Raw genomic sequence first — 72089 nt, forward strand, 5'->3', positions numbered from 1 at the left:
ATATTCTACCATCTACATTTACAGAAATTCCTAGGAATCTAAAACAGCTTCATCAAGATGCAATGGCAGTTTTCTGTGACAATGTAATCCAAAACTTCCTGAAATATTAAACAACTTGGGTCATCAGAACTTTCACAAAATCGATGTCAACAATGTCACAGTTTTTTAAAATTAACAGTCTGACTCCCGAGAACCTGCTGACTGACCACTATTCTCATCCTAAGCAGCTGATCGATGTACCTGTCACTGCCGCAATCATCACCAGCACTTCCTGACAATAAAATAAAAGTTAACACTAAAGTTATTTGTTCTTCTTGCTTGCATACATTCATTTTTGTAATATAACAATAAGGAATTTCTTACTGATGTGTTTTAAAAGATTTTAACTACCGTGGAATTTCCACGGGTCCTACTAATATTCATTAAAAAAGCAAACAGGCCAATATATAATACACTTTGAAAGAATCACACGCCACAATTTGTCTGCAGTCCAGGTTTAATGAGCAGTTGCTTTTCAGATGACTCTTGATTTCGTATCTGGTTCGGCGACCAAGGGCCACGTGTTTGGTTGTTTAGCCAGGAGGACGAGATATTCACGTGTAAACTGAGTCATGTTGTATTAGACTTATCACACGGGAAATTTTACAGTTCATATGTAAGAAGAATAATATATGCTTTATACATTTTTTCTTGAAGAGTTCTTCGGTATCGTCCCGCGGCATGGTGACGAACCATGAAGCGATCAGCACCATCCAATTGAGACATCTGTTCTTATTTGTGCAACCATAAAATAACTCTTTATATTTTTATAATATAAATTTATTACAGTTGTCTCAAATGGTGTTCATAGGATCTGCAGTTCGTTTACATTTTCTATACTTACAGCCCGCTCTTAGCTGTCTCTCCACCCCTGTCTAGACGTCTGTCCGTTTTGGTGGTCAATTCTCAACTCTCTTAATCTCTCAAAAACTAACTACATCACGTGTTCTCTTATGTCACCTAATCACGTGTCTCAGACCAACCTAATGTCCCAAACTAGTTATTTGTTTATTCAAAATCCCAAAACATTGTTTCACATTCCTTTTGGGATTCACACGTAAATCATTTCTTCCCCAATTTTAGTGTTTATTCTTCGAATAATAATAACTGGTCCAGCGACCATCCGTCGCTCAAATCAATTAATAGTGATACAATAACAATAATAATAATAATAATAATGTGTTAAACCTTGCCCCAGCTTGCCACAGTTAAAAGATACTAAGCTATGATCACAACCTAAACGGTAATAACATTACATGAATATATGCGTATATATGTATGTATTTATATGCGTGTTTATAAATGAGTGTATATAAGTGTGTATATATGTGCATATATATGTGTACATAATATTTATGTATATACATATATTTATACGTCTGTCTGTATACGTTCATATATATATATATATATGTATATATATATATATATATATATATATATATATATATATATATATATATATATATATATATATATATATATATATACCAGGCAGTTTCAATTAAAATTCCTAGTTTAAAATATGTATATATACATGCGGATATATACGTGGTACCTTCAATAAAAATCGGAATTTTTAAAAGATGTTTAGCTTTGTAAGAAATTTTCGAAATACCATGAGTCATTGCTATATATCTTAGTAGGTGTATTACCCACTTTATTTTACTTGGAGCTTCATCATATCATATCAACAGCTACCACAGAAATTGTGATACACCATACTAAAACGTTTTGTAACAGCTGGTCAATTTTTAAAATGAAATATGTATGAGTTATTTCATTTGAAGACCGATATTCAATAACATTTGTTTTAAATCTGGAAAAAAAACACAGAAATAACGTTGTCTTTAGGGGTGCTCAGTCTACAACACCGACATTGTCATAGACTATTTAAGTCAGATAAGTAATTAAGACAGTTCCATTTCCGCTTTATTGTGTAGACCTTGTTCATCTCACTTTTACATATTTCCTGATCTCAGGGACACTTTGGCTGCTATAGTTATTACAAGTAATGCTTACTATTCTTGTTGCAAACTCTGCTTTCGTTTAAGCTTCATCGCCGGGATAGATCTCGTGTTGCTTGTAACTCTCTGAGAGGAACATGCTCAGCAGTCTGTAGCAACGCATTACCGCTAATGTAAAAACATTAATCACATTTGGCTAGTTGTGGCGACTATAATCCCCGCGCGTCTGTCACTCACTGACTTAGTAAACCGGTCCTTGTTACCTGGAAGTGGTGTCAGGGGCAAAAGTGACGTCATGGAATAATTTATTATTCTATTCAGTATGTGTTTGTATTAAACACACATTCGTTCAAGCTCTTTGTTCGTAAAAGCTTTCAGTATTTTAGGATCGATCATTAGGAGATCGGTGATCTTTCCTTTCATAACCGATTGTCGTTGTTAAGGTGTTGTTTGGGGAGGTACGAGATCAAATGTCTCGAAATTTATGTTGATCGTTTCTTTCTCAAACGTTAATGTATCTCTAGTTCTATTTGTCCGATATTCTCTTAATTGGTTTTAGTGACTTTTATGGGTAGGTTTCGGTCCTTACAATTTATCTATATATATCATGTCACCAGCTCTCCTACCGATCGCACCCACATACCAGAATGAGGTGCTATTTTTATAACTTGGAAGTATACTTTCTCTTTCCAGCCATGTAACATTTACTAATTAATCCTATTCGCATGTATGAATTTCCGGAAGTCTTCATCTGTTGAGTTACGTTCAGACTTCTTCAGTGCTATTTTGAGATTGTCCACATTCCCTTTGTGGAGTCGTATTGGAGAGATTGATATGTCACGTGTCGCAAAAATTTTTGAACTCTGCAGACATAAACTGAGTTCCATTGTCGCTTAGGGTGCATCCGGAGGCTAGCAAGCAGTACATGTAGAAAATCTATTGTTGGCTCAGTTGTCAGATCTATATATCAAACCACTTGCTGTAACTATTGACTGCGTTTAATTGATAGTGGTCTGCGAGCAGACTTGCATTGTCGATATTATTTTAGATCACGTGTTCGTACAGGATTTGAATGTAATGGCTGAAGCGTTTGCAGCAGGAGCGCAAGCAGTGCAAGAGTTTACTATCTCGATGATGTGTTGCCCATGTTAAACCAATAGGCGTAGCTTCCTATTTAGGAGTTCATTCGATTTTCCATGATGCCGTGTGGAGAAATCCCGGACAATTCGTTTTTGGAGACTTTTGGAACCACTCTCTCCCGCCACATAATAAGATCTTATCGCAAAGAATGAATACTTCCGGGTAGACATCGTCTTTTATAGCAACCTTATTTCTGCTATCGCAGGTAAATTCATCCTTATCTGTTTCTGTTTAAATTCATGGTAAAGATACCAGATGAGGTTTAATTGTGTTGCCTATCATTGTTTTATTTCGCAGTCAGTACGAAGAACAGCGATGATGGAACCCTCAAAAGGTTTCCTTCTCATAGGTACCGGTTTAGATAGGCTATCAACATCGCTAGTCTATTTTGATGACAATTACGCTAGTGTAAAATTAAAATTTGCAGTATATGTCGGTAAGTAATTTTTTTTTATTATTTTAAGATTCTAAGCAAGGGCTTATGGTCAGTTTGCAACATCAATTTTCTGCCATTCAAGTGTCTTTGAAATTGTCTCACGGGAAACATGACACCAAATGATTCCTTTTGATCTGTGAGCAGTGGTTCTATTAATAGTAGCGATCTGGATGTATGGGCGATCGGTTTTTTGGTAGGACCGGTCATAATATAAAGTATAAGATCTCGAACACTTTACGAGCTTGCATCGCTCGGGACTCTTATTTGCAGCTGTGGATCATAGTGTGTAAGAAACAGACCCGATGTAAATTATCCTTAATTTCTTCAAGCGCCACTTTACATTAAACCGTCCAATACTAGGTGTTTCTTTCTAAAGTTTGTTACATGTTCTTTATGCAGACTTCGTCGTACTTAGTGAGTCCCAGAAAACTTGGGAGTGCTTGCATACAATTAGGAGCAGCCATCTCTGCCTAGGATTTTAAAAATAATTTTGTGATTTTGTGCCCTAGGTATTCTTCACGAGGAAGTCGCAACTTGCTCCTCTCACTTTAAAACTGAAGCTTTGAATTCCTTTAGAAAACGTCAGGTATGTGTTTGCGATGCTCGCCTGTGGATTTACTGGTGATGACGATGGCGTCCAAGTAGGCGCAAGTAAAATCGAGGTCACTACGCATGGTGTCTATTACCGGTTGCCCAATCGCAGGTGCTAAATTGACTCGTCAGATTATTTCTCAAACTTGTCATATTGATGAGGAACCGTACAAAACATTCTTCATCCTTAAAAATATTATATCATTGTTTAGTTTATTGAATACTAGTGGCAATATGTTAAAGCTTAAGCCCGTGGAGACAACTGCATATATACGAATTTGAGGTGTATTTTTGGTTACATATACAGTAGTCGCTGCCCAATCATTTATGTGATCAAATTCGATAGTATTCCTGCCTTTTATATCCGATCCACTTCCTTATCGATTTTCTCAGTTGCCGCAAACAGGACCTGTCCTCTCCTCTTAAAAACGCGTAGAGCGTTTTTCTTCATTCGGAATCTGGCTAGAACCTTGGCACATCTTCAGATTCCCGCTGTGAAATCATTTTGAAATTTTGCTTTAACTTGTCTTTCAATCGCTGTGCCTCTGTAAACGGCACCTCCACCTTCTTAAAGAATGTGTTCATACGTCGATCCCACTATTAAAATATCTCCATCAAAAAGGTTGTCTTATGTATATATATATATTTCACTTTTTTGGTAGCGACATTTACCGTTACAGGGAGGGTCATCTTTCAACGAAATCTTTCTTTTATCGCCTGTAACTTTTCGAGCTAACGTATTCGTTTTACGCATGGTTGGTTTCTGTAAACTTTTCCATTTCTGTGGGTTGATGATAGACAGGCCTGCACCGGATTCGAATTGAAATTCTACTATCTATTTTGTGGATGTTGACGCTTCCCGGTCGGATCTTATTTGTCGGACCCTGTTGTGTTTGTTCATTTCACAATGCGTCGCTTTGTTGCATTTCGTTCCAAATCTATTGCATATTTTTTTCTAAAAAATCTAACCAACCAATATACTCCTCCACAACAGTCACACAGCTTTGTATGCGAATCTGGTTTGTAGAGTGTGTTGTTCAGCTTTGGGTGTGCTGGGCCTTTCTTTGCGTTTCTTTGTTTTTTTTCCCGAGGAGTGTCACAAACTAGTCCTTCGCACATATGACACTCCCGATTCCTCGATGTTTCTTGGGTCGTCCTTTACATTAACTACAGCCTGGCAATCCTCGGCCAACTCACGGAGAGGTTTCCCTTGTTCACTTTCGAGTCTAGATAGGACTCGTCATCTTATCTCTGCTTGGTTGCTGGAAAACCTCATCACTATGCGTGGTATTTAAGAATTCATGTGAGCGGTTGTTTTCTGTTTAATACGGACGAATTCGCCATGAGCAAGTTGCTGAAATCTGCGAAAAATAGACAACCACCTCAACACAAATAACCTACTAAGTGGCATGCAATATGGACTCCGTTCTGCTAGATCAACATCGGATGCGCTAATAGTTATATCTTATACGATTGGCGAATCTCCGGAAGGAGGCCTCATTTCCAGGGCAATTGCCCTTGACATATAAGAGGCCTTTATAGGGTATGGCATAAAGTTCTACTCTAAAGATCTTCAGCTATATTGTGTATTCTCAATTATTAAACATAAATCTCTCTGATAGGTACCAAGGGGTGATGGTTGATGGTCAGAATTCAGAAGCTCACAGTATAAATGATGGAGCCCTTCACAGCCTGTATCCTGGGCCTGCTTTTATTCCTGTTCTACAAAAATTATATCCCAAATAGAATTGTAAGATTATTTCACGGCATTTATTGTTGACGACACTATTGTATATGACAAAACCTCAAAGGCAGAGAACGACTAAGTTTTCTCTGATTTACCCTCCTCTGATCGAGATTACATGGTGCAATTGGGTAAGAAATGTCTGGTAAATTTATCTTCATCTAAGATCAAGTCAAGCTTAGATTATCATGAACAACTAGAAGCAGCTAATCATGCGTTGACAAAGTTTAAAATACACTACGTAGACTAGTGAGAGATGCCATTTTCTGTTCGCTGCAAACGCTTTCCCCACAGAAATGACGTTGCTAGCCTCTGTATGCTTTATATTCATTTTCAAGGAAGTTCTCGCCTGAGTTCTAGTCTAGTCCTCCTCCGTCCTGACTTTCATGAAAAACACTTGTCTAGCTGAAACCACAAGCAATAATTTAATTACTTTATCTGTGCCTATACCGTAACTTAAACTTCATGGAAAAGCTTCTTTCTAAAAACTGCAATTCTGTGGAATTCTGATCTGCTTTCTCGCTTTCCAACGTACTGTTGTATCGTTGTATTCAATTCTATCGTGAACACATTCTTGATGAGCTATCCCCTTAAGTAATCCAATTTACAAAATGCCCACCACTACCGGTGACTACGAGGTTTTCCTTTTCGCCACCGTACACTCATCACCCTTTCCGTATAGATACTAAGAGTTTTCCCCCATCATTTATCATGGCAACATTTTCAACATTGACGCTTTGGAAACGATTTCCTCTGATTGGCTCTTAGTTCATTTTTTTCTTTGTCGACACGTTCATAAATAATAGCGAGATTGTAGCTCGCATGCAACCCTTTTTTGGGGGGGGGGGGGCGGGGAAGAGTATATAGACAGAGATAACGGCTGATTATATTTCGCTTACGCCGTCGCCCATTTTATCTATTTCTCTTTTTTGTCTCTTGTTTCTGCTTATTTACTTAATTATGACATTCATTTGCTTTCTTTATTTAGTCGATTTAAGAAGTTGATAATTAGTATAGTTAATAATGCGTATACTTGTATAAAGAAGTAAAATATATTAAAGCTAAGCCTGGAAAATCATAGAGTACATAGAAAAATGTGAGTATTAAAAGTAAAATAGTCACGATTATGATTGAACATTAATAAGACTAGTTGTTAAAACAAGAAAAGAAAGAGAAAGATATTCTAGCAAAGAGATAATAAATAACTGAATATATTGCAACATTAAACATTTATATATGTATATATATATATATATATATATATATATATATATATATATATAATGCTACATTGAGTTTAAAATAGTTTTAATGCTGCAATATTTTAAGTAATACATGTATTATATTTTTACTAGAATAATTGTTCTTTATCTTTTCCAGTTTTATGGCATACAGGTATATTTCACAATATCTGCCGCTATGGTATAGCTTGAAATATATTTTAAATTATTAAGTCATTTCTCTCTGATAGGTGCATAAGAGCAGTGGTTGATGGGCAAAATTCAGAAGCTCCTGGTATTAATAATAGAGTCCCTCACGGGTCCATCCTTGTTCGAACTCTCTTCCTGATCTACATTGACGATCTTCGAAATCACATCCTTTGATTATTCGTAGACATTTTTGCTGATGACACTTCCATCTATGGCAGCGCATCAAAAGCCGTAAACGACCATGGTCTCTTTTATTCTATACACTCCGATCTTGAGCATGTGATACAATTGTGAAAAATGATTGGTTACTATTAATGTATCCAAAACCAAAAACTTGTATCTTTACGTTCTCATCTTAATCTGGTATCACTTGAAATGAATGGCCCTCGTCTTTGGGAGGATCCATATTTTGACAAGCTTTACTCCTGGTCTAAAGTAGAATACGTACATACATTGTGTTGCCAATGTTGCTGGAAATATTATGGAGTATTTCTATTAATCCAGTAGATATTTACTTACTGATGCAATACTCTACCTTTATAAAAGCCAGGCACGTCCAAGGATAGAGTATTTCTGTCACAAGTGGGCAGGAGCTGTAAGGAAGACTTTATATTGCCTTGACAGAGTTCAGAAGAGAATACGAAGGGGATGCCTTTTTCTCTTCCCTGAAACGTCTTTCTCACAGAAGAGACTTTACGAGTCTGTCCCTGTTTTATCGTTACTTTCATGGCAAATGCTCGCCTAAGCTCGAATCTATAGTCACCTCTCGCCAAACATTCACGAGAAACACTGGTTCGGCTGAAAACACTATCAATAATTTCCCCCCACTCTTTATCTCTGCCTAAACCTAAACGTAAATTCCATGAACAAAGCTGTTTCTTAGAACTGCACACGTGTGGAACGTTTTTCCGTTTACCTGATTTCCAGCTGACTACAATATGACCGTCTTCAATATCAATGTGGACAAGTTCTTGGTGAGTAGTTCCCTTACAAATCCAATTTACCAAATGGAAACTTTCAACGATTACTATGATATTGTTCTCTTGACCACTGTGCACTCTTAAACACTTATACTCTGGGCCTTTATAAGTGCTGATTCCCTTGTAAAAATAGTATTTTTACTTTCTTAGCTTGTTCTTAAACATATTACTTTTAATGCTCTCATGTTGCTATGTAGTATACACACAAACGCACGCACGCATACACACACGCATATATATATATATATATATATATATATATATATATATATATGTGTATATATACACGCATATATATCGGACATACTTATTAATACATAAATAAAATTGATGCATGTGTTGAAGTAAATATACTCGCTTATCTACTATTTAAAATACAAATATGAAGAAAATGAATTATATTTTCTTTAAGCGTCAAAGTGTATAAGGTGGAGATCCCTAACAATCACTTTATGATTTCTCATGATTTGTTCAGTCAATGATGCTGAATATATTCAACCTACGAAAACACACGCACACACACAAACACACACACATATATATATATATATATATATATATATATATATATATATATATTAAGTGCCCACCGTGTAAATATATATATATGTGTGTGTGTATATATATATTGTGTGTGTTTGTTTTAACAGTGTTTTCTACATAAGCATTAAATGATATTTCATTAAATAAATAGATTTTTTATCTAATACTTTTATTTTACATTTATACCTCTTTCGAATTATTTTCTGCGTATCAGAAGGACCTTGCCAATGCACTTGCTATATCATTTCTGCACGTGCGAATACGTTTCCATACTTCTGTATTCATCGTCAATGATTTTTTATCTTCCTGTTTGTTTTTCACCTATCTCTATCAATTTTCATTTACTTGATTATGTATTTTAATATCAAATAGGAACATAAACAAAAATAATAAAATACTACCATTTAATGATATTATTCGAAATAGTGTAGAATAAAAAATACACGTACTCCGTATATAACTGTATTTTACCTAAGCATGTGCATCATGAATGTATATGAGTTTATTAGCATAAAATTATTATTAATGAAAACGTTCACACCATAAAGTTTATAAGAGCATAAAAAGCAATACTTTACTAAAATATAATATACACTTATCACCTTATTCAAACTCTGAGCTCTTGACTTAGTTTTTATTGAACTGATTCGTACATAAATTAACATTGCTTCTGTAAAACTACGACACTAGAAAATGTAAGCCTTTTTGTAGGTTTTACTAACACAACATTGCCGATGAAATTAACTTGGTTCCGTTTCAAGATAAGTTTTATATTAAACCGTCTGATTAATTTACATTCTGGTCAATTACCTTAATCAAAATCCTTGCCGTTTACGCTAATTTCAGAAAATTTTAGTTATTTATACTAAAAACAGTATAATAGTAAACAAATACTTGTAATCCAAAAACATTAATGATAAATACTATAAAACTATATTACCCATAAAGTACAAATACTATAAAAATATATTACCCATAAAGTAAAGTGTACTTATAGTATAAAATATATTAAAATTGTTATCCAATGAAATAAAAGAACATTATGACAAAATGTAACTTATTTCTAATAGAACCACTAATGCACTTATTAATTTTCAGAAAATAAAAGAATATATATATATATATATATATATATATATATATATATATATATATATATATATATATATATGTTACCATTCCCTTCTAGTTTCCTTCTATCGATGGAATAAAACGTGTATACACGTTTCTGCTCTATTCGATGTTGGATTGCAACGGCCCCAAGATTTAAATTTAAATATAACTTACATGAATATCTTTATATAATCCCAAATAATTACACACTTTTACAATAATATTGCAATACAATAATAATTAAGTATATCAACGAAGTTAATTGCATAATTTCGACGTTGAAATAATTGCGAAATGATTTAACTACAAGCAAAACACGTTTTTTTTTAAATATTTCTTTTGCATCTTGTTTTTGTGTTTGTCACGTTATTATTTTATCGCACTGAAATCGTAAAATCAAATAAAACAAAACTTACTCGAAAAAGCATGAAATAAATAAAACAATGATAGGTTTGTCAAAGTGAAAAAAAGACAATTAAATATTACAGAACCGGTTTAGAGGAAAATAAAATGAAGCCTATTTTCGACAGAAATGAACGAATTTTAAACTATATGAACAGTGTCTTTTTTTATATTCTTGAAAATGTCCTTAAATTTTATTTTGCCTTGTATAAGGGATTGAACAAATATTAAATCTTTTCTCAATATTTAATAACGATGGAATGAGTCTAAAAATGATCATCAATCATATAAATTGTAAGTAAATACACTTCAATAGATGTACAGCATAATAACAAACATTGACACGTAAAATTAAGTCAACTAAAGAAAAACTTATAAAGAAAGAAATATTTTTTACAAATAAGAATAAAAGAAAACTTATGGATAAAAGAAGTGAATATTAATATGCCAGTAAAACTTGCATTACACGTGGGGGAAAAATAAAAATAAAAGCAGAAAAAAGTCGAAGATCTGGAAGAAAGAGAAACAGAAAAATTAGAAGAAACATTATGATAGGAAAAAGGGTGTATCTTTATGTTGCAGACATCTAAGCTATCAGTAAACATATCCTCTTAGAGATAGGAAACTGATCTAGCATTCAATATGTCCCTCAGTATAAACTAAAATTTTATTTCCGTCACATCGCCGGGATATTACTGTTCTATTTGTATGCTTAGTTTAATGGAATATTCTTTGCCACACCTGCAATAATGTGCCTCCGTTAATACCCGACTGACCTTTAAACCAATGATTTACTCTAGAAGACATCTGGTGCAGTAAAACCTTATATAGTGTTTTCTTTAGAAGTGCACGCTATTGGAAGTATTTATATCCTTCCTTTTTACTGTAGTGTAGGAGTGCAGCATACTAAATATAATGTGCAAATATATCTCGTTGCTTAAAATGTCTTTATAGTTCATTATATATGTATGGTTCAATATACCAACACCATTCGGTGCCAATGATAAAATACGTAATTTGAATTTTTTTGAAGTAAACTAAAAATAAACATAATGGTTGTGTAACGATAACTAAGTATGGAAAAATATACACTAGGTGTAATACAACAGAAAAAGTTTTTTTTTTGTTTTTTAAGATATTCGAGAATAAAATAATACATTCTTAACGGAGATGATGACAAAGTAAGAGCAGATTATAATAATTAATGAAAAGAGAAATGTATAGAATAAATGAAACATGAAAAAATCCTGAAAAATGTTGACGCCATACAGATCTGAAATAATACATGCAATAATAAAAAAGGCGAATTAGACAAACGAAGGAAACGAAAGCATTTCCTTTCGTCTTTCTTTTTTTATGGGAATAATACTCCTGTTGAACAGACCGGATCCATATCAGATACTTGATAATAATGACGGCACTGTTGCTGAGAATTCATTTTCTTTTCCCGATGACTATTATTATATTGTTAGATATGCGCACGGACGTGATTTCAATGTTTAACAGTATTTAACATGCAAGCATAATAGAGAGGATTGTTTTCACTTTCGAATCAAATTCCTGTCGAGTCTAAAGAGAGCAACCAGATTGCATTTCTGTTCAAAAGAATAGTGGTATTTTTTACTGCAACTCTGTGGCTTAATGTTTTCTTTCAATCTTTACTTGAGTATTATATTCATCTTTTGCTAATTTCCGGCAGTCTTCGCACCCGTTGTTTTTATAATCACATAACCCATATTTTTCACACAAAATAACAAGCAACTTCATTGATTATATCTGCGCAATGTAGTTGCCGTATGTATTATAATATTGTGTAAGTTTCAATAACGAGATATTTTCCCTCAGTTTACTTTACATGAAATAAAATTCATGATTCTGAAAAAATACATTATGAAGGAATTCCTGTATTAGTTGATTTTGTACCTCGACTATACAATCATGAAATGTTTCTGATATTTTTTGTCACTCTCCTTTAATGTCTAGTTACGTCTTTTATAGTCCCTATCATAGGTTGAGCATATTAGAGTAGTGATAAACAACTGCCTTTAGCAGATAAAACGATGTTCTTTGTGGAAATATATAGAGCTTAGACGTCTAGATTATGTTTGTACATTGTTATTTCACATAAGTACGTAAGCGTTGTGGCTAGAAGAGCCGACCGTCGCCTAGGTAGTCGAGTTTCAAACTTAGCTTGAGGTTGTTGCTAGTATAGTTGTACTGATTATCTGTGATATATATATATATATATATATATATACATAATTATTTTTTACTCTAATAATTATTAGATACCTACAGACACTAGTGTTTCATCCGTTCGGGAATCTTCAGTGCAGGGTGTCACGATTAATACCAGTCGAATCCCGCATCCCGAGACATCTCTGGCTCGATTAGCGAAGACCTAATCCATTCGGCTACCATTAACCGCGTGAAATAACGTCCAATTTTAAACATTTTAATTTTAAATGTTAATTTACGTCAGTCAGAGAGTTATCTAATCGATGATCTATGCATTAGAGCTAAATTGACCGACTTCAATTCAAATGAAAGTGCTGAACGATAAGAAACGAATTTCTTAAATGGGCTGTGATAATTATTTTTTACTATAATAATTAAATAACTACAGACTCTAGTGTTTAATCCTTTCGGAATTTTCAGTGAAGGGTGTCACGATTTATATATATATATATATATATATATATATATATATATATATATATATATATAAACTGCGTCTCCATATTATATGAAAATTGATTATCGTCATATACAATATTTTTAGTGCAGAAATACCCTTCTGGATATAAGTACACCGGATTTGCTTCAACAGATGCCGCATACCACGTTTATCATGTCTAGCTAATTGGCTACTATCTTATGTAAATTTTGAACGCTGTTTTCCACAAATTTATTTGTTATTGAAAAATCCTACATTACACCTTGTGAGAAACATCATATAAAACATTTATATTGGAAGTACTTGGAATTTTCCCTCTTAATATAAACTACTCTAACCACTTCAAATAAACATCGGGGCGTATTCTGTATTTTGGACATATATCTCGATGAACACTTGTTGTCTGGCTCATATACATAAAGCATAGCATACGCTTTCGATTTAACGGTTCTAAACATAAGGTTTCCCCCTTTCTTTCATTCAGCATTATCTAATTTGCAGAGTACTTGTTCATCCGGAAATAAACAAACGCTTAAGAGTTGAAAAAACTGGCTCCCTTCTATACAAGGTGCCCTCGTTTTAAATTAAATACACTATTTACAAGCATGTTACCACCTCCAAATATGTCAATAGAGCAAAATGATTTTATTTTTATATTAAATATACCTACATGTAAACTTTTTTTTTAATACCACTATGCAATCGTGCTATATATTTCGTGTATACATATACCTGGCATATGATTGGGCGTCGCATCGTTACATAATGTTAGCTATTGTTTCTGATTCCTTGTCTAAAAGCCAAAAAAAAAAAACATTTCTTTTTAAAAACGATCGACTAAAATTATTTTTACATGATAAATAAAAATGAAACAACCGAGTACCCAATTATTGCAGCGAAAACCCGGATATTATGTTATTTGGAAGTTTTTAAACTCTCAAAGCAGTTGATTTTTAAAGTGTTTTCCTTATATAGTTTAATCAGCTTTCGACACAAGCAACGTCCACTGAGGGAATCGAGGCGGACTTGTCGTTTAGTTGTCCTCGAAACATGTAATCAATGAAATAGAGTCGATCGTCGACAGCAGTATATCGCTTCATGTAAACAGATGCTTCTATATATTGACATGAGTATTGTTAATGTAATCCTGTGATAAACATAAAATTAAAATAACCCACGTTTTTTAACATATAAAAAAAAGAAGATGAAAGATGAATTTTAAATGTCTTTTTACAGAAGATATAGTTCTCAAAAGAACTTCCGTCTGCCTGCTTCCCATCGGACTACAACTTGGATGTCTTCAAGTCCAACGTTAACAAATTCCTAATGAACCGCCCCCTTAAGTAAACACTTCATCAAATCTCCACACTAACGTAATGTACTTGCAATAACCCTTATCCCTGAGTAGCTTCCGGGCCTTGATAAGTGGTGATCAATGTGTAAAAAAAAATAATGCGAGATAAAGTTTTACAATGGTTAAATCTTTCTTTTTTTCTTTTCATGACTTCATTAAAAAAATATTTACCAATAAAAAATGGTTTGATTTCTAAATAGATAAATACTTTTTTTGCATTAAGCGAGTTACCGGTGTGGACCGAACGAGTCTCTTTTAGTGATTACATAGTTCAAGAATATCTGTACAAAGAAACGGGCACCCTGAAAAAAATCTGTTTTCTTTTCTTTCACCGTCAACTGGGGCGTTCTTTACAAGGACGGGTGTCTCGCGTTGCGTAGCTTTTCAAATCGTTTGAAAAGTCATTCAGGCCTCGCGATACGTTCGTTTTAAAGGTGTTATTTCGAAGACCCGTGACGTGGTAAGTTCGCGCTAGGCCACATGAGTTAAGCGTTTCGTCTTTTGCACCCCCTTTTCTCCCCGCGTTACACGTTCGAGCCTGCCGACTGCATCATTTTTTGGCGCTAGTTCGGACACTCCCTGCTATTTAGATTTGGTTAGGGGGCTGCTTATTTTTACTTATGGGTTGAACAAGTAATACCTATTATTACATGTTTTGTTTTTATATTTGAACCAAATTGTCTACAAAATGGCGTGTATTTCAGAAAACCGTTCTAAACATAGAGAGTTTTGGGATGTACATTCCGAAAGCCATTCTTAACTTGAGGTAGTTAATTGTTGGCCAACAACAACAGCTATACTTTAATTTGTTTTTTTTTTTTTTTTTACAGGAGTGGAAGTATGCTACCACCGGAAAACGCTGATTCATGGGTCTTCCTAGTATAATAATGACTACGGAATAAGATAGGGGTGTGATGCCCCTCAATAAACAGGTTGTTCCGAAATCGTATCTGGGGAGTCGGCTAATTTCAGTTAATGTTTTTAGATGCGATATCTACCGCCTGCATCCCAGCAGTAACTACCTTTTTCTTCCACATCTACCTCACGTGGTCAAAATCGTTGTATAAGTTTCTTCGTAAAAAAGATATGTTGACCCTTCATAACGGCGTAATTTAATTTGTGTTCAATTCGGGAAACATTTATTAATATTGGTTCTTTCGAATCTATCTCACGTCTTCAAAAATCGTTGTATAAGTTGTTTCGTAAAAACCACGATGCTGACACCTCAAACCGGCGTAATTTAATTTTCGTTCAATTCAGGCAACATTTTTAAATATTTGTTTCTCCCAAACCCATCTAACGTGGTTAAAATCGTTATATAAGTTTCTCTGTTACAAAAGAGATGTTGATCTTTCCTAACGTCGTAATTTAAGATTTTGTTCAATTTGGGAAAAATGTATTAACATTTTTTTCTTCCCAATCTATCTCATGTGGTCAAAAATCTTTGTATAATAGCTTCGTAAAACAGGAGATGTTTACCTTTTATAACGGCGTAATTTTAGTGATCGTTCAATTTATTAATATTTTTTCTTCCCAATCAATCTCGGGTCGGCAAAATCGTTGTATAAGTTGCTTCGTAAAAAAGATGTTGACCCTTGAACACGACGTAATTTTAGTTTTCGTTCAATTCCTGAAACATTTATTAATGTTTTTTGTTCCAAATCTATCTCACGTAACCAAAAATCGTTGTACACGTTAGTTCGTAAAAAAAGAGATGGTTACCCTTCATAACGGCGTAATTTTCGTTTTCGTTAAATTCAGGAACCATTTATTAATATTTAATTCTTTCGAATCTATATCACGTCGTCAAAAATCGTTTTATAATTTTTTCGTAAGAAAACAAGGTGTTGACTCCTCAAAACGTCGTAATTTTAGTTTTCGTTCAATTCGGGGTACATTTATTAATATTTAGTTCTTTCGAATCTATCTCAAGTCGTCCAAAATCGTTGTATTAATTGCTTCGTAAAAAAAGATATGTTGACTTCTCAAAACGGCGTAATGTAAGTTTTCGTTCAATTCGTGGTACATTTATTAATATTTAATTCTTTCGAATCAATCTCACGTCGTCAAAAATCGTTGTATAAGTTGTTTCGTAAAATAACGAGATGTTGACCCTTAAAAACTGCGTGATTTTAGTTTTCATTCAATTCGGGAAACAATTATAAATATTTTTGTCTTCCCAATCAATCTCAAATGATCCATAATCGTGGTATAAGTTGCTTTGTAAAAAGAAGGGGGGTTGAACTTTAAAACGGCGTAATTTTTAGTTTTCGTTCCATTCGGGAATCATTTTTTTTCTTCCCTATCTATCTCACGTTGTCAAAAATCGTTGTATAAGTTGCTTCGTAAAAAAAGGGATGTTGCGACTTCATAACGGCGTAATTTTAGTTTTCGTGCAATTCAGGAAACATTTATTAATATTTTTTCATCCTTATCTATCTTACCTGGTCAAAAATCGTTGTATAAGTGTGTTTCGTAAAAAAAAAAAGATGTTGACGCATAAAAACGCCGTAATTTTAGTTTTCGTTCAATTCGGGAAACATTTATTAATATTTTTTTTCTTCCCAATCTATCTCACGTTGTAAAAAAATCGTTGTGTTAGTTGCCCCGTAAAATAAGATATATTAACCCTTCATAGCGGCGTAATTTTAGTGTTCGTTCTATTCGGGAACATGTATTAATATATTTTTCTTCCCAATCCGTCTCCTGTCAAAATCGTTGGATAAATACCTTTGTAAAAAAAGAGATGTTGACCCTTCATAACGACTTAATTTTAGGTTTCTTTCAGTTCGGGAAACATTTATTAATATCTTTTTCTATCTCGCGTGGTCAAAAATCGTGTATAATTTGCTTTGTAAAAAAAAGAAATGTTGACCCTTCATAACGGCGAAATTGTAGTTTTCGTTCAATGAAGGAACCATTTAATAATGTTTTCCCAATCTATCTCACGAGGTTAAAAAATCGTTGTATAATTGCGTCTTATTCATAAGTAAGATTACCAGCATTTGTGCTAGTATTGGGCTTTGATTGTTGTGAACCTCTGATTGCTGACCACTAGACACAACTTAAAGATTCTTGTCGTCGTTCGGAATTTTTTTAAATTGTGTCCTGCGTTTAGTAGTGATTTCTATGTCAAACGCTTCATTGATCTCGGCAGTTGTTTCAGCAGCTTTTCTTTTCTATTACGATTTTCTCTTGAATTTTATTTCTCCCATGATGTATTCTACATTCTGAAAAGTTGACATATTGATGTTTAAAAACAACTTGCATTGAAATGACTATATCAATCAGAAAACTCTCTTTTACAATTATATACGAATAAATGTATGTAAACGAAAACTTATTTGAATATAAATAATTAGGTATCAAAATTAAAAATACTGCAAGAAATTACTTGTTAAGCTAATACCAACATTACTTAGAAGAAACCCAAAAGCAATTTTAAAAACAGTCCCAAGCCTAGAAATTAAACCGTGGTATAGAGTTTGTATCTGGAGAGTTAAGAAATCAACGTTTATTTTGAAGACAAATAGATTAACTATACGTGGGGGAAAACATGAGATATATGTTATGTCGCACAACCCTGCATATGAAGCATCGACTCTCCGAATACTTTGTAATATATCTAAAAAGTTAATTGTTCGCTACTAAGTGCAATACCTATGGAAAAACAGAATAGACTTAAGTGCAACCATTTTATTTTCTATTAAATAAATTCCACTAGTGTTAAATGAAAGGATTATACCCTTATCATGGAAGTAAGAAGACATACTTGGGTGTAGGGTAGTACCTCCTATGATCCATATCAGCTGCTTCATTCCGCAACCCTTATGCCGTAACAGAGCCGCCATCAACACTTCGAAGACTCTTTGTACAAATCTGTTCTGATACTATTACTCAAGTCGAATAGAAATTGATATAATACATCTAAGAAGTCATTGTCCCTGCATAATTCATATAATAAAAATTCATCAAAGCACCTCTAGTTAACAGAATTAGTTTACTTTCTATATCAGAGAGGTGATAGCTTCTTTTTGCGATGATTAGAGCTTAATTAAAACAGCTCGGGATATTCACCGATAATAGTTTATTATCAAATCCTATGATGCCCAGTCTCTGCTTATTCATACATTCACGTGACCAATATATTGCCCAGAAAACTTTGTCAAGGAATGTGATTGTTATTATTTATCGATATAAGACTCCTATGGAAAGATGTAATTAATACAATCCTCCTAACTTTCGAAAAAGCTGACCCACACATGTAGTTAAACAACTGAATGCCTAGGTCAGGTCCCTTTAACTTCACTCTTACCCTTCCTGACAAACAAAAACATACAAAAACAGGCGTCTATATAGAGAAGATCCAACGACAACAATTAGAGCATTTAAATCAGCTTCCCCATACCACTAAGCTAGGATATGCTATGATTAATATCAAGCTCATTCATTGGAAATACACGAGCAACAGAGGCGGTTATTTGTGTAAGGCGTTTTTAACAAATATTCTGAAACAACCGATTTTGCACAAACAGTATAATAAACAAATACAAAAAAGTGAGACAACAATAAACCATCTCCAAAATATATTTCTTTAAACTAACAAATGTAAATGATAGACCATGATCAGTAATGTTGCAAATTACTAATAGTATTGTATTATGCAATCACGAATACTAACACTGCAAAATAAAGCTTTTACACATACGCATCTTAGACTACTACATTACCAATGCTTCTTCGTTCAGCAAACACCTTTTAAATAATCAAAATGCAACTAGAGACATACACAGGTGGCAAAAACAGTCTGCACTTGTATTTTTTTTTAAACTGCAAATTTAAGCTTTATTTAATGTAACTGTGTAAACCAACTATACCTAATTTAATTGGCCGTTACTCTTCTATAATTTTACCTGTTCATATTTGACTTTTAATTGAAATAGGCTAGTGTTCCACAGCGTAGACTATTGACAGTAAATGCTGTGCCGCTACGTAACTATCCATCCTTACTGACTTCATTTCAATTTCCTAATTCGCCTCGGTAGCAACGTAGTAAAGCCCTCTATTTTTTATTTATGATTTTTTATTCTTTTTATAATAATATAGTCAACTTACTTTTCCTCTTTAGAAACGTTTCCAATTATTTAACGGAATTCTGTATTTTGAAAACCTTGAAACATCTTCCAGTAACGAGATGATTTTGGATTTCTTATATCTGGATGCTCAAGTTTTACCAACGTTTTGGATATTTCCATCCTTGCGTCTTCTACTCAACACTCGAATACCCTTCGACGTGAAATCATTTTACGTTTTCCCCCATTTTCTCTGCTTCAATATTTTACTTACTTTTAAGCAAGTAGGCTCTATGGCTAACTTGCTGGTTCTCTAAGAAATTGGCAACAAACTCCGATTCTGTATTTTTCAAACTTCCCCCGTCTCAGGAGAAGGGAATTATCCTTTTATAAACTTTACCGAAAATCCATTAATTTTTATTGTATTGTTGAAATTTAAATATATTCTTTACTCTTTCAAAGAGTTTATATACATATTGTATTAAAAAATTGTGCAAATATAAATATATATATATATACATATATATATACATATATATATACATATGCATGTATGTATGCATGTCTATCTGTCTTTATATGTGAATATATAGACACCCACACATATATATATATATGTATATATATATGTATGTATATATATATATATATATATATATATATATATATATATATATATATATATATATATATATATACAGAGAAAGAGATAAAAATATATAGAGCCACACAGATAAGTATAAATATAATGGGTTGTGTTTTTAGCACAATCTATATATCAATAAAATAAATGTGTCTGTCTATGTATCTGATGGTGTGTGCACATGCCCCTGCTTAACTATTTTGCTAATTGTACGTCTACAGTCTCGGGATTTTTCATAAGGGGTTTTAAAATATTCTTAGTCTGTTTTCTTCCAAGACTTTAACTGTCAAAAGGTAAAATTTCAACTATTTAACTTTTGGAAACTTTAGAAAACTCCGTCGTTAGTTTTGGGTATAACATTTGGAATTTTAATTGTAGGTTGCATGGGCATGACTCAAACAGTTTAACGTAATTTTAACCCAAATAATCAATATAAAGGCGTAAAAAGTGGGGTAAAATTATTAAAAAAATATGAGCCTTCGGCCAGTTTTGAACTGATATATGAAATTTTATATGAGGTGTATTCAAACAAAGAGCGATATTTTTATCTGTTTTGATGAAAGAATTTGTCTACCAAGATATCAAAGTTCCAAAGATCTGACTTTTGCGGTCTCTAGATATTTATTCAGAATGTTTAAGGTTTAAAGTTTTTTTTTTTTTAATTTTACATAAAGAGTTCTCAGACATGCAGTGAGCTTGTTAATGAGTTTTTGGGCGAACATTTAGCTGCCAAAAAATAAAAGTTAAAAGATTTAACCCTTTAAGACTCTACCTAAAACTTCCGGCAATGCTCTGTCTAAACACTTAAAAACTTATATGTATATTTGATGGACATAAATTCAACTTTACATATACACATATATATATATTTATATATATATATGTATATATATATATACAAATACATATATATATATATACATGAATATTTTACACACACCTATATATACAGATAATTATTAAGTAATTTAAAATGTGTGAGTTCGAAAAGTTAAATTTAAATATAGAAATGTTACTGTATGCAAGACAAATAATAAAGTATAGTAACATATATTTTCTTAACACATGAGTTTTCGATGTTTATACATCTTCTAAGAGGAGCATATTAGCAAATATTATAAAAGATTTGCACCTGAATGCTAAAATAATAAACACATACAATTAAATTAAATGTGTTGAAGTTTGTAAATCATTTTAGCTACTTAGAATAATGGAAATCAACAAATCCATTATATATATATATATATATATATATATATATATATATATATATATATATATATATATATCATTATGTGCAAAAAGATATGAAACCTACGAAAGGTCCGAAGAAAGTTGGGCTGAACTCCAAATATATTAAAACGTGTAGTTTGTCTTCTTAAATATTATATGTGGATAGAAAATATTACTTCATATATATATATATATATATATATATATATATATATATATATATATATATATATATAAGTAATTATTATATTCTTGTATGTTTGTGACTCAGTTTAAGAAACCTTCTATTTCATAAACATGCAATATGTCTACATATATGTATATATATGTATATACACACATATATATATATATATATATATATATATATATATAATTGCCTCCCCTCAGAGTAACAGTATAATACATTCTTAAAACCTACTGATCTCTTTCTGTAAACATAAGTCACAATTTAATTATGGTAATTTTTTAATTACATAGCTATTACTTTAATCTTTCAGATATATACAATTTTCTTTAACAGTATCGTTTTTCTCTACATACTTTCTTAATACTTTATAACTTAATAATCCTTTATTTTAATTCTTTATTTCTTCTTAGCTTGGACGGGGTTTAATCTGCAATTGGTATTTTAGTCTTCAACTATTTATATCTATTAAATATATCAATCTACCTGCACATTCCTATCCTGTATGTATATTTACTTATATTTTCCAGTATTAATTTACTTACTTTAACCGAAATTTGCATATCCCGGACATCCTCTCCTCTTAAATTATTTTAAATTCTTTTATTTTATATTTTACTTTTTTATTTATTATTATTTATTCATTTATTTTTCCATTTAGTGTATTTTAATAACTCTTGTTGACATTTTCTTAAGTCATAACCTGAAAATTTCAGTTGACCTCTTTTTCCCTATGTTTTCGCGCCTTTTAACGTAAAGTTGTTTGGGTCATTTTGACATTTGCCTTTCTATTTTCTATTTAATTCTATCACCATTTCATATTGTGTTTTCTCCTTCACTCATTTTCTCCTTATTTTTCTCTTCTTCTTCACTGATTTTTATTAATTACACTTTGTCTCGGCAGCCGTGTTTAAGGTATATCTTATTTTTCTTTTATTAATATTATTGGTATTTTCCCCCCTGAATTATTCCACGGATTTCGCCCTTTCGGATTAATTTGTACGATGTTCCATATACGTGATTTCCTTGGATTTTATTTGTGCCAATGGAAATAGAATTAACTTTCTGGGATTTACATTTTTAGATTTCACCCGCATTGGATACTTAACCTGTCACCAGACTATCCCTTCACGTGAAATCACCTTATTCTTCCCCATATTACCTCTACTTCACTTTTTGTTATCAAGTAAGATATTATACTTACTTGAAGTTTCCTCAAACGCTTTTATTAATTCCTACCATCTGAAGAGAGGGAATGTATTTCTTCAAAACTCCGCGTATTAAGGACTATCCACTTATTAAGTTGTTCCTTTTCAGATTAAATATGTTTTCAACTCTTCTTTAAACATGTTTTATTAACTATTGCTCTCATATATATATATATTTATATACATATATATATATATATATAACTGTATATATATATATGTATATTTATAAATATATATATATAATGTATATATATATAAATGTATACTTAAATGTATATATATATGTATATATAACTGTATATATATATATAAATGTATATATAAATGTATATATATGTATATATAACTGTATATATATAAATGTGTATATATATATATGTATATAACTGTATATATATATATATAAATGTATATATAAATGTATATATATGTATATATAACTGTATATATATATATATATATATATATATATATATATATATATATATATATATATATATATACTTAAGAATAAGACTATCCAACAATCAGCTGGTATGGAAACCTGTGATTATAAGATTTACAAAATATTACTGGAAGTAATATTCTATTAGTATTATTCCACCTAATTAAGAATCGCTCGCTATACAAGATAGGGTAAATTATCCAAATTTTTGTCATCTAATGAATTTAAAAATTCATGGCATGAAATGTTTGAGGTTCAGATCAAAATATTTTTATGATTCTATTCAGGATTCTTATATCTGAGACTCAAACATTTCACGTCATAAATTTTTAAATTCATTGAATGACTAAAATTTGATATATTAATATATGTGTATATATACATATATATATATATATATATATATATGTATATATATGTACATACACACAGCTATATATATATATATATATATATATATATATATATATATATATATATATATATATATACACATATGTATATATATTGCAATACGGATTTCCATAATATTATATGATGGGCCTTTTTTTGCCAATGCGTGCTAGTTGGATTTTTATGAAACTTCATATGAACGTGTTTATCTCTGACAGCATTCTTAGATATGTTTTGTATCAGTATATTTCTAAGTATGAGAAGCAATAATTTAAATAATACTATAAACGGAGAAAAATGTAATTTTAATCAATGTTACTATTCCTCCAGTTTTTTCATCACACGTGAATTTCAGGTGTGTATTATCACACAAACCGAAAAAATCGACACATAAAATAAATAGTAGGGTTAAGATAGGTCAAGGCTGCGTTAGAAATGTAGGTTTCTGTTTTTTTAGTACAATTGACCCATGATATTTGATGCTTTTTTATATTCATCGTATCGCGGCACAAGCAGTAAATTCATGCATATATAATAAATAGTAAGCTGTTTGATATATCTCTAACTCATTCTAACGAAATGTTTCCGTTTAAAGCACAATGTAAGCATGATAATAAGTGTTGTATTTTTAATTTTAATTCAAACCGTTACATACCAAAATTGTTTTATAAAATAACAGTATGTTTTTGTAGGTGCTATCTAGACGACATTGTATTTAAGGGAAATACGTTTGGGTAGCCATGTGGAGCTCCCTCTCGGTTGACATCTATTGATCTAAAACTAAAGCATGAACATCAATAAATTTGATTTAAATATGAGCAATTTAACTGATTACGTTGCCAATAAAATTATGGGGGCGAAGAACATTTGCAAATCATTATGAAAACTCAGCAACATCGGAATTTTCGCTGAGAATATATATATATATATATATATATATATAAATTTCATGCGATCAGTTAAACACGGCACACAAATATCGCAGACTTTTTGTAACTCTACATTCATAGAGCAATACATTCTATATTTCCAATCAACTTTATTTAATTTATTATTTAGACGTATAAAATTTTACAATGGTTTAACATCACGACCCAGTAAAACCAAATCTACAGCGCTCTTAATGTACTCACTATTATTCTCGTTAAATATTATTGATTCGCAGTATATCATTCTGTGTATAGTACTAGTTTATAGTGGTAAAATATACAATCAAGTTTAAAATTGTACAAATATTTTTTCATGGATGCAATGGAATTAACTAAGACATACGGTTCCTCTGAAATTACAGGAAAATATATGATTTACATGCTCGTACAGATATATATATATATATATATATATATATATATATATATATATATATATATATATATATATGTATATTATATATACATATATAAATCATACATACCTATATGTGTGTGTGTTGGTGTTGTATAAGTTTGTGTGTGTGAGTATAGATGCGTGTATGTGTTTTTATTAGAGCATGCACATACTGTGGATTGAGTGCGTTTTAAAAAAAGCTTGCTTGAGAACGAACAACGTTTAGAAAAAATCATATTTTCCACGATATCTTTGTGCTTTTTTTCTGTATTCTGTCAACCTGTCCGTGAACAGCGATAAAAATATATGCTGCGTTCCTCATTAGTTGGTAATAAAAATTAGTTGTAAAATAACATTCACGAAAAGCCTTGGAAAACTCGGCAATGGTTCTAAACCAGAAAAAAAATCATCACGTTCATTAAAGCCACGCACAGACATATATCAAAAGTCTGTTTGTCAGTTGTGCGAATAAGTGATACGGGATTACATATTAAATAGGTAGTAAAAGTGTCAACCGGAAACATCTATTTAATATCACGCTGGATATATACGAGATGCCTTCAATATGTTACCAGATTTTTCTCACGGACCCTTTTATTGGTATTACATAAAGGAAAATCTAGTCTCCTTCGAATACTCTTCTCTGACTGCAATACACATGTTGAACAATTCGAACAATATCATTAAATTAGTCTTGTATGAGCGTGTGCATGTCCTTTGTCACATACTATTTCATCTCCTCAGTTTTCTCATAACCTGGGATTCTGAGATTTCCCTTTTGCTTGTGAAAAAAAATAAACACACAGGGAGCAAGTTCTGACCTTCAGAAAAGGTGAGGAAAAGTGTTATCCTCTTTTTTGTTTAATAGTCTGTGATACGAATAGAGTTGAAGAGTGAGGCATCGTTCTAGTGGAAATGCAAGTGATCTGGTTTGGAGAGTGCTGGGCTCTTTCGACGGAATCTCTTCCTAAACTCCAGAAAAAAAACCCTTAAAACAATGTTGTCTTTTTTTAACTGTGTTTCCAGTAACAATTCACAGCATGTAGAAAAAGGGGATCATCAACATTTTCGTGGTGGATTTGCTCTGTTTGCCATACTTGTGTCTAAAAGAGCCAGAATAATTCCGCAGGAATCTCTGTCACTTGATCTATTTAGTAGATACGCCTCAAGTCGCAAGTAAGGAGAGCAATAGGAAAAAAACATTCACTCGAACATCCTCATGCTCTCATGGTAGTGTTTTCTTTTCTGATAATCTCGTAAAATTCTTAGGACATAATCCGCGCCAGATTTCCGCATCTTTAGTTTCAACACTGACATCACACTGTGTAATTATTGTTTCTCGCAACGGTCCTAATACAGGAAATTCGTTATTTGACCCGTCACCTCCTTTCTCCCCAACTAACCTCATCATCCGTTCACAAACGCTTACCACCCATGAAAACATTGTGCTACTCAACAAATGATGCTTAATTCATGGCAGATAGTCAAGCATCCAACAATTTTCTGTGGCATTTTACAAGTTAAACACATATTCCTACATATCGTTCTTTTTAAAGTGTCCTCACGTCGCATTTCTTTTAGAAATTCACTAAATTTTACAAGCAGTCGATAGTATCATGTATGTCCGTTCCTGCGCTAGCAGTTTCTTTGAACTTGACAAAATACAAATTCGTCCGTAGCTTCACAATATTAAACTACTAAAATTTGAAGAGTTTACGACAATTGTAAATACTTGTATAAATAACGTCTTGAAACTTATTGAAGAAAACTCGTATAAAAATATGCATATATATATATATATATATATATATATATATATGCATATATATATATATATATATGCATACATATACATATATAGAGAGAGAGAGAGAGAAAGAGAGATATAGATAGATATGTATAAATGTATATGGATATACATGTAAAAATGTATATATATATATATGTCTATAAATATATACTTTTATATTAATATATATATATATATATATATATACATAAGCACATGGGTCTAAATGTATACTGATATATGTATATACATACTCGTCTGATTGTAGTTGAAATACTCTTTGCTCGAGATAGCATATGATATATAGACAACTATTCTATCATAAGAATAAAAGGTATGCTCAAAATTAACTCCAGTCTTCTCATTATTTTATATTGTCCTGAGCTAGTATAATAATAAATGGAAAATATGCATTAAAATATCATATTTAAGCGTATTTTACGCAATTTCAAACTGCTTGATATATATATATATATATATATATATATATATATATATATATATATATGCAAAATGGACATGCGCATTCGGTGCGGTTGGAATGTTTCTTTCTTTTTTCATGATGCTATACAGGAAAATGAATTTCTTATTATTTTTATTCATGTAGTTTACGTTGACAATCTTTTTCCTTATTCCTGATTGTGAGTAGAAAAAACAAATTGGAAATTGTCAGCGATTTCTTCGTATAAAAAAATCTGGACATAGAATGCAAAAACTTGATGCGTTTCCATCACATTTCATTTTTTTTTTTATCAGCACATAGCTACTGTAATTTTTTGTTATATTTTGCCTAAGAAAATTACAAGTACGCACTTTTCCGTTTACTTATGTTACTTTTTTTTTTCTTATTCTTTTTTATATCCTTAATTTGTGTCTCGGAAACCGTCAATTATAATTTGCAACTTTTACACATCAAGGGATTAACGGTTCGATAACGTGAAAAATAAATTCGTCAACTCCGTGTTCCTGTATCGTTAATACGTTCCATATATCAGGTTTAATTTAAACTTTATCTATGAGTGAACATACATGTTGATTCTTAAATATATTGCACTAACGAGACTTTTGTTCCGGTTTTCCCACGGGAAAGTCGACTAGAATAATTAAATCTCAAATAAAAAAGAATTATAATATCAAGCAGACAATCATTGATATTTAAATAATTTTTGTATACTTATTTTATATTTTTTTCGAAATATGTGCGTTTATTGTGCTTGCTCATAGATAAGATTTTTCAGATAAAATACACCAGGAACATACATAAAATTACTATTGAAATAATTCCAGTTCAAGTAACATTATGCGAATATAACATTATCAAATTTGAAAGGAGGAAATATGTTTAAAAGACTAAGACGACTGGGAGTATGAATTTACAGAAGTTTCTCTCTTGTAAAATGATCCTATATATATATATATATATATATATATATATATATATATATATCAAACATCCGAATATCAATAAAAGTGTTAATTTTTAATAGGGCAAAACAAATAAAAAAAAATATATTCCGAATTTTGTTTTTGGCCTAGTAAATACTGACAAATTATATAGTGTGAGCACTATTAATTTACGCAAATATAGTGGTGGCGTATATACGCATAATTATTTTATTTCTGGTAATACGTAATACGACAACGTGTGTTAAATTAATTATAGATATAAAATAATTCTTATCCTTATAGTAGTTACTTCATAATATGTAAAATGTAGACACTAAACCAAATTGAAAACAATGAGGTTAGTGATAGGGTATGCATTTGAAATAAGCTGTACATTGATTACGATGCGTTTTAAAGAGTTGAGTTCTAACTGCATTGTATATCGATTAATACGAAAAAAAAAGCTAAGTTCAGCACCAAAATTTACTTCTTTAAAGTTACATGCTCTGTTATACCACGTTGAGATTTAAACCCTTGGCGGAATGGGTAATTGTGATCATAAAAAGAATATGGCTTGTAATTTCTATAATAACATTAGATATGCAAACAATTTTGCTTGTATTTTTGTATTTTCAGTGACGTTTGTTTCATAATATTAATTCAACTGGTTGAAGACTTTGGGAATAAATTATATTAACGGAAGTGCCATAATTCCTACATGAATAAGAAATGCACATTGTGGAGTTTTCCTCTTAAGAGTACTTTATAAATAATAGTTTTTCAACAAGAATATCACAGTAAATGTCATTCCTGACCCTAAATTCTAAATCGGCATAGAGCTAGAATGAGAGAGTTATTCTAAAAAAGAATAATTCTGTAATGAAAATAACATAACAGAATATATTTTGTCCTGCTACATTGCCTAATCAATCATTTTTTTATATTTTATCATGGTGCATATATCTTCGCATTTTGAAGCAATAAGATATCTTTTTAGCAGCTCATTTTGTATGCCGTCAATTTGTAGCCATGAGATAAAGAACAACCAAACATGAGATATATAATAAATTTAAAGTTACACAAAAGTACTCATAACATAGAACGCTACTAGACACCTGATGGGTATATTCTTCAAACCTACACAATAAATGTTAGAAAACACGTGCGATGTTTTTGTTTAATATTTTAGTTATATAATTTATATAACACTTGTGCGGTTGTTCGTAATAAGGCACTTCTAAAAGTTTTGATTTGATAATGAAATATATCAATTGGCCGATAACTTTAAAAAAAATGTATCATTCCATTGTAACTACTTGTGCACAATGTAAAAATAGATAAATATAAGTTTTTAATATATTTCTATGGAACTTTCTTGTTGCTCTCAGAATAATAGTTTGCATCTTTAACGACTTAAAATTTTCGGCAAGCCCAATTAATTGTTTTCGTCTTATGTTTACAAACCAGTTAAATATTTATAAGGATTTAAGAAGAAGATTGCATAATGCGTAAAATATTGGTAGGAATTTTGAAATTTTATATTTTCCATTTTGGTAATATTATCTGGATTTTGAATTTACTATTTATACACAACACACACTTATTAGTACATTTATGAAATTATATAAAGCTGAAACATTACAAGATTTTTTATCAAATCCAGTGTTGTTAAATTAATTTTCAAATCTTATTATAACGAGTATACGGTAAGGAATGTTTAAAAACGAAGTGTATTTTATAGTACAGTTATGAGAAGATTCATTTTTCCACAGATATCTTAGACTATAGTTTTTAGTCTTAAAGAAATGGCCAGTAAGGAGAATTAATTTTTTTACATTCACCGTAAGAACGGAAACTCCCGACGATAAACGAGGCTAAAAAAAACGGCTATCGATAATAGATAAAATACATCCAGCTAAGAGCGATGCTGCGAGACTGTAAGGTGATGTTGTAATTTTAAGCAGCGATGCTGTCAATCAGCATCTCTCTTCCGTTTTTCATCCGGAATTTGTCTAGTGTGAAGGTGCATAAACTATAATAATTGGCCGCCGCCCAGAATTAGAGTAGCGATTGGAAAACGTCCAAACAGATCTCGAAAGAGGAATACAAATTAGGCGCCTAAAGACATCGTGGGGTAAATTATAGACAAGGAAGATTACCAAAAATATTTTATGTTTCTGGTAGAAAAAAAAAAACAAATTACAGTAATATGGATGCTCTGTAAAACATAAGGAAAATGGGCTGAAAATATGTGTTAGTGCAAAATGTGATAACTATCTGGTGTAAACCTGATTATAGATAAATAGTAAAACTCTTAAAGAAAAATCTATGTACTACATCATTTAATGTAATCCTAACCGTATAAATGCCAAATAATTAAACATTTAAACTGAGAATTACGAAATATGTTTTATAGGTATTGGGGATATGAATGTAAGAGTATAAAAAATAGTGTCGCATGTAACGTGTGCAAATAGAATCACGTATGTAAATGTAGGAAATAAGTTTATTAAACTGTCTGTAAGAAATGAAATCAATCAATGCAGCTCTACGGACAGTTTTCAGGAAACATCACGGGTGTGTTGCGTTGCTTAATCTAATAAAACTTTTCACGGTGTGACTGTAGGACATTATTCAAAAAGAACAATGATGTAGATAAAATAATTGTGTTTAAAAAGATTAAGGAATGCGATTCTAGCAAAAGTGTTTCCAAATTGGCATGATATTGTGAGCATCAACTGAATTCAAAGTGTATATTGAATGTACGTGTTGAAAATGTATATATCAAGAAATTGGTTGTAAGTAATATTGTCAATACCTATTATCGATCAAGCTGAATAGAGTGTATCTGTGATTATCAGAAAGGTACTTGTCGGGAATGTGTTCAAATGGGTTATTTAAGCTACTAGGTACCGAGGCACTTCATTATGACTAAAATATGAAACAAATAAAATCGACAGCCGTTATCAGTCAAAACTGCAAGGCAAACGCTGGCCTCATATAAGTGTGTTGCAATGTCGATAGTAACAAGGTTAGAAATCTCAATATGGATAGAGCTAACGTTCTTAAAATACACCAAAGAATATCAGTTAGTTTAAACACTAAAAATGAATAGTAATAAATAATTTGCTTACTTAAAGTTAGAAGGATCTTGATAAATTTCAAAAACTAATAGTAATGACGATCTGGGAGAAACGAAAACTTTTAGGATGAAAAAGTAAATAAAGCTATGGATAGGAAAATAAACGGTATATTGTCATTTACTTCATAATTAATATGACTATAATTCTTGAAAGATAAAATTGCAGAAATATTTTGTTCTATCAACAATGTATTTAGCAGATTGCTCGACAAATTCCTGAAAAAACTGAGAATTAATGAAGAAAATTTATCCTAAAGACAATGAACCAGTAACATAAATTCAAGATAGTGAAACGTTTGTGTGAGAAGAATAAGCACTAATATTGAAATAGTCCGCTTGAATTATGTGTGAAAGTGTTATATCCATTCATATATTGAAAAGATAAAAGCGTATAGTTGGATATCATAGATTAAGAGAAAAGTGTTACAATTTTGTCACGATTTTAAAATGTCCTTCACAGTTTGTTTATAAGTGTAGTCACACAATTCTAAGCATAAGGATTTTGCAAAGCTTCATATATATATATATATATATATATATATATATATATATATATATATATATATATACATACATATATATGTATGTATATATACACACATACATATATACATATATATACATATATATTTACATACATATATACATATATATATATATATATATATACACATTTGGTGTAGATATTTAAACGATAATACGGTTAATGTAACGTCTTCATCTTGAAGATTCCACTTCTTAGTAAATTAGCTATATTCTTATTTAGACGTAAACAAAAAAAATATTTATTTGTTTATTTATTAGTTTTTCAATAGAACTCATGAGTTCAGTTCGAATGTACCAGTATAGCTTCCCGGAGAGAGTTACTACATTGGGGAACGCCCTTGAAACTCAACCAGTTCCCCGAGGGAATACAATATACCCAACGATAGGGACATGGACACATCAACGCAACGGGTCGATATGTCGTCGGCTATAATCGGCCGGCATTGGTCGCTTTATGTGTCTTCGTTGAGTCGTTACAGGCAGCTTTCCATCGTCGCATTAATGGGAGGAACCCCAGGCAGAAATCTAACGCTTGCTACAGAAATAGCGAACAAAGTCATTTAAAAAAAATATATATGTATTATTTCTTTAACATTTAACATATCCACCGACTCCATAAATCAAGTTTCAACTGTTTAAAACGATACAATCTATATATATTATATATAAAAGTGAAAATGTATGTGTGTGTGTTTGTATGTATGTATGGATGTTTGTGTGTCTGCTAAAACTTTCGACAGACACAACTAAAATTCACTTGGTCTCATATGAAAGCCCCACCTTCAGTACGACAAATATCGAAAAAATCGACCCAAAGTGACTATCAGAAGTGCGTCAAGTGATCGATTTTCTGCAGGGGGCCCCCAAAAAAAGTGACATTTTAATGTTAAACATTACATATTTTTAAATCGATTTACAACTGCCCCAAAAAATCCGGCCGCCAACTCTTATACATAGTATGTTTATTTTGGGTCAACTTGTATTTAAAACCCGCTGACGTCAGCAACCTCTAATGACCGTTGGAATTTACAATTTAAAAATATTGTTATCGGTAAAAAAAAATTAATTAAAGCTAAACTTTGAACTTCTACGCTATGGCAACGTTACCAAAGTTATCACCACATTCAAAATAGGTAGATACGATAGTGAAACGCAAAATAAAGTAAAAAGAAAAAGTGAAGTAAAAAAAAAAATACGCTTGCAAAAAATATTAACGATCGAAGTTTTTTTTTTTTAATAAAAACAGCCAGACGCCATTTTCCAGTCTTTAGAGTAAGGCAGACGAAGTGAGAGAGAGAGAGAGAGTGAGAGAGAGAGATAGAGAGTGAGAGAGAGAGAGAGTGAGAGAGAGAGTGAGAGAGATGTCTAGACAGATTCGACAGGGGGAAGGATAAACAACTCATGCGTCAGATTACGTCATGACGTCCTGACCTGATTGACTTTAAATAGTTGATAAACCGAACAGACTTTATATACGCCGCTTTAGCGCAGGTAGTTAAGGGCTTGGGTCATTATCTTAACGTTTTGGGTTCGAATCGTGGTGTGAGATTTTTTTTTCGTTTTTTTAAATTTAAATATTGAACCCTGTATTATTTAAGCCATTTTTCACGTAAAGTGCGTTCGTTTGCCTTACGTTAGTTTTTTGTCTTTTACCCCACCCGCTTAATTAAAACGTTGTTTTCTTTTCTTACTTCGCTTATAACAATGCTTACATCGTCATCGTCGTCGTCGAAAAGCTCGACGACTTTGAAACATCTTTCACTTCTGGCTGGCCGATTTTATTTTCAAACTTCCCCTCAGGGGTTCGACTTCGATCCTACCCCCCCTGCTTCTTTTTTATTTAACAGCACACACCGGGTACTCCTCGCTAGTCATATATAATTCGCTCTTTCTTCAGTGAAAGAAAGAGATAGGGGTAAAAATAGATATACAGAGAAACAGAGCGAGAGTGAAAGAGAGAAGGGAAGAGATATATTTCATCGACCATATTTTTTTTTTCAAATTATAATGTCAGCATAGCTCAACATTCATTGAACACTGAATTAATAAACACCTGTCAAACAACGTGTGTCGGCAGTTTTAACCTTAAATAAAATGGGTCCTCACTGAAATGTGTGTGTTTTTCGCCACACAAATGCAGAACAAGCTAGACATAAGGTTTATTAATGTAGAAGCCCGAGCTCCCCCACATTTCGTTTCCCACATTTTTCTGACCTTTACACCCACTAACAAAGGTCACAACATCGTTGGGTAGTATGCGTAATGGTATGGCTAAAATTATGGTTCTCTTCTCTCAGTTTTTCTTAATTATTATACACTTTTTTAAACTAATGCTTTGCATCATTTCTGTTAATAAAATATTATTATTATTATTGTTGTTATTGTTGTTATTATTATTATTATTATTATTAGTAGTAGTAGTAGTAGTAGTAGTAGTAGTATTTGGACAAAAGCGTTAATCTTCCTCTGGTAATTAATTCATTTAATTGAATGGATTTTTTTTTAAAACAGTTATTAATTTGGTCCTTTTTAATATACTATTCGATCATTTTTTTTACTTTTGAAAAACGGTAGTCGTTCCCTTTAGTTTTATAGTCAGTTGTTAAGCTTTACTTGTTTTGAATTTTGCAACATTTGTTTATGCGCGTGGATGTGTGTGTCTGTGACAATTTTTATGTGTTCCTATATATATATATATATATATATATATATATATATATTTCGACTTTTTTAAAATTTTCCTCGCCGTTGTCAAAAGTTTTTTTTTTTGTAGTTAGCTATTACTTATAATATACAACATTGGTAATTCTCTAGGTTGTGCATTATCCAGATATAGTCTAAGAAGCTGAGAGTTCTTGGGTTTTTGTGTGAAGGAATTAGTTATTGAAAGAGCCTTCTTTTTCAGATAGAAAAAGTGCTGTGACAATCTGATAATGTTTCTGACGCTTTCATAGTTTACAGGTTCCTGTGGTGTGGATAGGTGAGTGCATATGTAAATTGCCTCTATTACAGGGTTTATCTCTTGGGCTGACCGGGTGATTCTTTCTATATTTGTTAGAAAATACTCTAAGTGTATGCGTCGACGGTGTATGGCGGAAAATTGACACTACCACTGGTATTATTTCAAAGTAGGATGTTCACACCTCTTACCGTTAGGTGATTCTGGTGAAATGCAATAATTATTGGTCCATTTGCAACCAGTCTGCACGTAATATCAAATTCAGATCTAAGTCTGGGGTGATATAACACCATGACAAGTTTTTGCCTTTAATAGGCAAATGAAGCATACTTTTTAGCGTCTCCTTTGTCTGTTTCCGAGAGTACCTGTTTAGTTAGAATCCCTTAGATCCCCTTTATGCCGTTTAACTCCTCATAACATCAGTATTTGAGGAGCGAGACTTCCTATGCAGTATCGATCAGGGTATCTATCGGGCTACCCCATATTTTTACTACACACTCCATTCCGGAGCCCTGGTTCGGGAGATTATTTCCTCCGGTGTATCTACATTCCCAAGTTTCCTTGATCGATGTATTTCTTTGATGGTCCCGTTTAGGTTTGCTGTCACCGTTTTCTAGCCATCTATGATCTCTGGCGTTTATGCTTTCTAGGGTTAATAATTTATTTGTGGATTTGTCATGGTTGCATACCCGAATCATGGTAGCATATCCGTGTGTTTGACCTGATCGGTGGTGGGTTGGATCTGAGTGTAACCTGACCGTGCTTGAAGTGAACTTATTAACCTTTCTTCAGGTGACCATTACCGATCTTCTTCTAGCTTATTATAGCTGGAATGGCCTCGCTGCACTCTTGCCGAAGCCAAAACACAAAACCTATACTATACAGCGTTACAGATGCTGTAAGGTTCGGTTTTGTTACCCTAAATATAACTGTGGCCCCCCTGGTTCCTGATACTTTTTGCCGCTATCATTTAAGAAAGTCTGCTCATTCTTGTGACAACTTCGGAGTCGCTCATAGTGCATGTCGCTTTGTCTAGCAGCAGACAAGGTCCCCGATAATGCTGACGGTTTCGATATGTTCACATTATCCTTGATAACGGGGTCACTTAAAGCATCTATGAAGAATTCAGCTAAGTGTATTCGCACAGCTGGGCATTCTCTCATCTATGCGTACCTATACGCTAACTTAGCAAGTTCGTTAATCCTTCTGAGAAAATCTGCCAGTACCTCACCTCGATCTTGTTTTATTCTTATTAAATCCCGAGCAGCGTCGGCAGCATTTGTGAACTCGTCTTACTAGTTGCTACTTGATTGATCATATTTTTACTGGTGCAGTGCGGATAATCATCGTGTAATCCACAGATCATTTCCGATACAATACCGTCCGTAAAATCCTATGCCAGGTTTATAAGCTCTGGGGCTATAAGCTGGTAGATCCGCTCTGTCCTTTTTCGAACTGCTAGCTATAGCCCAAAGTCGGATAGTTTTTCAGTAATGATTGGGATCTACGATCTACCCTTGAGGACTCTGTTAAATTGGTCTTGGTTAGTGTTACTCATTTTGTCTGAATGTATATATTTTTAAATAGCCGGCGTTTAAACAAAAAGCTCTATCCACAAATCATTTTTACAAATTATTAAAACCAAGAAAATGCAGAGTAACGAAAAGAGCAGAGGAAATAATCACCTACCTTAGTGGTTCTGAAGTTTTATGGAGCCTTATGTTTTCTCCGAAGATACTGGGTTGAAGTGGCCGTTCTTTAGTTGAGTTATTGCGTTGTTGTGTTTCCGTGGCATTTGGATAATATAGTGTGTCTTATCTTTGGTTGTTTTGTCTGTAGTTTAAATTTGTTGTTGAATTTTTTGGTACGCCCAGGAATTTTTCTCTCAGGTCGTGCTTGTTCCTATGCGAGAAAGAATCCTGGATTTACGGCAAAAAATATAACACTATCGTTTCCGGCGTTTTTAGACGTTCACATTGACTCTCGTAGCGATGAATTTATCACATCCGTTTTAAAAAAAAACCTACATCCGTTAATTCCTGTATTTTAAATTTTTAAAGTGAATGCCCATTACGGTATAAAACGAATATAATAAGGAATCTTATACATCGTGCAAAGGTGATTTCCTCGAACAAACACATTCTTTAATGAATTAAAAAAGATAAAACAAGTGCTAGTGAATAATCAATTCCCTAACTCTCTTGTAGATAAAGAGATAAAATTAGCCATTAGTAATTTAAATAAAATTAGTAATATTCAAGAACATTGCCAACCTGTTAATATATATTACCGTAATCAAGTTACACAAGAATTAAAAAATCGATGAGAGTATTCTTAAAAAGATGATCCGTAGATACGTGGCTCCAAATAATAATTAAAAAAACAAATTTTATTATATATTATAAAAAATACAGACAACAAGTGTTGTAATGAAAAACAACATTTCGCAAACAAATGACCTGATGGAAAGGCCCAATGTAGTTTACAAATTTAGCTGCCTAATAGGAGAATGTATCTCCAATATTAGTAGCTACATTGGATCAACAACTAACACATTGTTGTGAAGATTGACTCACCACCTCTCTGACTCTAGCTCCATATCACACCATTTGAAGGAACATGGCTGCCACAATTCGGAATTTCGCAGAATTATGGTAGACAATACAAGAGTATGGCAGAGTGAGAGAAATGTAAATAGGGTAATAATACTCAAAGCATTGTACATTAAAACAAAGATGCCTCAAATAAATAATATTAATTATGAGTGCAGCTTGGGCGTTTTGAAATGCTTGGGATACATGTTTAAAAATGTATATATGTGTTTGTATATATAAATGTGTTTAATATATGTAAAAAAAAAGTCCGCCCACCTAACTTGTAACAAGCTACCAAGTGACTAGGAAAATGTTTATATAAGTCAATTAAAAATCAATTTCTACATGTATTTCTACAATATGCCTGAGGATGATAGAAGCACTTCTGTCGAAAGCGCTCGCAATTATGAATCCAGCATATACAATTTCGAGAAGAACACAAAAAGGACTATTAGGAGATTGGAGAAGATAAAAAGGAAAATTGTAAAACAGAATAATCCAGTGTTATTCAATAATATTTGTCTAAATAATGTATGGTAATGGTGAACTGGGTACTTAGTGGAATAAAATATAACTTTAACATTGAACTCAGCGTTCGCTTAATTATTTGCAGCGTATCCGGCATGAGAAGTATTAGTCAATAATTCTGTGAAAAGATCGAATTCCTTTCCAAAAGAGATGTGAAATTATACCAATATGTCGATCTGGAAATCAATCACTTGGTTTGATAATACTGAAAACAAAACTAATAAAATCTTAATACTGATCTGATAATTATTGGTCTATACTCGAGAAAAAGCTAAATCACGGTCCTTAATTTAGCAGAATATATATTGAGATATCGGCGAAGGCAATACACATCATCAGGGTTAGCAAAATATTAGTTTTTACCAATTTTAATGGAAAATGTACAATAACTAAAGTGACAAACTCGTTTTGTCTGACCGAGAAAAATAATAATAATAATAATAATAATAATAATAATAATAATAATAATAATAATAATAACAATAATAATAATAATGATAATAAATCAATCGGTCCGTATACTGATGATAAACTTGCTATTTAAACGGCTTCTCACAAGTTCCTGGGAGAGGATCACAAATGAAGTATACATATACGCAATCATAAAGTGTAATTAAGTGTGCATATGTTGACTAACATGAAAAACAGACTAAGTTTTATATGCCATACTAAACTAAAAATATATTACTTATGGGAAATATTGAATGGATAACGCCAATCCGATACATGTATACGCCAAATAAACTATATCACATCAATCATAAACCTGGCTTATGAGCCTAGCGAGCATAAGCTCTGCAATAGTTATTGGACTGAACATATAGTCCTGCAATATTTCCAATAATTTTTTTACACCCGAGTTCTACAATACTAACATTTAATATACACAACAGGATACCAACCCTCAGGATAAACATAGAGAAAACAGTTTCTGGTATACCTTGTCCTACAATTAGATATTATAATCTAAATTTTATAAACACCCACATCTTATCGAAAAACAGATAAATATACTGAAAACTACACCGTATTCTGATAAATATCACATTAAATTTCTTCATAATTCTGGGGGAAAAAGAGATAATTTCAACACATACGAAACTAAACCGAATCCCAAACGCACGGATTCTCACTGGCTTCAGTTTATAAGAATTAATCTTGTCTTATAAAAGAAAAAAAAACGTTTCGGCAATCTTCTCAAATTTACTATCATCTCTGACTTGAACGACATGCGTCATCCGCTGGAAAATTAGTTGAGTTACCCCCCGCTCCAGAAAATATTTTATTCTCAATGACATCCTTTACTCTTTAAACAGAGAATCGCGTCCTAAAATGGCGTACGATCTTTGGGATAACATCTCGAAACCCTTTTAACTGCTTTACCAGAGTAAAGAATTGGCTTGGAAATCTTATACATAAGTTGAAAAGCTGGCCTTGCTCTATCGCTATTTTTAGAAAACTGCTCATCAGAAATTCAATCTATTGTGTTATGCCATTAAAGAATCCTGAAATTAAAAAAAAATATACTCATTTTTATTTTGGGAATAAATCGTAGTTAAGAGCTTTTACATACCAAATATAAAGTCCGTCGCAATCAAGTAACATACCATCTGCCTTTTCAGAACATGAGTTCAGTATAGTTTTGCGAGAGGTATTTTGAAAAAAAATGAACAAACCATTCTATATAAACATTGAGAGTTAACAGAAATAATTATTTTATTTAAAAAAATATGTTCCGCTTTGTATACTAAAAATTATCTTTCGCCGTGATTTATTAAGTTATTATCACATGACAAGTTGTCGTCTCCACATATAGAATTCATACAACCTATCTATATGATATAAACAAATATCGTGCAGTTACGCTATTTGTGTTAATATATCCTCTTAGGTGTATCAGTATAACTGTGAACATCTTTGTATATATTTAAAACAAAAATGTAACTTATATATATATATATATATATATATATATATATATATATATATATATATATATATATATATACATATATATATATACATAGTGAAACAATGAAACACAATTTTTGCTGTAGAAAAGACGGCATGATTCCATTTCCGTATGATGAAAATCGATATTTTTTTCGGTTACAAATCATCTACTGCTAACCATATGTATACAATCCTCAAGTACGATATGAGCCTTCTATCCTATCTGAAAGTAACACAATATTCAAGAAGCGATATGGAAGTTGCGTCGTTGTACGACTCGTGCTTTCTAACAAGTAAAGTTATGACAACCGGACCATTGAAATCAAAATGGCATTCCGGATGCTTCCACTCACAGCTGAACGAAGTTTTCGGCTTTCAATTAAAAAAAAAAGACAGGCTTGGCTTCAGAAGGTTTGCTACGATGGTTTACTGTGAAAAAAATGAATACAGGTTACTCGAATCTGTAGTAGAGCTGACATCTATTTAATCGGTCTCAATCAGCTCGAGACGGGTCCGGATGCCTTCTCTAAAAGCGCCGGCTGCAGGTCTGCGAATAGCGAATGGCAACGATCAGACTGACTTTGGTGTGGTAGAAGGTCATGTGTATGATGTTCTTGACGCATGAACAAACGCAGTGGCCCATCTGGTTAACTCGGGGAAGAAGGGGCAAGTAGAATAAGGGTGGACAGTCGTAGAACCGTCTCTGAAGCCAAGTCTAGTATTTCTGGATCGGCACCTAGATCTCCTGCCACAAGCAGGATCTGACAGCAGCTAACTGATTGCACATCATCAACACACCGTATACAGATAAAATTTGGTGTGGACTTTCCAGCTGATTTCGAGTAGTTGAGGTAGAATAATGTGGACATCATCTGATCCCACACTAAAAAAATAACACTGGCATGGAACTTTTCATCATCCTTGGCAGGTCCGTTTTGTTTGTAGAAATCAAACAATGCATTTTGTGGGTACTTGCATTGGTCTAGTTGTCATCACTTGTATCTGTAGAGCGTATGAGTTGCACACCGACGCACTTCCGATCCCGCTCTGAACAGAAACTTTTATTTCGAATGAGCCCCTGCCATATTAAAGAATCAACTCTTTATACAATTTATCGTAGTGTTCAACCTGCGTTACAATAAAATATATTATCAGATGCTCAAGTAATGTAAGCGGAGTAATGTATCAACTTTGGTCAAAATCGCTACACTGTCTTTCATCGAAATATTTCAATCATCGATTATCGATATATATCGAAGACAATTCGGTATGGAACTTACCAAAGAATACTGCTGGGTATATAACATACCTTTCGTGTAAAATATTATTATGATTTATTTATCCGTTTGCGAGAGGATAGGTAAGGAAATCGCAATCACACATACAAGTTCATTTTATTTAATAATATAAATAAAGATATTTATCTATGTATCATTATATCTACATAGCCTATTTCTCTGTCTCTTTCTCTCTCTATATGTATATGTATACATATATATATACATATATATCTAATTCATATATATATATATATATATCTTTTTAATCACATACACACATACACACACACACATATATATATATATATGTATATATATATATATATATAGTCATCCACATACAAACAGAAGTATGTGTGCATTTGTCTGATTAGTCTGGAAACAATTGTAACTAACGATAAAATACACGATTTTTTGCTGTTAATCTATTCCTTCATTTCTTGGTTTTTGTTAAAACAGTGTACACACACATACACCCACACGCACACGCATATATATACACATATATATGTGTGTGTGGGTATATATATATATATATATATATATATATATATATATATATATATATATATATAATCCTAGGAGGAAGACCCGAATTTAATGCTCATCAACGATTGTTCAAACTCCCATAATTCTATTGTCTAAATTGGTGAAATCGCCACACTAGTCTGATTGCGTGTCTTCGTTGGTAACTCAGCCTGATGCAATTTGAGGAAGTTTCACATGTTCCTTAAAGTGAATTAGTTTACAATATATTGTAGTCTACATTGTACTGTAGAGAAACAATTGTTGAATTTTATAAAACCATTTTCATATATAAAGGCTGGAATGCACATGTGAAATACACACTTTAAGCAATCCAAATGTGCTCTAAGCGTAATCATTAATTTCGGACGCAAATCTGTCATATCAAAGAACTTACCGTTTATTTTATATGTCTGCCCTAACCCATTGTGTGGTTATAATAGCTCGTATTTAAGTTTATAATGAAATAGATAATTATTATACCACAATTATGCTCGAAACAGGCACATGCATTTCGAATACACCTTTGCTATATCAAATAAAATACCGTCGGGTTACATTACGAGCCTTTCAATTCGCACCGTAATACAAATTCGCAGGTGTACTTGTGATGTTATGTGTAAACCTTAGTTAAAATCTCTCGTCTTTTTTCATCGGATTATTTCAGTTATGCGATAACGATATTTCCGATGTAAGGCATATCTTCCAACACTGACAGGCAAATAACATAACTTGGTGAAACATTCATAAAGTGCTGAAACGTTTTGGAGTCCAAAGGAAACGAATTCACATAAAAACAAAGTTCCGTTTATATAATAGTAGAGAAAGAGATAGAAGAGATAGATACGTATATATTGTCTTCTTCTTCAGTTCATAAGTAGGCGTATTCATATTAGCATTGCGATTCGTATTTTTTGTGAAGCTGTCTCTTTTGTGTCGTATGATCAATATAGTTTTTGTATCTTACATGCACAAGTCTTCTTTTGTGTCATTTATTAATAATAAGCCGACATTTTGTCCTGCCTAATATGACTTTGTGTGAATGTAGATGTTAGTACTCGTATGTTTCGTATATGTCTGCATATATGTGTAGGAGCGCGTCCTTTGAAGGGCGTTTCCGTGAATCAAACTGAAAAGAGCGAAATCTCTCAGACGCCATTAAACACGAAATCCTCTCCACCTTCCCGTATTCTTTCTGTTGTAACTGGTTTCGCTTTCCTTATTTTATCCCCGAAACAATTGAGCGCATTATGTCCGACAATAATAGGTGAATTACTTTCGCAGATTCATCTCCGTCATTTCTTTGCCATGTGATTAATAGCGTGGAAGACGTGGGTGGTTAGCATTCGAAGGTTAGTTATGTCTTCCACAGACTATTCCGCTCGTCTTTGTACTGCGCTAATAATGGTCCTAATTGTTCTTACAAAATTTAAAATTGTTACTCTCGTGATTGTTGTTGTCTACAGTCGACCATTTGATGAAGAGTCTAGTTTAACTAGTGTGTTTTTTTTAATTTATACTAGCAGGTATTCTCATATGTTCTGTAGCGTCTGGACGTATTGTTTCGTTTCCTTTTATAAAGGCGCTAACGCGTGATGTGTGACGGAATTATGTAATTCGGGAAGAGCTTGAAATAATCGGAATTCTCTGTTCTGTATGAATTTAGAGATAGGTTTTAGAACAATGTAAACATGAATTAGTTTCAGGACCTAAATTAGTTTTAAATGTATATTAAACAACTAGACGATAAAAATATCAAATTAAAAAACAATTTTCTGAATCATTAATTAAACAGTAGGAAATATGGTCTAACAACAGTGCCGCATGAATATAAAAAAATTAAATATTTACAATTACAAATATCTGAGTGTGCCCTTCTAAAATCATAAAAATTAGTTTGCACCATACTAAATTAAAGTAAATACATGCGGGAAACTATAATAATTAATGAGAGAAAAATGTATAGTAACAAAATATACACCATTTATTCGATAGATGGATTTATGCAGTTTGCAAAATCAAAGCAAAAAAAAATTGCCATAAGCACACTGGGATGTTTAACCAGCAAAATGAAATGAACGCGAAAGATGAGATACACAACTTTCGCAGGACCAACTCAGCCGAGATTAGATGAAAATACCTGCTGATTGTGAAATTTATATATTGCAAAGGAATATATTTTTATGTTATCACTTCAACATAAATAAATGTAATGCGAACAGAATATTTGCTTAAAAATAAATGAGGATTATAAAAGAAAAATCCTCTTATAAAAATTATCAATACATTGAAGATATTGACCTGGAGCGGATTGAGCCAGTACAAAAATCCTAAATTACACTTAGTTATTTTAGATGTTGACTTTGCGATAAAAATAATCAGGAGAACATAACGTTGTACACGAAATGTGTAGGTGCTTAATCAAATTAATTTATAGACACACTATTGGCAATTCCAAAATGTTTGAACAAGTGTAAGATCCCAGGAATAAAAAAAAAATAGACAGGGCTCAGATAAAAAATGGAAAGTTCAAGAACGTTGAAATATATATATATATATATATATATATATATATATATATAAACCGCATTGGATACAGAAACCGAATGACATATACAAGACACGCGAATCATAAACAGCACAATTGATATCGAAACGAAATCAACTAAAACTATCATAAAATTAAAATTAAAACAATCAGAAATTACACGAATCCCCCCAGAAGAAACTAACGTGCGTAACGGGAGAATAATTCCCAATCTGAGCAGACACAATTATTATAAATGATTATGCAAAGAAAAAAAAAGAGGGAAGTACAAATCAGATCTTCCATGAAATGGTTATAAGTATTCGTACTTTTAAGAGAATTCGGACAATTCATACTTTTAAAGGACTAACGAGAGTTTGAAGGCAACAATAATTTTAAAGATGTTTGTATGGATGTAAATGTAATAAAGGCATAGGAAAAGATAAATGTCGACTTGTCAATCGTGGAAAACAATTTATGATAATAAGTTAATACGAAGTGTTAATATCTAATCTAACCAAACAGGATTGGGTAAAAGGAATTATCTGGCCATCGAAAAAAATACATAAATTTTGTTTGTATTCGATCTGTATTAAATATAACCATAATCACTTACTTATTCGTAATACATACATTTATAAAGAGACACGATCTAACATGGTTTTGACACTTATAATTTAATATTAAAAATATATTCATAAAATAATAAAGCTCTAAGCTCTTAAAATATTATCAGTATTGCGAAAAAACAACCAAATGTGGTGTAATTAATTACCACACCTTTTATATCTTTATATTTTAATATAAGATCATCCACGGGGATGTCGAACAAAGTTTAAAGAACAGAAGTAAATTAATTTTTATAGTCCTCTTTGAATTTACGCGTTATGTTGGATTATATCCGTAATATTAACCTTGAATATATAGTGCGTAGTAACACGTCGTCATACGTGTACTATATATATATATATATATATATATATATATATATATATATATATATATATATATATACACAGTAATCGCCACTTATCAAGGCCCGGAAGCCACTCAGGGATAAGAATTATTGCAAGTACATTAGGTTAGTGTGGAGATTTTATGATGTGTTTACTTAAGGGGGCGGTTCATTAGGAATTTGTTAACGTTGGACTTGAAGACATCCAAGTTGTAGTCCGGTGGGAAGCAGGCAGACGGAACAGAGTTCCACAGGCGTGCAGTTCGTAGAAAGAAGCTTTGTTCATGGAATCCGCGTTTTGATTTAGGCACAGATATAGAGTGGGGGAAATTTTTCACAGTGGATTCAGCTAGACGGGTGTTTTTCGTGAAATATTGGCGAGGGGGGACGAGAGAGTTGAGTTCAGACGAGCACCTGCCATGGAAATAACGATAAAACAAGGATAGGCTCGCAACATCTCTTCTGTGGGAGAGTGGTTGCAGGGTAGATAAAAGGGAATCCCCCACTAAGCCACGAAGTCTATTTTGTACGCTGTCAAGGCAGGATAGTCTGTTTTGAGTAGCTCCTGTCCAGATACGGCAACAGTATTCCATCCTTGGACGTACGTGGCTTATATATATATATCTATATATATATATCTATATATATATATATATATATATATATATATATATGTGTGTGTGTATGTGTGTGTGTGTGTGTGGGTGTGTGTGTGTGCATCCTTCTGTCTGTGAATGTGTGTTTGTATGGGTGCGTGCTGATCTTTCTTAGTGTATAAATTAAAGGTATTTCAAGGTGTAATATTTTTTTTATAAAATACATAATATTTTTGTTACATTACATGCTATATTCTATCAGGTATTCTGTAATCTCTTTACTGCGTCATGATTCTTGGCCTTCGGGCCAAGATCAAAGTGTAGTATCTGTTCCGGCAGATACTGCACTTAAGATAATTTGTACCAGTCAATGGAGGGGAAACCCTCTATACTGGAACAATTATTATTTTTGGAAACCAGAGTGACCCCTTTTAGGGGAGCTGGTTTTTACCTCACATTAAAAACGGCCTTGTGCCTAATTTGCTCAGTGGGGGAGCAAATAAATACCATCTGTTCCGGCAGATACTGCACTTAAGATAATTTGTACCAGTCAATGGAGGGGAAACTCTCTATACTGGGACAATTATTATTTTTGGTAACCAGAGTGACCCCTTTTAGGGGAGCTGGTTTTTACCTCACATTAAAAACGGCCTTGTGCCTAATTTGCTCAGTGGGGGAGCAAATAAACACCATCTGTTCCGGCAGATACTGCACTTAAGATAATTTGTACCAGTCAATGGAGGGGAAACCCTCTATGCTGGGAACCGCCTGGGTAATACCTAGGAGGTCCACCCTCCCAGGCCTTGCCACCGGGCTTTCCGGTGGGGCAAGTTTATTGCTTGCTGCCTGAGGCGCCCCGACCGGGGAATGCCGACGGGGTTACTCAGACAATTTTTAAAATTGCAGGAGTGCCCCTCCTTTAGGGGAGCCTGCGGGGTTCCCACTTTCCGGCCTTGTGCCACATAATGCTGATGTGGGCAGCATTTAAATAAAAACCCTCTATACTGGGACAATTATTATTTTTGGTAACCAGAGTGCCCTCTTTTTGCCTACTTTTAGGGGAGCTGGTTTTTACCTCACATTAAAAACGGCCTTGTGCCTAATTTGCTCAGTGGGGGAGCAAATAAACACCATCTCTTTACTGCGTCATCGAGTCATATTTCCCATATCAATATTTTGTTCACTATTGAGAGCAACCATTTATACTTATCTGTAATGTTTATGTAATAATGTGAGATAGAATTTTAACATATTTTCTTGCATGAAATAATGATGTTTTTCCAGCAACTCAAAAGTTTGCTTAAATGTCGTGTTATCAGGAACCATAAACCTCAGCGCGACTCAATGATTGCCAACATAATTCCGGGGGTTTCGAATTTAAAGAAAGTATGAAGACATTTTAAAAGAGAATATTTCAATCTTCCCTCCCTTTTATTTCTAGAAAAAGATTCTGACTATGATTTTTACTCAAGTATTGATACACGAGTATCTCTAACTAACATGTTTTAACTGCTGTGTCTTTCAAAAAATATCTTTTTATCAGATTTTTCGGGTACGTACGACAGAGACATCGTGATGTTTGCTTAGATCGGGAAGTGTAATGTTTTATTGAATTAAATTGTTTAAAACTCAAATCACTTACCTTCTAATTTTCGGTAACTACACTCTAAGTATAAGGTTGGTGCAAAAGTAAGTCGTTTTTTTGACGTCAACTATATATTCCATGCCACATTATTTTATACCAAACTGATATCAACTTTCAGGTGCTTGTTTCCATGATAGTGACTTCATAAAGTGGTGTAAATATTTACTTATTCTATTCTATTCAATTATAGACCAACTATTACATCTCACTTCCTATTTCTCAAGTATTTCAATGGTAGCTTCCCTCTCGACATTAATAGCTTTGAGAAACCCCATAAACAGCTAAATCCCATTCGCACGCAGTAGACATCTCAAAATACTAAAAGCTTCTAGGTTTAAGTTACATGTCTCGGACTGTGAGAGATTGGAGTTCTCTTCTGGGAGTCTGATTTATTTTCTGTACTTACTGTAAACGTTCAAGTGTAATTTAACAGTAAACCTTCTACTTCCTACAACATATCCTTTCTATTCATGTCCAAGGAAGTAGGCCCCTACATCAGATGACATCGTGCATTGAAACTATGATGCTAATACCGTAGTCGACGAAGAGTACCAGTTAGAAATATTGTTGTATCGATGAAGTTATTCCCGATAAAACGACCGATACACATAATGTACGCGTCTATTATCACTCTTAGCGATTACGAGAAATTAAACTATGTAGAATAAAAGAGTCACAAAAAGATGATTAGCTCATACAAGAATTTAAATTATAAGTTTTTCTGTGTTAAAATTATATTCTGCAATAATTTCCCATAGTTACCCCAGAAAATATATTTTTTTTATTTTTACATCATTTGTAATATTTCAGTTTATTCTGCAACACTTACAGTTATTCCAAATATAAGCAAAATATAAAGGCTCACGCAACACCTATATATATATATATATATATATATATATATATATATATATATATATATATATAACATACATGATAAACAGACGTATAAATGATTCTTTGAGGGGTAAAAATTTTTTAAAAGGCAATCATGAAAGGAAAACGAACATTCACGATTAGAACGTTGAAATAAAGTCAACGTTTAAAATAAAGATAATGAGAATTAAATGGGGAAAAGAAAATGGGCGAGTCAGCTGACCGGTCTCGCCCTCGCTTTATCAAAGCTGTAATCAATGGATTGGAGTGAAAAAAAAGGAAAGGCACGAATAGGAATCGAAATTATGAATAGATAAAAATAACGCTGCCTTACGTTAGATATGGAAAAAATAGGGAAAACAACTGAAATTCAATGTTATATTACTCAAAGATCCTAGAAACTCATCACGCTCAAACCTACATGGCATTATTTCTGTTTGCAAATTGAAAGGCCTTCTTAACAGAACGTGAACAATCTCCAAGATCTTTAAATGGTATTTAAATGAAATAATGAGTGAGCACGACTCAAGATGGTAAAAGAATTCGCGCTTAAGTTCGCTGCACAAGAGTTTTTTTTGTTAAGATGGGCCGGAAGTCTGATTTATTTTCTGCACTTACTGCACAAATTCAAGTGTAATGTAACAGTTAACTTTCTACTTCCTACAAAGTATCCTTTCCTGTCATGTCCTAGGAAGTAGGCCCCTACATCAAATGACTGTGCAGGCTAATCTCGTAGAAATTAACTTGTAAAAATATAAAAACATTAAGAATTTAACAGAAAACAGAGAATCAGGAAAACTTTTATTATTTATATATATATATATATATATATATATATATATTCCATATATCGATATAGATAAGTTTGTTGCGTTATATATATATATATATATATATATATATATATATATATATATTTGTGTGCATGTGCTTGTGTGTTATGGGTGTAATTATGTATTTATAAATGTGAGTAAGTGTGTGTGTGTGTATGTTTTGTGCATATGCGTGTATGTATATGTGTTTATGGGTACATATACTCATATGTATATGTACATATACATACATATATATATATATATACTTTTATCAATATTGGTATATGAATGACATAGTCATTCGTGCCGTTATCACTATTGCTGCTATTATACATAGTATTATAATAGCCATCTTTATTACCGTTAATTTTCATCATTATTCCTATTTTTTATACTTATTATTAAATTGGTTACTATAATTAATGAATTACTAAGTTATTATGATTATTATTATTAATATTTTTATTATTATTATTATTATTATTATTATTATTAATGGTATTACTATTTTTATTTTATTAATATTATTATTATTATTATTATTATGATTATTATTATCATCATTGGCTATACTATTATTATACATACTTCGTATTTATTACTCATATAATATTAATAGTTATTAATTTAATTATTATTATTATTATTATTATTATTATTATTAGTATTGTCATCTTTATCATCATTATGACTATTTCACAACCTTAATAAATTATGATTCTGAAACACGTGAAACTTTATAATTCTCGCTTCTGCATTTTTTTAATAATGCCATCGAATATAACACTTTATATTAATATCTGTTTCGTGTTTTCCGGTCAGAGTAATACAAGCTTTTACGACTGATTTTTTATACGTTTGTGTAAACTTACTTTAAAATTTAATTTGAAATCACTTTTTCTGATTAAGCCGAAGATGAAGGATCTCATACTTGTCTAGGTTACATTTGACGAGAAGCAACCTTCTCTGTGGGATACTGCACTGTCAAAAAAAAAAAAAAACAATTGTAATTATTTCAGCTGTTGGAAGACTTTCAAATCGGATTATGTGCATCGTCAGGCTGGACTTATCTTGGAATCCATTCTCTCTAAAGAACTATTTTGCATTTCGGAAAAATTGAGGTTGCACTTAATGCCTTATCAAATCCAGCATTGTATAAATATAATTTGATGATGAGAAGTGTAACAAGAATACCTCTTTTTGAAGCTCCGCGGAATAAGGACTTTGAAAATTGTTTTTAAGTAATCAGTCGAACAATGATTTTGGTTGTAAAGTTCAACTTACAGTTTATTTTCTTATATATATATATATATATATATATATATATATATATATATATATACTTATATATATATATATATACTTCTTATATGTATGTATATATAAACCCTCCTTACTATATATATATATATATATATATATATATATATATATGGGTTATATATACATATATATATATATATAAACCATATACATTTATATATATTTATATATATATGCATGTATATGTACACAAAACCACACAGACACAAATATATATATATATATATATATATATATATTCACATATAGGTGTGTGTGTGTTTGTGTGTGTAAATGTCTGTAGGTTTGTGAATCTGTTTGTGCATATATATATATATATATATATATATATATATATATATATATATACATGAAAATTCTTATAGTAGTGCAAAATTTTGTTGTTACTATATATGGACCAATAAATATGATTATTAAAAAATAGCTCAGCAGAACAAAATCGAAGAATTTTACGAATAAAAAATATTGTCTTGAATATGGCCGGTAGGGGGAAAAAAACAACGAAAAGTTATGATCATTAAGGCGGGCTGCCTGACTGGAACAATAGGACTTTTGCTCCCCAGAGTTTTCTGTCTTCCATCAGCTGACTCGTATCTTCTGGTTCACCGTTGGTGACGTTCTCTAACTGCGAGATGTATGTGCATCTAGGTCGTCCCTTTCTTGTGCGTCGTCGGTGTGGAGTCCATAGCAATACGTCACTCATATTTGCTTCTCAAACAGTGAATAAAAAAATCGTAAGCGTCTCGCCCTGATGGTAGTAAATATATCAGGTAAATTGCCATAAATTTGCTGTTTCGTGGGCTGATTGTACCAAGGTACATTTAATATTGTTCGTAGATTACGAGTGTATGTGTCGTTTATTTTCTTTTCCAATCTTTTGGTGAGCGTTCAGGTTGTGTCACCGTAAACAGACTCTACCAATTCCTCGAAGGACTGCATGTTCAGTGCCTTGACATCCATACTGAGCTCAACCCAACCAATGGGGTTCATGCGTTTGAGATGCAAATTTCGGTATCTCTCTCTGTGGAAACTAGTTTGCTTTCCGGATAGGTAAACTTCTTTCAGTGTAGTTCCTCCAGGGCCCTGGTATATCCTTCAACATTAAAAGTCATAAACCATGTCATATCCACATTTATGTGAAGCCGAATGTAAGTTGCGAACTTTTCTCGTTTGCGTAACAGTGTCTGCGCATGGGCAGTGTTATTCACGAACAAAGCAATCCCGTCTTTGTAATCTGCATCGGTTATCTTTGCTGATTGGTGACACCACTTTCTGGAGTCATTTAGGGTGAAGCCTTGTGTGGTGTGTATATCAACACAAGTGCGAGGAACAAAAGCAAGGCACACAATAACAAAAAGGAGCAAGTTTGAAGAACCCAGGCGCGGATGTCAAAAAATCCACTGTCCACGTCCGGCGACTGGAAATTTCTCGAGTGTACTCATATAGCATCATGATGGCATTAATGATTTCGTTTGAAATAGCATAGGCTTTTAATATGCTAGCAAATTTCCCTGTATGTACGAAGTCTAACGCTTTGAAGAAATCTACAAAAACGTAAAAGAAGCGGGGGAAAATTATATTTAAATCAAATTAAGTTCTAAGAGATTTATTTTGTTTGCAAAGAGAACGTCTCAGGGACTTAATATAAATAGTTTTGATAATTTTTAGATGAAAGGCATAGTTCTATTTACTCAAGGTCACATACGTATCAGCACTAAGATTTGAGGTCACGTATCTTTATTCATAACGTGTTCGCAAATCGAATAACCAAACGTATTACTCAGAATAACTGATGGTGAAAAATTTGCATTATGATCTTAGATGGTACGTCTTATTTTAAACGAAAATCCAATCTTTGCGATGCCTGCACAGCATAATGCGCGCTATAACTACATTTGAACAAATACAGAGTAGAATTATTATGGTGGCGGGTAACATCTTTGCAAGTGGACGACAACCTAGCTCTGGCTAAAACAAAGCAACGCCTGGGTTTGATACAAAATATTACCGTAATACAAACAATGTGATTTTCTAAGCAAATCGATCGCTGATATTATCCAGCATAGGGAGACGAATGTAAACAGGAATCTAATAACTACAATTTCTTAAGATTTGTAAAAATTGGAAACTTCCTAATTAATATTGGAATCAACAAATTATAAGTTTCAAACGGTCTTAGTAATGCATTTAATCTCGTCATCCAGATTAAATTCGGAATAAATAATCCAGGTCATATGTGTTAAAGTCCTAAGTAAATTGCATTAATTTTTTGTTTGTAGGACAAAATGAGTCCCAACGCCTATAAGGTACGGTAAATGTTGGTTTACAATAATCTGAATAAAAACACATAAATATGTCTTGAAACCCAACACATATAAACACGGAAGGGTAGAATGAGTTTTGCCCACCATAAATCACAAAATCAAGTATCCGCTTTCATTTCATAGTCGAATAAGCAAAATGTGTCATAAACGTAACGAATATAAATGTCTGGTATATGCAAACCAGATAATAGACCATGCATGTGAAAACCAATCAAGATATTAGCAACAGCTTGTCCCAATGGAGAACCTATTACAACACTATCTGTCTTCTTGTACAAAATATTACTAATGCTGGATTCCACCGACATATTGCTTACTTTCATCAATTATCTGAAAGTATTGGCAAGAATTAGAGAGTTGAAAGTTGATTCTGAGATAAGACGTAAGCACAGATATTAATAGTTTCAAACAGTTGGGCGGAAATGAAAAGACTGAAGATCTAAAATAACACATAATTTTATAAGAATAAATATAATTTTGCATAAATTTACAGAAGCTAACATAATTATTGATGCAAAATACACCGTAATTTCCAAACAAGGTTCGAAAATACTTGAAAACCAGTTAACTTTGGTTCCGAGGACACTATATTTGATAATATGTGTCTACACGCTACCCAACTGCTATGGATCTTATACCAACCGTACAAACAGGGGCAAGTAGAACCGGTGGGCCGAATCCGATTTGAAATAGAACCAGGAAGAACATCACTTTTGACAAATCGTTTTTAGAACTTGGTTTAGATAAAGATAGTAACATCATGTGTATCTACTGGACCAAATTAAACGATTGAATAATTTAAATGTAATTTTCCTTGATTTAGCTCTGTTGAGCGAGGAATGAAACATAGAGTGCTAGCTTTTATCAGCAATTTTTTTAAATTTTACTCATATATATATATATACATATATATATATATATATATATATATATATGCTTCATGTTTTTGTTATCAAGTAAGATCTTTGACTTACTTGTTGTTTCATCAAATATTTTTGCATGCAAAATCCGATCCAACATTGTTCAAATTCCTACCCTCTGATGAGAAGGAGAGTATTTCTTCGAAACTCAGCGGATTAAGGACTACCCACTTATCTAGTGTGCCCTTTTCAGATATAATATGTGTTTAACCTATTTCAAAGTGTTTTTTTAACATGTTTTATTAAATGTTTGTTCGTATATATATATATATATATATATATATATAATATGTGCATATAATGTATATATATGAAGAGAGATAGATAGATAGATAGAGAAAGAGAGAGAAAGAAAGAGAGAAAACGGACGTTCCCTCGTGTTATTTTTACAACGGCATATTTTATTTTTACTAAGATTTAAGAGGAGTTCGTTTTTGAACAGTCCTCTAATAACAAACCGCCCTCTGTATGCACGTGCACAGTTATCGTTCATCGCTAGTAAAAAGTCATTGTAAATCGTGTTGACTATATGCAATTATAAATTATGACACGCAAAAGGTCACCCAATTAAATTATGCTATTCCCATATTCGCATCTCTTCAAGCTTCTGAGTTAATAAATATAAGAGGGTTTAATTTTTTTTAAACGACGAGATGTTTGATCAGTTGTTAATTTTTTGCATGTATATAACCTACGACATTCAGACTATTTTTGTGGCTTCTTTGATTAAGCTTACCTACTCTGTAATGGTTCTATTTATATTGTGGTTGCCATCGGACCTTTCACCGTGTTTGTGTGCATATTATTTGTATGTTTCTGAATAAAAAAATTAACAGTTACATAAATGGATTAATACTTAGCCGGATGTTACCGATTTTTCCTTTCAAACGAATCAATGCTGCAATAAAATACGCTATTCATGGTTCTCAACGAACAAAATACATTTAGTATTGCACAATATCTATTTAAAATTGTTATTGTTTATATATGTATTGTTAGTTTATATTTTTACTATAGGTTAAACCTGTTTCTGTTTTTCTCAGCATACTGTGTGTGTACTTTGTATGAAAATTGATAAACACCTGCTACATTTATTGGAAAATATTGATAAACAATATGTTATATGCCATTTATACATTTCAGATTAACACACTGAATCGTCCACTAATTTTTGTGTTTTGCGCAACTGTATATAACGCTGGCATAAACTTTGAGTATTGTATTGCTGCTATCAACTTAACATGATGAACGTTATAGTTAAGTGTTATGATCTTTTGCTCTGATATCCCATGGTTTTTAGTAGTTGCAACGATTCAATTGAGGGATTGTAAGTTTATAGCATTTCATAACATGCGAAATCCGGACTTTTCTATTGTTTCGAAATTACTAAAAATATATCTGTTTAAATAACAGTAGTTTTCTTGCTAGTACTACGATAACCCTTCCCCCCTTCATGAATACTGTTACCAGCTCGGGGCATAATAGAAGTGAAACGAGAGGGTATTAAGGATTTTGTCGGAGATAATTTGAAAGAAATCCGCTCAATTATCTATCAGATATAGTTTACTACATATATTATATTCGGGCAGATGACCCTGTCTGTGGTTTTACCTTAAGCACAGGCAATAACAGTTGGTGAGCGATGATTGGAAAACTCATGACAAAATTCCGCATTCAAAATAACAGTATTCCACACAATTACACATATTGCTTCGATAATACATCAGTATGTCATAAAAGATAGGATCGTTTCAATTTTTCCAAATGAGATAACGAGAGTTACATTATATTTCGTCTATTATCTAGATAAGCATTGTAGATATTTCCGATTAACAAACAGCTTCAAATGATCCATATGCACCCAATGACCAGTCTGCGCAAAACAAAATTAACAGGAAAGAGAGTGAATTAAATATTACACTGGAATATTTGACCGTAGGTGTTTAAAGTTATTCGAAAAATAATTTAAAATAATCATGTGTATTATCTACAAGAAGAATAAGGTACAAAAATGGCTTCCCTGTTTTTTCATTCTTGATGTAATGTAGTCACTTAAATAAATTAGACTCCCGAGCGACGCCATGTAGCCCTGCTAAATGATATATACTTATAAGACACACGTAGCCAACATAAGCCAAATGATATTTAATATTTCATACAGAAAAAAGAATTGAATGGCAAATATATGCAATTGTAGAATACCCTATTTTCGTTGTGTAATATCGATTTTGTAACTCATTCAAATTCAGAATTTGGTTAAGAGTGAGGAGTATGTTTATTAACAAAAAAAATGTAGTCGAACCTGTAAACATCAAACATTAAAGTCAAACGCATGCGATCATTGCAAGGAGCAGCATTTCTCCTAAAACAAAATGTTTAATACTTTCGGCAAATTAGTTCATACAGCCCTGCTCTGTAAAAACAAAACAACAAGTAAAACAGAGTAAAGCTAACTAGATCAAATAGAAAGGCAAGTAGCAACCTACAAAAATCGTAAACAACCTAAATAGGTCGGTTTGTACAAACTATATTACAACTATGACCTATCAATCATTAATATTCACACATGGTGAAAATATTTAAAAAAAAACGATGATAGAAAATACAGACAAGTCAGCATGGGCAGTGCTCCCGGATTAAGGGAATTTCAAGCTCAGTTTAAATGAACTACAACAGTTTAATAAGAGCTAGCTATAAACGCAGATCTTATTACAGAAATTTACATTTTTGTTCATGAAAAATGTGAAAAATATATCTAGAATTGATTTGATACAACGGTTTTATATTCGGAGCGCACCTATAAATATTTTTAGCCAAAAGGCAGAAAACTTAACAGAGGATGCCCTTGAATTGCGATTAACTTTAATTGCGATTTTTAAACACATCCTGTAGTTTTCTGGCTTTGCTCGAAATATATATTAATAGCCATATTCGAGCCTATAAAAATATAATGGCCATAATAAAAGAAAAAAAAAACTACATTTGCTTTAGTAGAAGCAATATTGTAAAAAATCAAGTATAAAATACCGGAAAACTGTGGTAGTAAATTTGGGCGATTGGGCTATCTTCGTTTTATATCTAAAGACAAATTCCGACAAATTAATTTACAAACGAGCCTCAACATGGCTCTCAAATTTAATCACTCTAATTTGTACACATTCCATGTTCATGAAAAGTGCGCACACCTTTTTTATATGAATATCTACAGGCAGCCTGTTATTCTTGCGTTTCTTCTGTGATTACATTGTAATAGATAGAACACTTAACGAATAAATTTTGTAAACGCATATGAGATATTTTATATATAAATATAAAATTCGACTCACATGTGTATCAGGCACATCATAAAAGTCATCCAAAAACATGGCTAATCCGAGTGCTAAGCCGGATTCCAAAACTTTCTCGGATTATATAAATATTATCAATTATTCATAAAACTCCCGCCTTTGAATATATTACTGAAAAGAAATAAAACATAAAATGTCATTTGAGTTTCTCTCGGCTTTTAAAATAATAAAAATAAATACACTATAATCATTTTAAGCTCCAATTAGATATTCTTTTCCCCTTGCGCTATTGAATCTTATGCTACCACAAAATGCATACAACATCTGATGCTAAACATAGCAAAAATAAACATATATTGCTCACGCTTTGAGATTCTTGCTTCCGACGGAAGAGCGCATAGCCAAGTTTATAACCATAAATATAACGTTAGTATATTTTTCGCGATAACTGAATTAAATGCATATATATATATATATATATATATATATATATATATATATATATATATATATATATATATATATATATATGTATATGTATATATATATATATATGCATAGAAAGTTTTCGCAGCTGAAGATTACTCATATGTTCTTATTAACAATATTTGACTAAATAAATGTAACTACAACTTTATAAATACAATAAATCTTTGAGATAGGGTACCGCGATTTCCTATAATAATTTTATATTGGAGTATTAAATAACTGATATAGTATATCTTGCATCCTCTATATACAGACAAATTGCTAATCAAAGACAATCACTTAGACAATAATAGTGATTTTGGTTCATAGATAAACATGATATATTGCTGAAAATAAAATCAAATGATTGCAGACATTTTAATGTCAATATAAAAAAAAATAATCGCAGAAAACCCTCGTGATTTTCGGCCGGTATATGCATCATGTAAGAGCGTCTTATTATGCATGGAAATTGTCCGAATTTTCAAACAGTCAAAAAATCGAATCTTAAAAAACAACATTAATTTAGTATAACCTGATATAAACTTTTTGCAGTGTCTCTTGCGAAGTTTATATGATACGGCCTGGAATTGATAAAATTGTATAAAACATGTTTTATAGAAAAGATCTTGCACCTTGCCAGACAAAGCACAAGTTACCATCGTTCAAATCGAGCTAGCCATGATCACACATGCATATTAAGTTAAGTGTGGTGCCTGACGGGGAATACTATATTAACTTGGTTTATTTCTTTTTTCCGAATAGCAGGAGGTTCTACGGTGTAAGATGTCAAAACCCGTTAGAAAAATTGTTTTCTTGCCTGAAGTGTTGATTAGATATTAGTATCAGATTGCATGGTCAGTTCAAATTGCACAGATTTTACGCGGTCAGAATGTAAGGATTTTGGGCATATTATTTAAGTTAAGCGAATAAAAACGCCAAATTACCACCCGAGATAAATATGCAGGCAAATGTCTCCCTTTGGACAGTCAGTCAAAGACACAGCATTACAACATATTTTTTAAAAGTCATATCGTATAAAGTTGAACCTGCATTCACATTCAACTGACTCACCGACCAAAAAAAAAACGAGTTTGCAGGTAACGTGATCCGTATTTGAGAAATTAATTTTCAAATATTTACAAATCAGTAAACGGTGAAAATTAGTAAATCGATTTTGACTAAGTCAAATATTGTTTTAGAGCTTTCAAAAATTGTTGGTATTCATAATGCACAACTATTAACAGGACCGATGTGATTGTATATATAATCCAACCACAAAATAATACCCATAAAAATCATATCACCGAACAAATAAAACGCAGCAAGTGTACCCTATAAGCACACATAATGAAGTGAGAAAACTATCAAGATGACGTTCGATATCGATCCCCTTGGGTTTACAATAGTCCTACGATAGGATGTGTTAAATAAGAAGAGGTATCCAAATGTTAACTATTCATCTCCAAAAGTAAGAAATGTACTTAAGTAAAATATCGAGTGCTTAGTAAAAAGCAAGAAATAGTTGTGGAATGTACTCGACCTTATTAAGTGTGCTTCTTACGACGAGTGAAAGAAAAGTAAGCCCATAAAGAGTTACTGTAAATCATGGTGAGTTCAAGAGAAAATCCCCTCAGCGACCTGGTTATCAATGTCCTACATTTTAGCACAGATATCTTATATGATCTGCGTCCAATTTATTTTTTTAACTATCAAATATAAGGTTTTTAATTGTCCGGACACACGCGATATTACATTTATGTTTTATTCATGTTTAAGCCATTATTTTAAACGAATGAGCAAATCAGATATTACGCGTAAGAAATAATTAAAAAACAGATTTAATTAATTACAAGGAAAATAAACGCAGATGTTTTCTTGGGGCATTAAATAATTATATCCATCATCGCCTCAATCGATGAATTCGTAACAAAGTAATAAGTACTATGTGAATGTTTTGGAAAAAAAAACAGCAATAGAGTTTTAATTAACAGAAAAGCGGCAAACAGTGACTTCTAAATTGTAGCCGCAATCACATATATAATCTAAGATATGGTATTGTTTTATGATATAAAATATATCTCTAGCATCATTATTTACAACACCATCATTTACATCCAAGCAATATCGAATCCACAATTGTAGCTACAATCAACAATACTATCATTAAAATAACAATCTAGATGGATCTAATATTACTTTTATAATGTTAGTGTATATTCAATTAATTCTTTTCATAATATATACATACATTTAAAATATGAACTATCCCCGGAAAAATAAATAAAATATTTATGCATGTATTAGGAAAAGAAATTCGCCGTTGCAATCGCACAATACCTATAAAAGTCTATAGATCACACAGAATAAATGTGTTCGTAATTTAAGAGGGTAACGGATACATAAAAACACAGGCTGTTTTAAAAGGTTCCTCAGAATCGATTCGGTGTGTTAAATATAATTTAGACTATAATTAAAGACTTCATATCTAGAAAGTCAAAATAATACGGTTTTAAATCCCAGACAAATGGGTTTGCTCGAAAAATGCCCTACCACTTTATCAAGACGAAACTCGGATTTCGATATCCAACATTTTTATCAGAAATAGGTCGGGCAATTGGGAGCATCTAACGCGTAGATTAAGCCATTTTAGCAAGATATCCGGCATTTTCTACTTGGCAGTTTCGAAAAGAAAGCTCTCGATTGCACAAGCATTGGAATGGTATCTATGAATTCAATTCCGATATGATCATAAATACATAACGATAAGGGACTTCTATTCACGAGCTGAAAATGTATTATGTTGTAGCATTTATTTTCAAATACTAAAACTAATGCGAATTTCTAAGTACACTCTGAGGAATTCTTGAACACAACAGACATTTACTAATTCAAATACATCGTATTTTAATAGAAATTTAATCATATATATAATATTTATAATACAAGATAATGAAAGACTTCGAAAATCTGTGAGTACCCTAGAATGACAAGTTGGCTAAAATAATTATGTTCGGCTATTTGTACAATAACAGTCTATAAACTCATCCGCTTCAATCATTGTAGAGGTCCTCATCAGCAATGACATTATAAATACAGAAGGATAGACAATACTACAAACTAACACATATATACACGTTCATAACATCACAATATAAGCCAATCATGTATATATACATATATATATATACATATATATATATATATATATATATATATATATAGTAATTTATAAAATATATATGGCGATTAAGCTACACTGAATATTCTGCGTTTCATTCACTGTAGGATTCGTCAGGTTTATGCGCGAATTTTGAGGTTGCTTCTTGTTTTAACATATGTTGAGAATTTCTAGTTAGCCAATCAGCTTTCTAGTATCCACCGCGCCCCCACCTATCAGCCAATGGGCACGCATTTTATCGAACAAAGGATCTGTTTTAGAACTAGGTTTTTTATTATATGAATATACCTATGTGTACACACACACATGCACACACCCATATATATATATATATACATATATGTGTGATCGTTTATGTATATTCATGTTTATTTAATTTGTTTATTTGTTTCTTTCCTATTGTTATTGTTAGTTTTAAAGCTATTTTGTATCGCTATCCTAGAGTAAGTTTTATTTTGTGAACACAATTGTTTGCTATTTCTCGTCTACAGTTTAATAGATTTTGAGGTTCTTTAAAGTACAGGATAGCAATTTTTTCAGGGAGGCATAACTTACATGGGGCGTCTAAATGTCTGCACGTGGTAGCTTGTCTCATTATTTTCCATTCGACTACTGGCGAATGGCCTCTTTCTTTGAGTTCCCAGTATTTATTCGCTAGTGTTGTTTTTATATGGTGTTTTTTTTATTTTTGAAGGTACTTTTGTGGACATAGTATCGGTTTTTGATATCTAAGGAAGTCACGCCTATGTAATATTTCTTGTTATTCGTGTTTTTTTTGCAAATATTGTTGCTTGATAAACTACACTTTTTGTATGACATTTATTTTGGACTGGGCAAATTGTTAATGTTAAAGAAATACACCCGGATGTTTACAGAGCACACCATGCAACTAACCAATTCTCGCATTATTAAGTGTGCAGCATTTGCTTGATAACCAACTCTGGGGCGACTCCTATTCGGATAACTGTTTCAATATAAAACTAAAAGCCCAACCCAATCACCAACTGGATGATTTGTATGTAACAGCTCGGAAAATCTCTAACTGTACGCAAAAAGCGGGTAATGTATGTTAGAATAAATTTGAAGTCCCTTCACCGTTTTAATATTTTCGATAGTACTATTTCCCATAACATAATTTTTCCGCCAATTGACTACTTATCTAAACATTATTTACCACTGCTTTATTGTGAACATTATCAGCTAATGAGTAGTTTGTTACAAGGGTACCTCAAAGGTCATATTTTTATTCGAATCGTTTATTGCTATCATAACGATTGTATTGATTCTAATTTCTTTAACTCGACTCATTTCCATATATTAGTTTTCTGCGGCCTGACATGACTGCAATTACTACAGTCACGTGGAAATCATATATCGCCTACTGTATTATTTATACTTCTTTTCTTTACATTTCCAAGAGTATAGCCAATAGAAGCCTCATTTATTTTCCATAATACACTTTTGTTTTATAAGCTACTAAAATCGTTTGGTTTAATAACTTTTCTTGGATAGTATTTTTTTCAGATAGAAGCGTCATTCGTAGATATCATGGTAAATTGTAATATATGATATTACAAAGTGTTCAGAATATAACGCCAAATCCAATAATTGAACATGAATAATAACACAGGTTTATCAAAATGTAATACAAATTTAACGAGAAAAATAGCAATCACTTTACAACACAGCTGTAAAAGTGTAAAATAATATCGAAATTAAATATTAGTAAAATGAGAGCAATAATGTTGATAATGTAAAATAGAAGCAACACAAGTAAAAGTTTGTATAAGCTGCAAAATCAAGTAGTAAATAATCTTATAGTCTTAATCTCATAGGAAAAACATCTTCAAGAAATCTCTAAACGAATCTCAAGTACAATTTGTCAAAAAAAATTAAACATTGTGTAGCTGTCACAAATCAGAGACGCAGACATAACAGATGTTTTAAAAAACACACTCTGGGGATTTATGAATATATATATATATATATGTATATATATGTATATATATATATGCGTGTGTGTGTGTGTATATATATATGTATATATATGTATATATATATATATATATATATATGAATAGCAGATTCAAAATAATTTAATGCAATATATGAAAACAAGAACAAAGCAAATTGAAGCGATTAAATATGTTGTAAAACGCCAAATAAAGAAAAAGGACAAAGGAACATGCAGTACAATCGCAAGAAAATAATAAAAATGGCGACTCGTTTTTAATCTATTATTTCGCGTACTCTAAACCTTATCCTCATCGTTAGTGTAAAGACTGCGTTTCGGTCAACTCATCCTTTGGCATACTTCTGATGATAAACCGAAACGGGATAGGGATGCTGAGGTTTGTAAATGTATCCCTAATAATTACCGTCTTCTAATAGTCGCTGTCGTTTCACCATGAGTTGGCCAAACAATATTCTGGTCTGCTTAGGTAGGATTGAAACCGCTGTATTCAGAAAATGGGCACCGAGCAGAGTAGAATCTCAACTCTTTTATCAACTGGGTTAGGGTCCCCGACTATAAGATACACACTTCGCAAATAAATGAATACAAAAATTAAAATGATCCATCTCCAAAGATTCCATACAAAAATTAAAAAAACCCATCTCCAAAGATTCTAACAACGACAACAACAACAACAACAACAACAACAACAATTATACTACTTATAATATTAACATTAATAATGATGATTATAATAATAAAAATAACAATTCCAATAATAATAATAACAACAATAATAATGATAACAACAACGACAACAACAACAATAATAATAATAATAATAATAATAATAATAATAATAATAATAATAATAATACCACCAACAACAACACAGCAACGATTATGGTGATGACGATGACGATATTATTATTTTATTGAATAATAATAATAATAATTATAATAATAATAATAATAATAATAATAATAATAATAATAATAATAATAATACCACCACCATTGACAACAACAACAACAACAAGGACGACGACGATGATGACCATATTATCATTTTAGTTTTTAAAAAAAATAATAAAAAAAATAATAATCAACTTTGTGCAAGCCCCCCTCCCCCCCAAAAATAGATATACTACTATACACTACCAATATCTTCAGCCAGGATAGATACGTGGGAGTTTGCTATGGAAAAGCGCGCACTGCTAGTAATAAGAAAACGAAAACTTGAGACGACAGGCGACAGGAGGCATGGAACTACCAAACCAAACACAGATGAGAACCCTAGGGGTACAAGACGCGTAGCAATACCTGGGAGTTCTGGAAGCAGACCCCATCAACGCCACGCAAATGAAAAAGTTAATTGTACAGGAATATTTCAGGAGCACAAGAAAACTTCTACAATCTAAATCATATAACAGAAACCTAATAAACGCTGTGAATACATGGGAAGTACCACTAATAAGATACTCAGGATCGTCCATAGGATGGACCAAAGAAGAACTGAGACACCTGGATCAGAAGACAAGGAAACTCATGGGCATGCACAATGCACTACACCCAAATGACGACATTGATCGACTCTGTGAGAAAAGAAAATAAGGCAGGAGAGGGGCTAGTTTGTATAGAAGAATGTATGCATGAAAAATATATAACGCAAAACAGGGAAAAGATAAACATGTCAGCGAGAAACAATGAGGAAATCGGCAAAAAAGAAAGTAGAGATATAAAGGATAAGAGGAAAAGAGAAAAATGGGAAGGAAAATACTACATGGAAGATTCATAAGGATGATAACAGGTGAGAATAACGGAAACACTGGGACATGGAGGCAAAAAGGGCACATAAGCCGAATAAGTTAATTTCTACTATCTGCAGCACAAGATAATTCGATGAGAACCCACAAGATCAAACCAAAATCGATAAAACACAAGAAAAGAGTAAATGCAGGCTCTATAGACAAAGAGGCTAGACGATAAACTATATAGTGAGTGAATGCAGCAAACTAGCTAAAAATGGTATCCAAGAACAAACATGATCAAGTGGACAGGGCAGTACACTGAGAATTATGCAAACAACTGCATTTTGAACACACAGACAAAGATAGGCCGTCAACAGTAATTGAAAACGAGAATCACAAAATCCTATGGGGCATGAATATAAAAAATGATAAACCTATCCAAGCAAGAAAACCAGATGTCGTAATAATAACCAAGAAAGTACAATCCTGTCAAATCGTAAAGGTTGGTGTAAAGTGGAGAAACGGTGCAAATACACAGAGCTTGCCGCAGAGCCGATAGGGATATGGAAGATGAAGAAAATCAAAATTTTACCTATAATAGTAGAAGCACTAGGAATAATCTAGAAAAATTTTGAAAAAAGTATAGGAGAAATTGAAATCAGAGGAATGACTGGAAAAATACGACGAACAACAATAAGTGAAAACAGTTGAAATATTAAAGACAACCCTTGAATGCGGAAACTAAGACACACGAACAACAAGCTCAGATTAGAGAAACTGCTACAGAGACAAAATATGAAGCGCAGCATGGAACCAAGAACATTGAAGTCGTATACCTATAAGTTCTCTTACCCCACCGCTATTTCGCATTATCACACATCACTGCCGCCTCCTAAAAAGAGTTAGATGTGACCGAAAAGTCAAATAGTCAAGGCGGAAGAAGAGAATGAGGATTAAGCACCGACCAATCCTCCACTGTAAAAGGGCAAAGAGAACTGGGACCTAAGCGGGCTTATTGCCACTCAAACTCCAGTAAAACCAATGGAAATTGACTACGCGAAATTAATGACAAGCAGAGGTTGCGATAATGCAAATGTATTTACAAATGTTATCGAAAAAGTAGAGAGTACTGTAAAATCTGGGGTTACTTGTTTTTACTCACCTTTCAGGTAACACCACAGGCTATATTTAATGTGATCTTGAATGATCTGTGTGAAAGCATCTTTGGAGCCAGTAATAATGACGACGACGACGACGACGACGACGACGATGACGACGCCGATGATGATGATGATGATGATGATGATGATGATGATGATATAAATATTAATAATAATAAAAAGAGGAAGTATTTGTTCGGAAGAAATATATTCTGCTAGAAAATTTCTAATAACAAATATTTAAGTTCTAAGTTAAATCCAACGACCGGACGAAAATTATATACTATACTTTTATAAGATGTGAACATAATTTGGATCCGACTCGTTTTTCCCCCCACAGTCAAGTAAAGATTAAGAAAAACCGCAAGTTAAATGTTGCAGATATTACTACAATTATGTCGTCAATCATTGTTACTAAAATTGAAGCGGAGTTTAAAATCCGTTAATACTACTAAATGCAATATTCATTTTATCTTGAGGGAGAAATAAATTATGTTATTGGCACGCGTTACATTCGGTTTTCGGTATAACAAAAAGCAAAACTCGACTCTAATCACAGGCCGAAATCCAGTTGTCTCAAGAGAGCTAAGTAACGTTTGTTCAATGTCGACTTCTTCATATCAGACTGTAGCTTTAATTTCGCTCCTCCTAATAAACAGGGACCGGGTTTTTAAAAAACAAACAAACCGATTTATTCACCTCATTCAAAACTGTCCCGCACAAAATCGTAACTGCTGAATACCTATCGCCGTCACGTCAATCAAAAACGCGCACCTGTTTTTTGTAAACACTTTACAATTTTCCAAGTGCGCGTCGTGAAGGCTTCGGGTTTTGTTCACATACCCCGAAAAACCCCGGGCAACGGCGGGTACCCCTCGCTAGTACAAATATATATCTTAGCTAGCCGGGCACCTGTGCTGTTTTTATGGGAAAAATCAATTCATCAATTAAAGTCTAGAAGAAAATGTCGGCCATTTCTAATAAAATTCATTCGCGTTTTTTTTTTTTTTTGTTACTTATCTCAAAATGTCGGTCATCACACGGCATTATAAGCAGTTATTTGTTACTAACAGCAAATAAAGTGGTTTCTCTTTTTGTTTGCGAAATTTTTGTGAATAACATAATACTGAAAATAAGTTTGGAAACGATTTTAATTAAGGAAACATTAAAGCCATAAATATTTTTCACTGATGACATGCACTTGTAAAAAGAAAAATACCCGTGCTCATATAACTCGATAACTCGATCTCATCATAAATGACCTAAAGTAAATACATATTCTGACTGTATTCACCTCGTAACATAGATATTACGCATACAACATATATTTAGTCATGTTAGTCATTTTATTTTCCGTCTTGAAAACTGGGTCACAATTTACACTGATACATCCCTGATATATTTAGATTTCCATCATCAAATATTACTATATAGAAATGAATAGTTTTATCAAAGCGATGCAGACCCCGGACACAGAAAACGGCAATCTTTCAGAGTACCGTAAATAAACCATCTGAAATAGAAGTGATGATACCTTACTGTCGCAAGAAAACGTGTAATAAAGTTCAATGGAAAACACAACAGATTTAATTCTTACGTGCATCTTTGTATATTACTCAGTTGTAAGTTACATTTTAAAATTTAATGAATGTTTAATAACTAGTGTTTCTATTTGCTGAGAGAAAAAAAAGCAATTTTTAAATTAGCGAGCCATCATTTATGTTTTCACTCCAGAAATACTAAGTTTACTGAAGTGTATCCCTGCATACCATTTGAACTGCGATGAATGTAACCGTGTGAACCTGCTTATATGGAGAAACATAAAAATGTGGCTTTCTGTATCACTGTTTGTCATCTGTATCGTTTATCTCTCACTTAAAAAAATATACTTCATATAATAACTATATGTGTGGTATATAATACATCCTTGCAAGACATTTATATGGTTTATATCAACTATGATTCCAGCGATCTTGGCTACAAATTTTACGTAATTATTCTATTGTAGCTAAAGAGAGAAGGTCACACACAAATTTTTTTTTAAAACAATAAGCTTCTTAAAGGCTTGGGTCGTTCATATCATTACACCTATATGTAAATGGCACACTGTGTGTGCCTATGTGGATTGTTGCGTGTGAGTTCGTTCAATATAGACTCTAAAACGGCATAATCTATTTTATCGATATTTTACGAAAATATAATTTATTGGAGTAGTCTTCGGTCGTCTTTTTATGGGAATGGCTCTGAAAAGTATAACAATCGATCTGAGAAATCGAATTAAAGAATGGGCCTTCCAAACATACACAGCTTAACATTACAATTCCATTTGATTATTTAAGTCAACACAATGCAGATGATGTGATGTGTAAACAGTATGTGATTCAATAAGAGAGGGGCAGGTGTGAAATGTTGATCTCTGTTTAGACTACAATTGAGCCATCAATGTTTAATTGGCATTTCAAATTTAATGCAAACTATTATATAAAAAAGTAATTTTATAATATTGATAATATGTTCTTTGCAGGGGAATGCTGATTAGAATGTATTATAGACTAAGTAACTGTAAGAAAAACACGTGAGCCTTCCTTTCCCATGCATTACAGTGTATCCCTGATTAGATCAGGCCATGAATTTGTTTGATTGAAAACTGGGATCCGATAAAAATGAAAGTAGAGACGGTAGAACATTTCTTGATTCTCATTCAATACTGGAAAATTCGTGTTTAAAAGAGTTTACAGTATAATATATTTTACTATATATATATATATATATATATATATATATATATATGCGTGTGTGTGTGTGTGTGTTTATATATATATATATGTATATATATATTGAGTACAACGATTCATAATTTTTAGTTAAAAATCAGTTTCAAAAAGAAAACAAACAAAATCCATTAAATTGTACGATCGTTTAAAAAACATGTTCATTTTATTTAAATTGGCAATGAATATTGACAATTATTTGACTAAAAGCATGTATTTTCAAATCAAAGTCTATTCTGCAAAAGGTAGGGGGAGAATAGCTTAAAGACACAGAAATAAAATGTACATTATAATCGTGTGTAAGGCAGATATCCTGGAAATATTAAAAAAAAATTAAGTTAAAATAAAATAAAATTAAAATAAAATAAAAGGTAATCATTAATTTTATGTTGATAAATAAATAAATAAATGAAAATAGATGAAAATAAAAGGATTATAAACAAGATAAACAAAAAAGAAGAAAAAAGAAAGGAGAAAAAATTATGCATATGAAATATATTGTTATGTTTGCCTTCTTGTTAGAATAATTACTCAAGGTTTGCATTACTTTAAGACGGTGTTCTAATGTAGATTTAGCAATTTGTTTATCGTTGGAACGCCAAAATTTCAATTCCAAAATATATTCAATTATACAAGGGAGAAAACTACAAATTTTGAAAATTTACATTAAAATAACGGGGCAAAACCTAGTTGGTTTAAGGGAGATAACTTAATTGTTTTAGGGATTGACTCCTAATATATTTAAAATAAAACCCCTTCGATAATATTAATATTAAAGCCTCAGAAGTACTATAATAAATCGCTAATAAGGGCTATAATAATGATAAAATATAAATAATAATAATTAGTATTCTAATAATGATAGTAATAGAAATAATACTAATAAAATGAGTAAAATAATAATATATATATACACACATATATATGCAAGCATATATATGTGTGTATATGTGTATGTATATACATACACATATCTGTATGCATATGTGTGTATTTATTTTAGTATATTTATTTCTATACAAATAAACAGTCTTTATATGCCTTTTTTATTGTCGACTTCTGCGTCTCTTGTTTATCTAATTCCGTTGTTGTAATCGTACGCGTAATATCCAAATTGGTTTCACATGTGTTTGTTTATTTCATTTACAATCTGTATCCCCAACGCCACTAAGACCTTCATTGAAAAAAAAAATTGCCGCTCGTGTTTAGTGCCGTCTTCTTACCAGCAGTCGGAATTGCAAACGTGAAACTGCCTGACGCTTTTCGTAGGTGGATTGATGAAAAAACAAACAGAACAGCAGATGGTGATGTTAGCGTCAATTTCAGACCCGCCTGCAAAATCGTTGTTATTTTAATGGCGTCGATGGCAGGTATTTTCTCAGCTGACTGATATTTTATGAGGATCTTCTGTGCATAATTATCTCCCTTGTCTGTTTGCTGTTTTACATACCTTTCAATTGTCCACGGGAAGTAAACATGCTATCCAACTAGACATTCTTCAACGTTTATTCAATTCCTAATTAAAAACTAAATCCGCATTCCCTTCAAAATATATGTTATTTTTTCATATAAATTTCTTTATCCTCTTTTCTGTCGCTAAATCCGTCTGATATTTGCTTATTTATTTATAATATGTATAGTTTTTTCTTAGTCACTGCCCTCCTGTATTTCTGTTTCATTGTTTAGGGAACTTCTAATTCGATTTTACTGACATATTTTATTCACATTTGTTACGATACAGTGCAGCGATTATAATATGATGCTACATTTATGATGAAAACTTATCGATGTCTAGTAATCCGTAGGGGCAATATTCTATTTTATCTCGGAATTCAACATGGGACATTATTTCCAAATCAACGTTATATTTTTTTACCTAGCTATAGAGTTTATTATTTGATACTGCATTAAGTATGCACACACGCGCACTTTCACACACCCACACACACCCACACACACACACACACACACACACACACACACACACACACATATATATATAGTATTTTGACACATCAAAACACGATAGACAGAAATCTCTTGTCGTTTTTATCTACATTTTCATCAAAAGATTTACAATATAATTCAAAATATTCTGATTGACAAAAACAAAATCATAATTCAAGGGGGAGGAAGAACTGCTAGAATCGATTAAAATAAACAATTAAATTAATACATCGTACAATATACGATTGTAATAACACCCGGAGAGATTTTCCGGGTCTGTGGCTATATTTTCCGCAAAACATTTTACGTTTATTTATTTATTTATCTTTCATTTATCCAGCAGAAAAAATGTGTGCAAGTAGCAATAGACACATACACACATCGTATAACAATTAGATCACTCTCTGACTGGCGTAAATGAACATTTAAAAATTAAAATGTTTAAATTCAACGTTATTTCACGCGGTTAATGGTAGCCGAATGGCTTAGGTCTTCGCTAATCGAGCGGAGATGTCTCGTGTTGCGGGGTACAAATCATTCGACTGGTATTAATCGTGACACCCTGCACTGAAGATTCCCGAAAGGATGAAACACTAGTGTATGTAGGTATTTAATTATTATAGTAAAAATAATTATATATATATATATATATATATATATATATATATATATATATATATATATAGAGAGAGAGAGAGAGAGAGAGAGACAAACAGAGATATATAGTTAGTCATTTATTTAATTATAGTATAGAATCATTTAGTTGGAGCATAAAGAAATTTGTTGAGCTTCGTATTCTCCCGAATAGTCCTCTATGAATGGAATTTACTCTCTTACTTTAACTAACCCAGTAATACACACACACACACACACACACACACACATATATATATATGTGTGTGTGTGTGTATCGCTTTCGTGTCATATGCATAAGTTTCTCCTACGACACTGGACAAAGATTGTATGTGAGCTTATTCAAAGGACTTAGGGGCAAGACAGCCAATCTCTGCAGACAGAAACGAATGATTCTTGAAAGAAAACGAAACAAAGAAAATTATTTTTACAAATTTATTTCAATATTGTTATAACAAAGGTATCGTATGTTTCTAATAGAATGTACGACAAATCTTTATTTATATACACACACACACACACACACATATATATATATACTGTGATAAATGTTTTAGAATTATATATATATATATATATATATATATATATATATATATATATATATATAATACTAAAACTCTTATCATGTAATATTTTTTAGCAATATTATTCAGGTGAAAACGATTGTGTGTGAGACGATTGTGTATAAAATCCGAATTACCCAGGAATTATTGTGGTGACACAATTTGATTAATGGCATGGAATAAATAATGAATATCTGTTTTACGCACATGTTCTAACTTATCAACGAAACATTATTTACACATATAATGAGCCAACTCATAATTCTTTGTCAGAACCATTGGATTAACTAAACTAATGGAAAAATAGAATAAAATGAACTGTGATCTCTGTCCAAAGTAACTTATCTTCCTCATATTTTCACATTATTATGTATACTGATTAATCAAACATCATCAAGTATTGTTTTTTCCTAAAGGACATATCAATTAGTTTATTAATTGATGTAATAATTGTTAATACCAGTTGTTAGTTAGAGCAAATTTCGTAAAATGTATATAGCCCGTCAATTACATGGGTAAATTGTGTAAAGAACAATGCTGCCCATTTTCTAAGCAACCATAGTAAATAGAATTAAAATAAACTTATGTTTTTACGAAATGAAAGAAAAATCGAGTAGTTTAAATTCTTCGACGTTCTTTCCGTTCTAAAATAGTTTACATATGTGAATTCTTACGCCTCTAATTTGTTGGCAAAAATAACAGAATATTCTGACCACAATGATGGCAGGGTAAACATTTCAATTTGTAATAATTGTTAAAATA

Source organism: Euprymna scolopes, chromosome 12, assembly GCF_053919585.1.
Source record: "Euprymna scolopes isolate OS-2025 chromosome 12, ASM5391958v1, whole genome shotgun sequence".
Taxonomy (NCBI): domain Eukaryota; kingdom Metazoa; phylum Mollusca; class Cephalopoda; order Sepiida; family Sepiolidae; genus Euprymna; species Euprymna scolopes.